Source organism: Bidens hawaiensis, unplaced genomic scaffold (assembly GCF_021521415.1).
Source record: "Bidens hawaiensis isolate Kalapana, Puna unplaced genomic scaffold, B.hawaiensis_p1.1 tig00029866_1, whole genome shotgun sequence".
Classification (NCBI taxonomy): Eukaryota; Viridiplantae; Streptophyta; class Magnoliopsida; order Asterales; family Asteraceae; genus Bidens; species Bidens hawaiensis.
In genome coordinates, this window is record NW_027494950.1 from 124,963 (window position 1) to 197,051 (window position 72,089).

At 34.8% G+C, this 72,089-nt stretch overlaps 1 protein-coding gene and 5 pseudogenes across 6 annotated transcripts; 1 reads left to right on the plus strand and 5 right to left on the minus strand.

The window, feature by feature from the left end:
* Positions 1-12,082: 12,082 nt before the first annotated feature.
* LOC143579531 (choline transporter protein 1-like) lies at positions 12,083-20,457 on the minus strand (annotated as a pseudogene). Its single transcript, XR_013143481.1, has 10 exons — positions 20,229-20,457; positions 18,645-19,006; positions 17,919-18,064; positions 17,640-17,823; positions 16,976-17,049; positions 16,085-16,198; positions 15,496-15,852; positions 14,162-14,421; positions 13,420-13,647; positions 12,083-12,445 (listed from the first exon to the last, which is right to left on the minus strand). The product of XR_013143481.1 is annotated as a choline transporter protein 1-like (transcript).
* Positions 20,458-22,144: 1,687 nt separating this feature from the next.
* LOC143579525 (pentatricopeptide repeat-containing protein At4g21705, mitochondrial-like) lies at positions 22,145-24,550 on the minus strand (annotated as a pseudogene). The gene is made up of 2 exons (XR_013143480.1): positions 24,296-24,550; positions 22,145-23,415 (listed from the first exon to the last, which is right to left on the minus strand). The product of XR_013143480.1 is annotated as a pentatricopeptide repeat-containing protein At4g21705, mitochondrial-like (transcript).
* Positions 24,551-25,576: 1,026 nt separating this feature from the next.
* LOC143579532 (pentatricopeptide repeat-containing protein At2g20710, mitochondrial-like) lies at positions 25,577-28,037 on the plus strand. Its single transcript, XM_077062811.1, has 2 exons — positions 25,577-25,873; positions 26,877-28,037. The coding sequence occupies exons 1-2, from the start codon at positions 25,577-25,579 to the stop codon at positions 28,035-28,037; spliced, it is 1,458 nt and encodes a 485-aa protein (XP_076918926.1).
* Positions 28,038-29,184: 1,147 nt separating this feature from the next.
* On the minus strand, positions 29,185-40,229 carry LOC143579533 (lysine-specific demethylase JMJ29-like; annotated as a pseudogene). The gene is made up of 13 exons (XR_013143482.1): positions 40,173-40,229; positions 39,351-39,472; positions 39,172-39,256; positions 38,942-39,083; positions 38,786-38,849; positions 37,964-38,699; positions 37,535-37,863; positions 36,985-37,461; positions 36,204-36,280; positions 36,048-36,132; positions 35,838-35,957; positions 29,328-29,395; positions 29,185-29,236 (listed from the first exon to the last, which is right to left on the minus strand). The product of XR_013143482.1 is annotated as a lysine-specific demethylase JMJ29-like (transcript).
* LOC143579518 (lysine-specific demethylase JMJ29-like) lies at positions 29,391-33,148 on the minus strand (annotated as a pseudogene). The gene is made up of 13 exons (XR_013143476.1): positions 33,071-33,148; positions 32,938-33,015; positions 32,744-32,854; positions 32,567-32,650; positions 32,324-32,465; positions 32,185-32,248; positions 31,352-32,083; positions 30,918-31,247; positions 30,643-30,844; positions 29,996-30,318; positions 29,828-29,900; positions 29,678-29,763; positions 29,391-29,605 (listed from the first exon to the last, which is right to left on the minus strand). The product of XR_013143476.1 is annotated as a lysine-specific demethylase JMJ29-like (transcript).
* Positions 40,230-41,368: 1,139 nt separating the features above from the next.
* Positions 41,369-44,470, minus strand: LOC143579517 (protein TRANSPORT INHIBITOR RESPONSE 1-like; annotated as a pseudogene). Its single transcript, XR_013143475.1, has 3 exons — positions 44,010-44,470; positions 42,847-43,339; positions 41,369-42,119 (listed from the first exon to the last, which is right to left on the minus strand). The product of XR_013143475.1 is annotated as a protein TRANSPORT INHIBITOR RESPONSE 1-like (transcript).
* Between the last annotated feature and the right edge of the window lie 27,619 nt (positions 44,471-72,089).

Here is a 72,089-nt window from a genome sequence, read left to right on the forward strand (position 1 = left end):
TCGGTTATGTGTTTGTAAGAGTATTCCCAGCCCGTCCTCAATCTTTATCTCTATAATTACGCTAAATAACATTATATTTCTCTCTCCTAATTCAATTAAATAATATTTTTTATACCTTTATTATTACAGTTGTCTCTCTCCTCTACTCACAATCAATTCAACAAATATTAAAAAAATAAACAGAGCAAACAAAGTTTTCCAAAATTTACAAAAAATCACGACCCTTTCTCTATCCATCCTATAATTTACACTCACAACTACTCAAAACCTCACCCTATAAATTTGCAAACTCCCCTCATATACTTTCAAGGGATGGATTGAGAATGCTCAAAAGAATCATACGACATTAAAAATTTAAAAATAATAAGAAAAAAAATAGTCAATGTATGCAAATTAATTATTTTGTTTAGGTTTGATTTTAGTATTAACATATAATAAAATTTGTTTTAAAGATGTAAATCTGTTTAATTTTTATTTCACAGATAATTAAAATGGTTAGAAAGTTATTTTTTAATTCATAATTTAGCTAATAGGATAACTTAGTCATTATAATTTTTTTAATTAATTTAAGTTGTTCAATACGTTAAGGAGTGAGAAACTTTTAAATGATTTTAAATACTATTTTGATAAATATTTTTCAACCAACATTAATTTGGTAAATACTTTTTCGCCTAACACTTATTTGATAAAGAACTCTAAAAATTATTAAAACTAATCTCATACCTAAACACCTATTCAAATATTTTAACTTTTTTCATTGGATTTGAATTTTATTTTGTTCTTCGTTCTATTCCTCCTTAGTTTTTTAATATTATCAGCTTCAACTTGTCGATAAACCTGTTAATATAAAAATCAATTTCTAAACTTTTCACATATGCTTTAGCCTCAAACAGGCTGTTTTGCACTTTTGCCTGGACTTTGACACTGTCAAAGTCAAATGTGAAATGCCATTCAAAGTCAAGATGGCTTCAAAGGTCTAGCCATTAGACTATTTTTATTCCATGGTAAAGTTGGAGAATCTCTTTGGGATTTTACATTCAATCATTCATCAACCTTATACCATTTTTAATCTAATGCATGATTTAATGAGATAATGAAACGACCATCACCATCTGTAACTCCTTTTCTTTTTCGTGACCGAATTTTCTACGAATAAAACAACAACGTTTTTGTTGGTATTGAAAGGAACGTAAATCAAAATAAATATTCTCGAGAGATTTAAAATCTAAAAGTCTACATCTGATAATTATGATCGGAGTGCCTAAGTACGAAGTGGGGCGAGCTATGTTATAAACATTAGAGAGTACCACTAAATTATAGTCCTATATTAAGTTTAATGATTAATTTGGTCCACCCCTCACCATCAATCAATCAATCAATCAATCATGCCCAGTAAAGTCCCACCGACAGCAAAGCTATAAGTAGGGTCTGGGGAGGGTGGGATGTAGGCACACCGTACCTCTATCCAAAGGAATAAAGAGGTGGCTTCCAGAGAGACCCTCGGCTCTAAGTACATGTGTATGAAGCAAAATAAAGGAAATCAAAGTTTAACAGTTATATAAAAACTACTACTAATTATAATAATATTAATAATAAGTTCACAGTTTAACAGCTATATAAAAGCTAATAATAATTATAATAATAATAATATATGTAAGGGAAATACCATTATGGTATGTGACCTAAATAAGTAAAGTCTAAGCCCTAAGGTATTTAATTCTCTCTAAAAATCCTTAACTTTAATTCTACTTCTCCACGAAATCCTATCCTCAACCATGTCCTCGGAGAGGTTTAGGTCTATCAAATCATGCCTAATCCTCTCATCCCAAGTCAATTTCGGTCGTCCTCTACCCCTCCTCCCCTCTATAGTAATGTTTTCTACGGATCTAACAGGATTCGTCATCTGTCTTCTCTTTACAATGTAAAATTAATGGCAGACAATTGTGGTTTTATATAGCGATTATAAAATAATCAGCATCTAGGTTAGCAACATTTCCCAAGGTCTCCTTCCAAGAGCTCCCTGGTGACGACAGAGGAAGCAACCTGTCTTATGTGGCTGGGCGGCTTAGGGGGGTGGGGGTGGCTTAAAAACCATAACTTGCAACCACTAATCACGGTGTGTCACCTAACACCATCACTTTCCATCACTAGTGATGGAATTTTGATGGGAGTGGTGGTGTGATGGAATTTTTTTTTATTTTTTTATTTTTTTACAATAAATACTAAAACAAGGTTAAATTAAATAAAAAATAAAACAAGATTAAATAAATATTACAAAAATAAATAAATTAAAAAATCGACAAAAAAAAAACCTACGGCGCTTCCCAACCCCACTTCTCACATAGCTCGCGTTTGCGTTGAAGTAGGATCGATCTAAAGGGTTCGTTAAGATGTCCATGCGGTTGTACGATGAATGTTAAATCGGCGTTTTTTTGGTTTTCATTCAAATGGTTGATATACGCCTCGTCACGTTTTAATTTTGAAGCAAGAGCTAGTTGCTTTCGCTCCTTCGTCTCGACCATTTCCGCCAACTTAGCTGACTTGTATTCGTTGAAGTCCTCGGCCACCGTTTCCTTTCCTAATCTTGACGATTCCCCACTTTTCTTGCGATGCGGCCGTGTGGGTGTGGGTGTGTCTTCGCTGGGATCGTCTCCGGGTTGATCGTTCAAGTTCATATTCGGCGTGTTGCTTGACAAGCCGTCGGTAGACGTTGTGTAGTTCCCGGAATCAGAAGTTTTTGACCTTTTTGAAGAAGATCCTTTTTCCTTGGAGCCGTCGGTCCGTCCATGTAGACCACGGGAACCGGTTCCCACTTTGGGTGGTGTCTCGCAATCTCCCACGCATCCAAGTGGGGAAAAGATTTATATCGGAAAATCTTGATATAATTGCTCAAGGCGTTCTTTATGATAGTCGCCTCGCTCGCTCCGCTTTGTGGATCTCGGCTCTACAAAACATTTCGAAAATATATATATATCAAAATTGTAAAAATAAAGTAATAAATTATAAAAAAAATTTAACTAATAAATTTAAAAAAATAATCACCAATTGGATGTAGCAAGCATTAAATTTTGACATTTTTCTATTCAAATCTCCCCACTTGGAAGTCATTTTATCCATGTTTCGATCGGTTGCACCCGGAAGTTTTTCGAAATGTGCAATAACACGTCTCCATAACAAGTCTCATTTTTGTTGGTTTCCGTGTTTTTTTGTTTCGGATGCATGTAAATAAGCCTTGGTCAAGGCGACCTCCTCCGTGGACGACCAAGGTCTACGGACGATGGCATCCTCCTCCGCGGATTCATCTTCACCCACATCGTCGTCTTCATCACGAAAAGCACGTGCAAATTGATGTATAACATTGTTATCCTCTAAAGGATCGACGAACGTTTGTGACGGTTGAGATTGAAACGTTTCAAAAGGATTATTTTGAAAAATTTAGCTAGAAAAAGGTGGAATAAACGGTTGGTTTTGATAAGGTGTCGATGAAAACGGTGAATTAAATGTTTGAGATTGAAATGGTTTGTTTTGGAACGGTTGTGGTTGAAAAGGTTGTGGTTGAAAAGGTTATTGTTGGAATGGTTGGGTTGTGTCGGGTTCATCTTGTAATCGGAATCTCGTCTGCTCGCCAAGATTTTGTCGAACCTTTGGTCGGGATTGGGTTTTCTTTGAACCCGAGCTACGTTTCTTTGAACCCTCCATTTGTGTGATGTTAGAATGTTGTTTGTAGTAGAGGATTTAAGTTAGATTTGAGTTGGATTTGAAGATGGATTTGATTATAGTATATAGGTTAATTAAGTTTTTTTTTTTATCTCCTCAACGGTCACATTAACGTTAGAATTGGATTTGAATGCGTGATGGCCATCACCGGCGGCAGTGTTCCAATGACCATCACGCGTGATGGCCACCTATAACGGACCACCCCCACCCCTCTTATTTCTTTCACAAAATGACCTGGACGATCATCCTTACCCTCGGTAGCTTACCAGTTACGTCCATCCCTAGTCGGGTACATTTTCCTTTTTCTTTCTCCTTGTAGTCGTCACCCAAATTCGCGCAATTGGTCAACGGAAACACAACACATTTAATAAATAGGTTGACTTGTCAGCCCGTTTGAGTGTTTATACTTTTTTCCCTCTTTACTTTTGTGACTATTTATTTACCGAAGTAAAAAATTAAATATTTTCTGTTAGGCACATAATAATCAATCATTTTCAACAACTTTATTCGTAACTTTCAACTACCAGTATCTCCCTTCCATATTCACAAATACTTTTCATCAGGTTCATAAATCTCGAACTAAATATATAAAGACATGTTTGTTAATTAAAGAGAAAATTACTGTTTGCGTCCCTGTGGTTTTAGGGCGGAGACATAATGAGTCCTCTAAATAATTTTTGAACTGGTTGAGTCCCCGTGGTTTTAAAAACAAACAATTTGAGTCCCTGTGGTTTGAAAAACGAACAATTTGAGTCCCCGTGGTTTCAATAAAATGAAAGTTTATCCTGAAAGTTAAGTAAAGGTAGGGACTCAAATGGTTCGTTTCTGAAACCACGGGGATTCAACTAGTTCAAAAATTTTTTCGGGGACTCATTGTGCCTCCGTCTTAAAACCACAGGGACGCAAACAGTAATTTTCTCTTAATTAATAAGACACCACTTACAAAACACGTCCATTTATAAACGAATAAACGAACATGAGATATCAATATAACGTGTTTTGTATATGTGTTTTTTTTGGCATAATTTTGTGAACTGTGTGAATTGAATAATTAGTACTATTAATTATTAAAAGTCTTAGTTATACGTGTCTAATGTAAGAACACAATTTTTGATTGTTTCTATTCATGCATGCTACAAGCCTACAACAATTAAATGTTATATGTTTCCCTTTTCATGTATATGGGAACACTACATGTTTTAATTCCATTTAGATCACTATAAATTACTACGAATAATGAGAGTGCATGGAGTACACAATGACACACATAAACGTTATAAGCTAAAGTTTCTAGATATAATTCTAGCGAACACGTTGAACCTTTTTACACGTTTAAATAATCGATATATAAAACCACATATTATCCAATTTAGATTGATCGTTTGTGGTGGACCAAATTAATCAACAAACTTATTATAGGACTAAAATTTAATGGTATTCTCTAATCTAATATTTATAAAATAGCTCTTCGTACTTAGGTACTCCATCATGATTATCGGATGTAGACTTTTAGATTTTAAATCTCTCGAGAATATTTGTTATTCAAGACATACATAAAAGTCATAAGCTAAAGTTTCTAGATAAAATCTACATGTAACAAGTATCTCACCTGTCTCGTTGCACCTGGACAGGTCAGTGAAATCTAGGTGGTGGTAAAACCCAAGTGTTGTTAGTGCCGGGTGTTGAGGCGGTAAGTTAACACGAATTTGGTCGGTTTTGGTTAAGTGCGTTACGGTATTGAAACTAAAACACAAAAAGTATAAAAATTGTGGCCCAATGGGGTGGCGTCGGTCGGTAAAACTCGAGCGTTGTCAAAGTCAACACAAATTCCGTTGGTCTCTGCCTAGCTTGTTACGTATCAGAACTAAAACAAAAACAAACTTGGCATTTTGTCGATTTTCGTTACGTTCGTTACGGTACTGGAACTAATACAAAATGTAGTGAGCTTATGTAAGTTCAGTTGGTTTTCGTCACGTCCGTTATGGTACCGGAACTAAAACAAAAAAGTAAAAAAAAACAAACAAAATTGTCATTCGCTCGGTTTACATTATGTTCGTTATGGTACTGAAACTAAAAAAAACAAATATTTGTCAACCACTAAGGTGCCGCTAAGTGGCCCAATGAGGATCCTTGCAGCACCAAAGTTGTTATTTACTATATCTAATCAGTGGCGGATGTGGTGTATTGGGAGGGTAGCCTCCGCTACCCCTCACCTTCTCGTCGGTAGTGTAAAAAAAATTTTAGGTCGGTTTTCGTGTTTTGTTACCCCTGAAAAAAACAACGTTACCCCTATGCGTTTTAAGCCCAACCAATTTAAAAATTCAACCCAACTAAAGCCCAAACAAAGGTGTAAAGCTAAACTAATAAAACCCATTAAACTTTAAAATAATATATCTTACAGTCAAAACAAAATTGCCGGCCCTTAATTAATCAAAAACTTCCACTATCGTGACCAGACACCACCAGATATCACTACGGTGTTGCGGGCTACCCTCTGTCAGTCTGCCATTCTCCTCCTCCGGTCACCTGACCAGGTGACCTCCACCGCTCCACCCTACAGTTGTGAAGAGGTGGTTCACCGGTTCGAACCATCTTTCACGGTTCAACCTATAGTTTCCCAATTTAAGTATTCTTCAACTTTTAGCTAAAATTATAATTGTTTATATAAATTATCAATATAGAGCAATCATAAGTTTGTTAAAATTATTCTTGAAAGTTGTTAAGGTAATTACTTTTATTAAAGAAGATAGAAAGAGTGGGCAACAACGAACTAATGCGAAAAGTATTTTTAAGTATCTTAACAGTCTTGATTTTGTGTTTTAATACACTTGTTAGAAACGTCTAAGTTGATAAGCGGGACAAACCGAGCATTGAATAATCTAAGACAAAACAGGTTTGACAAAATGTTGACTAAAGTGACATTTTTGTGAAAAAAACAAAATTAAAATGTTAGATATGACGGAAAGTTATGGTAATCAATGAAACCGAAAGAATATCATTACTAATCGACATCATTTTGAGGTTGAAGTTTTTAATACCATTTGGATATGCAAATTCAAGAACTTGGAAATAGATTTATTGAGGTATCAACTAGTTTGATAAAAAATGTGTCCGGTTTAAATCCTTGTGATTCGTTTTCTAAGTTTGACATATCGAAGATAGCGGCATTTTCTAATATGTATCCCAATAACTTTAGTAATGAAGAAAGAAGGTGTATTTCGGGTGATCTTACGACCTTTTATCACACTTTAAAGAAAGATGATAAATTTACAAAATTGGGTGGAATATGTTGTTGGGGTATTTTTTACCCATGAGAAAGCCCAACGAATATTATCCTACATGGGTTATTACTATTATTATTATTTAGTAATAAATAAAGAAAAAAAAGGGAAATATGTTTTTACTTCAACGTTTGAAGTACTTTTTGAGTTGGTGAGCTTGGGCCCATGTGCCCACTTGCATGATTTTGAGATGGGCTTGTTAGCTTAAACTCCAAGGTTACAAAACAATATAAAAGGGTTTTTGGTTTGTGATATTCGGCAGACAACAAAAATAACGAAAAAGACTTGAGGTATTTGGAGTTCCTCTTCTGCCCTGCTGCTAATAGAAGATTTTTTTTACGCTCCAAGTTTTCTTTTTGGTTTTGGTCAAGACAATAGACGTTCCAGAGACCGGTAGTTTTCTTGTTGGTGATTCCTCTTGCCTGTTACTCTTTTGTTTTATTCTATATACTTGAAGTAATTGTTGTTCCAAGTATATGATGATTTGTGTATACCTCTAGTTTTACCTAGAGAAGACTTTGTATTGCTATTATTGATGAAAGTGGATTTGAAGCGGTTCTAGTAGTCCCGTGGTTTTTACTCTCGCCTTGAGAGGTTTTCCACGCTAAAATTTTTGTGTCACTTTTATTTTCATATTACCCTATTTGTTTGCATCCTCGTTGGTTCATTCGGGTCGGGAAAAAGTTTAGCCAAATGAAGATTAATTCCGCAATTTTTTGTTTACCGTTCGTGGCTAGGTGGTCGTTTTTCCAACATGTGTAACCTTGCTCGTGTAATGGTGGAAACCGAAAAACACGTCACTTTTCCTTTGGTTTATCGTATATTGAAGCCAGCGTTAGCTTTACTGGTTGCAACTGCAACTGTTGAAAGATGTTTTTCGAAAATGAAGCTTATCAAGACGGATTTGCGCATTCGAACGGGTGATGAGTATTTGAACAATGCTTTAATTTGTGTGGTCGAAAGAGAAACGCTTGATAACGTAAAAGAAGAGGATGTTATAGCTCGATTTCAAGCTTTCAAAAATCGAATGGGAGAAACATGCAGCCCATGTGTTTAAATTTATTTATCATTGTGTTTCTATTTTTGTTTTGTTTACATTATATGAAATATGGTTAAAAAAAAATTTAGCGTTACCCCTAACATTTGGTTCTAGATCCGCCACTGATATAATAATAATAATAATAATAATAATAATAATAATAATAATAATAATCAGGAGTGTTAATTTCTAACATGACATGAAATGTTGTGTGTGTCGGGTTGATGTTTTTAACACTAATAGAGTAATAGATATACGAGTCATTTTGGACTTCCCCAATCCAACAAGTTAATCCGACATAGACCCTTGTTTGTGTGATATAACAAATCATCAAGTAATTGAGCTACAAAATCAGAAATCTGTGTTTGTAAGTTGTTTCGTTAAACGCTATATAGATTATTCGGTGAGGTGTTACCAAATTGGTTCTATGGTGTAGTGGTTAGCACTCTGGACTTTGAATCCAGCAACCTGGGTTCGACTACCGCTATGATCTATTTTTATATATAATTCTTGCCAGGTAACATTAAAGTTTTCTTCGAATTTTTGTTATTCCTATTCACCAAGTTTACATGTGTTCAAATGAGAAATAAATTCATTTACATATACTTCTTTTAGATTAAATATTCATTGGTTTTGTACTTATCTTTCAAAAGTTATATCATAGATTTAATCAAAAAAAATATTCAGATGTGATACAAAATCGTTTATTACAGCTTGTACTCATTAAAAATGCATTTTATACTTTTTATGTTTTATTTTTAGTTTAAGGATTTAACTATAAAACAAGTAAATTCCGACATTATTTTCCGTTTTAAGTTTTAGCCCGTTTTACGGTTTTAAAATTGATTGTCAGAAAATTTTTATTGTATTTTTCTATTTAATTATTTTAACCTCTGATAGCTTTGAGAATTCGAGAGATTCTAATTTTATTTTAACATAAGTAACTAAGAAAATACCTTGTTCAATTAAAAATTAAGGTTGGTATGCAACCACAAATTACCATACTATACTAGTAAATAGAACAATAATACTTTGAATTAGAGGTGCACAAATCGGATTTTTCAAATACCCGGGTTCGGGTATGGAACCGGGTCCGGGTATGACCGGGTATTGGAAAATTGGGTATTGGCAATACCCGGATTGGGTTCGGGTCCAGGTATTGTCTCTAAAAACCATAACCTATGCATCGGGTTCGGGTCGGGTATAGAACCGGGTATTCTAAAACCAGGTATTTGAATACCCGATTTCTGTGTATTGAATAAACCCTATTTTCAAGTTTTTTTGGGCTTTTTTCCAGGTATTTCTCGGGTATAGATTGGATTCTTTAAGAGGTTGCACTTTTTAGGGATATTTTTGGGTATATTTTAGGTATTTTTTAGGTATTTTCGGGTAATTTTGAATATAAATCGGGTATTTGAAAAACCCGGTTTTGGGTATTGGAGAAACCCGGTTCCGAGTATGGAACCGGTTCCGATTTTCGAGTATTATCGGGTATAAATCGGGTCCGGTTCCAAGTACGGGTTTTGGTACTGAAATGTACCCTATCCGTACCCTACGGGTAGGGTCGGGTATGGGTTCGGGTATAAAAAACCCGGGTATTCAAAAAATCGGTTCCAAGTATTTTTTTCAGGTCCGGTTCCGAGTTCGGGTCCGGGTCTCTACAGTTTCAATAGCCACAAATAAGCAATCATTCGTAAAAAATTCAAGCAATTATGTGTTTGACTATCCTTAATGCCACGTAGCATCTTTGAATACTTACAAATAGCAACCCTTCGATAAAAACTAAAACCATGTGTTTGACTGCGATAAGATAATTTAAGGATTCTTTCAAAAAGGTTTTTAAGATATGGACCATCATTAAAAACCGCATGATATAATAATAAGTGATTTAATATGTATATGAATCAAAACAGCATATAAAATTACTTTATTATTTGATATGGACGTGTATCAAAGTGGCTCTGCCCTAGTGATATTATACTATATTAGCGTGGCAAATTATGTCTTTGTTTCATTAGGTTGAATGCGTAAGTGTATCGTGTTTAAGGTTGTGCTATTACTTACTCGAGTTCAGTGGGTCATGAATAGTAGTGTTATCATCTCAAGGTTGTTTCATTAGGTTGAATGTGTAATATAATTTTTAAAAGACTTACTTTTGCTATCTAAAAAGAGCTAGTGGTGTCGTTTATTGCATGTTGGCCTTCTATTTTTGTGTAAAAAAAACTTATTGTAAATCTGAACTGTTTACTAACCCAAAACCAATATTGAAAACTTGCGACTAGAACACGTTTGAAACCTAACCTAACCCGTAGGTTGTAATTGGTTTTGGGCCCTATAGCACTAAAACCACTTGCAACCGGTTTGAAACCCAAACAAGAATCTGAACTGATCCTTTCCTCCGAACCAGATTTGACTTTTGTTGACCCAAATCAAAACGTTTACGAGAAAAAAAAACACAAAATGTACACTTCTAGTTAACCCGACTACTTTTTATATTTTATTTTGTATATTATTTAGGTTATTTAAAATTATGTTTGATAGAAACTTTATTTCCTTGATTAATGGTCATATGTTTTGTTTACTTTTTATTACTCATTATAAATACTATTATCAAAATGACAAAACAGCAAAATTAGTCCTTTATGTTTACACGTTTTTTCAATGGTCGTCCTTTCGTAAAATTAATGATAAAAAGCATCCTTTTTATTTAAAAACTATATCATCTTATGTCCTTTTGGCCTAACCCAATTAACTTTTTTCGTTAAATCCAGTTATGTGCAAGGCACATGAGGGTAGTTTTGTACATTTACATATTTATTTAATAATTGAAAAAATAAATATTCTCTATATATATATCTTAAACTCACTCTCTCTCTCTCTCACTTATTTCTCTTTTTCTCTCTCTGACCACCGCCAGGTCCACCGCCACCACACCGTCCAACGACCACCCACACCACCGTCCGGCCACCACACCGTCCGGCGACCATCTTCATCTGTTTTGGTTTAAAGATCTGGTGCAAGAACAAATTTAGTGTTTTAGGTTTACAGATCCAAATCAAGTGGGTAAACTTCCAAGTAAGAGATACATTCAATCTCCGTCTCTATTCTCTCTCTACTTTCTCTGCAACCTCCATAACCATAGTCGGATTGATGAAGTTGGCCGCCGGAAACACACAATTATTATCACGTTTACTCGTTCTAGATCTACGATTGAATAAGGATGTTTACAGATCTGAGATTGAGCAGGCCGGTGGTAGCATCAATGGGCTAATTGTAATGGTTGCCGGAGATGTGGTGGTGGTCACCGGCGATGGTTGTAATGGTTGCCGGCGATGTGGTGTTGGTCATGGCTAGATGGTGGCCGGCCATATATTTAACGGCAAGACAGAGATGGGTGGAGATGGATTAGGGCCAAAGTTAGGGTTTTTGATTTTGTAAATGATGAGTATTGGGGATTTAGGGTTCTTACAGTGGAGGCGACCGACGGTTAGTGGTTGTGGGTGGAGGCGGCGGCAAACGGTGCTTGTTTGGTTGGTGATGGTATATATATATATATATATATATAGAGAGAGAGAGAGAGAGAGAGAGAGAGGGGGGGGGGATTTTATTTATCTTAAATTTAAATGTTTATTTAGTTTTAATTATTAAATAATGTGTAAAGTTACAAAAGTACCCTCATGTGCATTACACATGACTATATTTAACGAAAATATTTAACAGGGTCAGGGCTAAAGGACTTAACGTGAAATGAATTTGAAACATACAGTATGCTTTCTACCATTTGTTTCGCGAAAGAACGTCTATTGAAAAAACGTCCAAACATAAAGGACATCTTTTGCTGTTTTGTCTTATCAAAATAATACTGTTTCTATAATGTTTACTAGTCAATCCAAATCCAACCATATATGTCATGACTAGCCCGTTTCAACCAAACCCGTTTTGACGTGCCGCCAACATCATAATTCTCCAAAAAATTGGACCAACGATCCTCAAAACCGCAACCTGTCACATAGAGATCGACTGTTTTTGTTCGTTTACATAGTAACTACGTGCCAAATAATTGTTCACAACCCATATAAATCAATGGTAAGGAGGAAGCTATCCTAACCTTGTAACTATTAATACATGATATCCTAGAGATCAAAACATTTGCCCGAACCGAATGTTGTACCATACGCCTCGGCTGTTGTACATCTTGAGAATACAACAGAAGATTACTTTGTAATTGCTCATGAGTATCCATCTCAATAGGGTCATCTAGGGGTTGCATGAGAAGTGGTGTTGCATATTGTGTGGTCCCTCTATGTTCCTCAGAATCTTGACAATATGAAAGTATAATGGTGTCTATTGATATCTCAACCACCGCGAAAAAGAGTGTCGCCACCACATAACCGAGACCCCAACATACCTGTTTAAGTTTAACAAGCACGGGTTTTGTTATTAAGACGTAACCTCACAAAAAGGTTTTATATTATAAGATAACCTGGACACAGACACGCTCGATACATAACCAAGTTTAAGTAGAGAACTGCAAGAATCACAATAAGCATTTGTATGTGGTGCTGATAAGATGCAGTAAAAGAGAGAGAGAGAGAGAGAGAGAGAGAGAGAGAGAGACGGTTATGCGGTTATAGAACCACCTTAGACCTTATGTATTACGTTTAAAGCAATATACATGTGTTTATGTGGTTATACATTTCTCTTCTTAAAAACTAGTTCTTTAACAGGTTCTTGATTTTAATATTTACATAATAGACTTAATTGCATATATACCCTATTAAATGTTTAAAATTGTATATATATAAACGAGCCGAGTCAAGAGGAGCCAGTTTGGGCTCGGCCTCAATTCGTTTATAAACTGTGCCGAGCTGGCTTGGCTCGTTTATCCTAATGAGCTAAAATGTTGACCTTGAGATTACCTCGTCGAAATCTTGAGCCGGCACGCAGCTCATTGAGCCAGGCAGCCAGCTCGTTTATTTTTTTGAAAAAAATAATTTTATTTATTTGCACTTATTGATACGTATAAATGAAACAAATATATATATTTTTTAACATACACAATGCGTAATTAGTAAACCACAAAATTTTAATTTATATATACTCAAATTTGGCTTTAATTTAAATGATCCAACAGGCCAGTAAACGAGCGAGCCAAAGAGCCAAGCTTACCTTGGCTTGGACTCGGCTCGTTTACAAACTGATCTGGCTCGGCTCGGCTCGTTGCCTCGTTTACAAACAAGCCAATTATCAAACTTTTAGCAAGCCATGAGCTTCTTGAACAGCCCTAGCTCCAAACTTTATAATATCATAAACAATAAATATTTCATTTTGCCCGTTAAAATTGATGAACAATTATGACATGAAAGTGGTTAGAAAACATACTAGCACGGGGATCAATGGCGAGGAGACCTTGTTGTGTGCAGATTTATACGGGTGAGTATCCAACATAAGGAATGCAAACAAAGCACTTGCAAGGCTAACACATAACTTCCCAAGAAAAAGAATAACATTTCCAATAACATTCACCTTCCCAATTCGCATAATATTGTTCTTAATCAACTCGGTTGCCATTGCAGAAGCTGCAAAAAAACTTTCACCTGTGATGGCAATCTGCAAAAGCAAATGCATAAAAATATTATAAACTTTTGGCACGTAAATTTTAACCACATTACATTATGCTCTACTAGAACGTTACAGTTTCAAACAAGAATGTCGAAAGTACAATGACACGTGATAATTATGATTTAGAAAAGTATGCTTTTTGACTTTCAAAATAGAAAGTCTACACTTGTTGAAATGGAGAGATTGCTGAAGTAAATCGTTTTTGGTAACACAGTTTTGATACTTTTCATATTGTCATTTTATATTAAAGTTTGAGGAATTTACATGAACATTTATTTAAGTGGGCCCCAAGTTTTACCTTAAACTTCACATAAAAGCTAACCCATTTTAATGAAAAGGACGAAAAGTGTGACAACTGACAACATATGAACTTCAGGGACGTTTTTTGTACTTATTGAAGTTAAAGGACAAAACTGTAATATACCCTTTGTATTTTGTGTCCTAGAAAAGAATATGGGACCCACAAAATGAAGAAAGACGGAAAAACGGTATAAACAATTACCATTATGTATGCATTGTGGTTGACCGACTTGATGATCCACTCGATAGCTGTAAGGGCATAATGGGAAGAAACAGACAAAAATTTCCAACTCGATTGTGAGTACTAATATCAACCACCATTAGTTTCCGGCGAAGTGGTTTTAGTATCCGGCTTGATGACTCAACAAACGAGACTATAAGTGAGCCAATAGCCACAGAGCCAATATTATACCTCGCAAGCCTCTTTACCGAAGAGAATATAGGAAGAAATGAAATCTCTTGCTGCAATAATAATTCAGTGTCAATTACTTCAAGTGTACACATTAATTATGACATGTGAAAATTCAGAGTGATAGTTAGGACACAAAAGAATTAGAATCAGTTTATTGAAGTTAGGGGTAGTTACGTAACTTTACATGTTTTTCAAAATCAGTTTTCTTTCAGAAATTTATTACCTCTAATTAGGGGTGTAAACGATCCGAGGCGCTCATGGGCTATTTGAGATCGAGCTTAAACGCGCTCAAGCCCAAGTGAGCTATTATTCATATCATTTTATATAATACAATCCTAGTATATTATACTTAAACGAACATAACGGAACCGAAATAACCAGACACAACCCAAAACCAATGGTTTGGTTTTATCTTTTTTTCAAAAATCTAATTTGCGGTTCGGTTTTGGTTTTGGTTTTGCATGTACCTAAAAACCAAAACGAATAGCGAAAAACCAAACCGAACCCGAAAAAACCTCCTTTTGTTATTAAATTAATGAATTATAATTTTTATCATTAAAAGTTCAGTAATTTACAAAAAACAATAAATCGTGTAGCCCAAAAATTTTTTAGGCTCCAATTAATGATTAACAAAAAATTTAGCCCCAAAGTTTCAAGCCAAACTCATTATTTTGGACTATTTTATTTGGCCAAAAAAATTCAAGCCCAAGTGGAAAAAATTTCAACCCAAAAGTTCTGTTCTTGGTTCAGTTTGGGCCTAAACCGGCCCATGCACAATTGCACACCCCTATGTATATTAGGACAAAATTAATAACTGAGCCAAGCCTGATCAAAGCTCGAGCATGAAAATTTCTAACATGTTGAGCTCGAGCATTGGATATAGAGATTGAGCTCTGTTAAGTTAAACAAGCCAGAGCTCCTTTACAACCCTACCTCTAATTATCTTAACCCTACATGATCACAAAGACGAGTAAGGCCACCAAACGCGACTAACTAAATAGTCAAATGAAAGTTACAAAACTATCCCTAACTGAAAGTCATTGGTAATTTAATTTTTCCTAAAGGCGGGCTCGCCAAATGGGCTTCATACTTTGACTAACCAACATAGATGTAAGATAACTTACAAGAACTTAACCACGGGCCCAATACTGAGAAGCAACCGAGCCCGCAATAACCGTTGAAGAAAAGGCTTTAACAAATTGTGTGACCCAGTACCACCCGAATATGTGAAATAAAACCGCAAGCCCGATATGAGGAGTGTAGTGAATCGTATGCCCACAACACCGTTCACAATTCACATGATTTAATCGAAGATCGTAAGCACAACAATTGGCATTGCATCTATCTCTGACAACTTGACCCGAGCTCAGGAGGTAAAGAGTAGCCGAAATCCAAATCATGTAAAAAACGGCGAGAACGGAAGAGGGCATAATTGGGAAAATAATTAGAGCTCTTACTTCTCCTATAATTTTGGATGCAACCTGCAAATCAAGACAATTTGTTCATTGATCTTGAAACTAAGGGTAGTTTTGTAAAATAAATCAAGAAAATTTGTTCATTAATCTTGAAATTAAGGGTATTTTAAAACAAATCAGGAAATATTTGTTCATTAATCTAGAATTTCAGGCTATTTCTGTAAAATAAATCAAGAAATTTGCTCATGAATCTTGAAATTAAGGCTATTTTGTAAAAGCATTCAACTTTAACGCTTGCCTTTAGTACAGAGGTTGCCATAACGATTCGGCGGGCAATGGCAATCGATGAGAGAATGGTCACAGCCATAATGATTGTCATGAGTACTGCAACAAATTGAAGATGGCCCTGTTCCTGAAACAATATGAAAATATAAAACATCTTCGGGTTGGGTAACAATTCAGACATGCTCGGTAGATGTGTAAATGAACCGAGCTGAGCCCGAGCTCGGTTCATGAGTAGCTTTTTAAAGCTCGAGCTCGGTCCGTGCTCACTTGTTTATAATCTATGAATTCACTTATATACATTTTTTTAATTATTATAACATTATATGTATATTATTTAGTTATGTTGATCATAACCTCATAAATAATATTACTTATTATATAAATACACATTAAATATAATTATATAAATAACAGGGTCTCGGTTAGGTGCATGACCCAACTCGAGCTCGATAAGTAAAGTTCGGGCTCGGGCCCGGGCTTGTATATTAAACAAGCTCATTTTTAGGCTCAAGCTAGGGCTCGAGCCTATTTAAACTCGGTTTAGTTCGAGCTTTTAACGAGCCAATCTTAAGTAGCTGTGGCTTGGCTCGTTTACACCCTGGTGCTCAGGTTGCAACGGGTCATTCTTTAAGTGCAAGACGTAAGGGGTGTGTTGGCAAGCAAGCACTTTTGTCCATTGTTTACTAACTTTTTGTATAAATATTTATTGGGTTAATTCGGATTAGAAAACATTATAATATCTAACACAAATTATGAAGCAGTATGTATCAAATAACAGACTTTAGCTAAATTTTTAATATGACCCATTTGAGATAAAGCAAGACCCATATCAACCCATTATGAGTTGAAACTGTCAGTATGTCACCTTTAGATATAGTGAATTGTAGTTTAACGAGCTACTTACCCGACCAGATAAGTGATAATATGGATCATGCTTGCCAATGATTGGTGAGATGGCATCATTTCCGATCCATCCAGCTGAAGGGTATTAAAGTAATAACAAGATTCAGCTTGATATTCGTATAGCTGTTTAAAAACCAACATTTCAAATATAAGATGAAAGTTTCTTTTTCAACATTCTTTGAGTTCTTGGCCCGAACTAATTTAGTTTCTACAATAAAGATCCTGTTTTTATTGCGGCATTTCCATGTTATCAGAAACTTATAAATGACAAATTTACCCCTTACAGTAATTACCAAAAATAGGATTAAACTTTACTTTTCTACATTTTTAAATTCTAGACCCTAACTAATTTGGTTTGTATAACAAAGAACCTGTTTTAATTGCAGCATTTCTGTATTTAGAAACTTGTAAGCATAACTGCATAAATGGCAAATTTACCCCTTCTAGTAATTCTTAAAAATGGAGAAAACTTTACTTCTATAAATTAATTTATTTATATGTGCAAACACGACAAAGAACACTTTTACCCCAATGCTCATTCATATGATGCACATTCATTTAATGACTATCGTTATGTAAGGGCATTTTGGGTATTTGTCACGATAAAACACAATCAAATGTAGCATTGTTAAGAGGTCAAAAGAATTCTTAAAGAGGAGTCGAACCTTTCAAATAAAAGAACATGGTGACGGTAATAATAAGAATATCAAAAAGGGCGACCGTTATCCACGTCATCGCAGCAACAAGGCGTTGAATCATTGCAAGCCACGTCAGCGATAACACTAAAGGTATTAATCCTCCACATACAATCAAGACAGGCCATGCTTTCCTAATATCCGCAACATAACGCTGCATAAACAAATTTTTAGCATTTTAGTTTTCTTATTAATTGACTTAACATTTAAAGAACTTAGTTTAGGAGCTTGCAAAGATAAATTTCAAACCTTTAAGACGGACGATTGAGAGTTAATGGACTTGTGAACCGTTTTATCTAACATCATGCCATCATCAACTGTTTGTCCACCCATTTGGTGCCATTGTTGAAGAGATGCGTTTGATTTGCGCGTCATGAATTCACAACTCCACAAAACTGCAAATATGTATATTGTAATGACTATATTGGTAAGTCTCTATACCAAAAAAAAAGGATTTTGTGTAGCACTAGGGTTGTAAACAAGCCGAGCGGAGCCGAGCCGAGTCGAGCAAGGGTGGGCTCAGGCTCAGTTCATTTACAAACCAAGCCTGATCGTTTATCTTAACAAGCTGAAAGGTTGAGCTCAAGCCAAGCTCATCAAAAGCACGAGCCAGGCCGTGGCTTGTCAAGCCTGCTCGTTTATTAAAAAAAATGATTATATATTACACGCATTAGTATATATAGAAAGTAAAACAAATCTTTGTAGCATACACATAATCAAGAACTTATAAACTAAAAATTGCATAATTAGTGTATATATTAAACTGGCCTTTACTTTAAAACGAGCCAAACGAGAAATTTTAGTAACTTTTTTTATTTGTTTTATTAAAAATGTCGCTTTAAGTTACATACATATATGTGTGTGTGTGTGTGTAAATTTGAGCCTTAATATAAACAAGCAAGCCACGAGCCAGCTTGGCTCGGCTCGTTTACAAGAGAGCGGTGAACTTTTTGAACAGTCCTATGTAGCACTTACCATTTACACTTGGAAAAAGGACAGGATAACATGGGCCAAGAAGTTGTAAGGATGATTTTCTCATATCAGGCGTTAAAAACGAGAAATAATCATAATCCCGAGCCACCCATTGTTTCATTGAAAGCCAGATTTCGTCCCCTTCGGGATAATTACACACCCACTTGAGAGAATCTTCAGAGGGCACAGGACAATCTTTTAAACAAATGCTTTTGAAATCTTCTAAGTCCGAATGAGTATCTTTGAACCCGCTTTCAAATACTTGATTAGGGTTTACCCAATATCTTACTCCTAGTCCATGAAGATTGGGATTTCCATTCTTGTCACCACACACATTCCCTTTGTAATCTAAACCATGAGCAAGCCTGACGAAACATTGACAATGTCAACATGCATATAATAAAAAAATAAAATAGAAGTGTGTTATACGTCTAGCAAATGGGACCCAGAATCACATCTTCACTTAACTTGCACAAAATAAACATAAAAAGGAGCCACAATATGGTACACTTTAATTAAGCGTGTAAGCAAGCCGAGCCGCTCGTGAGCTACTCGAGATCGGCTCGTTAAAAAATCGAATCTAATCTAGCTTAAACAAGCTCGAGCTTTTATTGAGGCTCATTGCATAAACAAGCTTGAGTCCAAGCTTCACATATCGAGCTTGAGCCTAAATGAGCTTTTTATTTACATAACTTCTATTTTAATATAATCATATCATAACTATTATTATATACAATATTATGATAAAATAAATAGATATTATATACTATATAAAAATTATGATTATAAATATATATGTAAATAACTATTAAAATATACAAAATAAAATAATTAAATAACTAATATAAATGAGTTGAGCTTGAGTTTGAAAAACTACTCATGAGCCGTACTCGAGCTTTAGAAATACAGTTTTAAACGAGCCGAGCTTGAGCCTAAACGAGCTCGGGCTCGGCTTGTTTACGCCCTTACAACTTACTACTATTAGAAGTCATCTAAGTAATTAAAGTTGGAATCTAACGACACTCATTAACTTGATTTGTTGGCTTATTTTAAAAATTAAACAACGTTAAAGCCGAAAAATTGTTGCTTTATGGTTGGTTTTGCTCCAATTGTTGTATAATGTATAAAGCATATGTGCTAGGAGTGTAATTGAAGTAATCTTATTCTTTTAACAAGTTTAATGACTTTAAAATCACATATGGACACAAACTAAAGTAAACTTAAACAAAAGGTATAATGGAGTTTTACTTTTAATCACATATAGGCTACATATTAAAATCAAAATCAAGAGTTCTAATCTTATTAAAACCATAAATTAATACACACTAAACAAATATCAAATTGTAGAGATGGGCTTCAAGAACATCAAGATTATTGCTAAAGATGCCTTAAAGGTTTTACCTTTATAAACCCCTAAATTGAATAATTCATGCAAACAAGTACACAAATCAAAAGGCAAATGGGATTTTTATATAGCATTAGTTTCATCATGTATATTGATAAAAAAAAACTAAATTGTCAGCTCACAAAGTCAAACTTACAAGGGGTAAAATGGGATTTCAAGAAACAAGAACTTGATAAATTTACCTCAAAGGGTTGCCTTTATAGAACCCAAAACTGGAGTTAACAAACAAAGCAATCCAAAATGCAATGAAGAACACAAGAAAAGGTATATCTCTGCATCTTCTATCATGCCTGATGACGTCACCCACTTCAAGAGTATGATTCTGCTCACCATCATTGCTTGAAGAAGAAAAGGGAAATCTTCCAATGACTGTCCCTAATGAAACCCTCATTTTGATTTTAATAAAGATCAAAACTTTGTAACATTTAGGTAGGGTTTGTGCAAGAACTTGAACAACAGTGTGTTTACTGAGTGAAAGAAGAAAGAAAGAATGAAAGAAAGAAAGTGTGAAATCTTGGACAAAGAATCTTGGAATTTTGTGGCTTGGAAAAATGTAAAATGAGACCTACTGAACTACTTTATGGACCGAAATTTAGGGAAGTTAATGTTTTGTGACAATATTAAATTGAACGAGATATAATGGCACAATTTATTTAATATTTGCAGTTCATGTGATTCAATATAAAATTGAGATATGATTGTATTGACCCTCAAAAGACAAAGTTTATATGGACTGTGGAGCTTTTTACTGATAAACCTAAAAGATGGAATAAATATCCTATCAGGCATGTTAGAATGAGATATTTTAGATAATATTTTGGTATAAGATAATATACTACTATTTTAGTCATTTTATTATACTTTTATTTCATTTTTTAAATTCTTGAAAATTTGAAATGTGAGCACAAAATGAAATAATTGTTACACCATAAGTTTACATAACTGAATTTTCTTATAATTGTATATTATTTAAGGTACAAGTTATAACAGATAATCTCCTTGTATAATAAAAGAGAAATGTCGGAACACTTGGCTATTTTACAATCACCCTTGATTCATTTGGTTTAACTAATTCACGAGTATAAATAATAGTTAAATGAAACAAGTTAATTCATATAAGTGTAACTAGTTTTCAAAAAAAAAAAAGGTAGCGTAACCACAAGTTGCTGTATTTTGTTAGATCATATAAAGATAAGGTAAGACACCCTCCCAATCTTTAGTCTCTTTATACCAATTAATTTAACTAAACTTTGAATTTGAGTATTTCAAAAAGAATTTCTTGTAGAGTTTTCCTTGGACTCATTTTCATAAAAAATTATACTTTAAAGAATAAAGTTATTCACTTATACAGGATTTAATGAATAGCTTAAAGGTTTGAAATGCACTCCAACTTTACCAAGGTTTACAAATATTATAGGTGCAGATGTTAAGGTTGGCTTGAAACCTTAAACATGATTTATTTGAAACCTCAACTCTTAAAATTATGGCTAGTTTATCAATAACCAATATAAATAAGTAAATGACTATGCATCAATATACACAATTAAATAAAGAATAAGGCAAGATTAGACAAACAAACTGAAAGAAATGTGACTGTTAAACATTTGAAAAACAACAAACTAAAAGACAATCTTCGCTGCAATATCACAGTGATGGAGATGGTTGGTTGCCAATGGGGAAAGAATAATGAAAATGTCAATATAATATAAAACCACCTAAAACAATATAAAAAAATATGCATTTGACAAATCTGCTTGCATTTTCTCAAGAGGAAAGTACTTTAATTACAACTTACCATTACAATTTAAATCTGCTTTTTCCTATGTATATGATGAACAAATTTAGTGTTGTAGAATAAAATGTACAAAACAAAATATTATTTTGGAACGTACGATCTAGGCTCATTTAGGGTTTTAAGGTTCAGAAGCAGGTACTTGCATCTCACTACCACAATACAACATATAAGTGAATCATTAGCATGCAACACACTTACAAATTTGGCAGCAAAAACTAGGAACATTACATTAAAAATCAACATTGTTTTGCACCTACTAAACTAGAAGAAAAAAAGAGGTGTGTGTTGATAGGGGTTGGGTGGAGGGCAATCTTGTCATTTCACAACCTTGAATCCTTAAGCCTTCTGCTTCAATCCACAAATCTTCTTTGTTTCTTCATCTTCTTCAATAGTTCAATCCCATCATCCTTCATATGTTCCAAAACTTTACCTACTTCTTTCCCGCCATTAATGCAACCTTTCATCAAACTATGATACATCCCTCTATCAAACTTCATAAATGTCCTCAACTCCTTGAGCAACGCATCCACATCGTCCACGCGCCCCTTCTCACCGACACCCTCCAACAACTTTTCAACAACATCCGAGTTAAGTTCCCAATCTCCCTTCAACCTTAAATTGATCAAACTTTCCACACAAGTTATACACGCCCCGACATCGCCTTTTTCATAAACTCCACCGCCACGGCCACCCAACTATCGGGCATTGTACACTTATCGTCCCTCCCCAACCGATCAAGCAAATCCTTCGCTTCATCACACAAACCTTTTTTCACATACCCGTCAATAACAATACTCGGAACCCGAAAATCATAAACGTTTCCCGATGTATTCCACTCGGTTAACACCTTTTCGGCTTCTTCAAACTCACCAAGTCTCACTAATGACGCCACTAACGTGATGTAATCGCGATTAGCCCGTCTCTTACATGCGCTCTTTTGTAGACCCCACACTCTGATGACGTCATCCTTGTTACCTAAACGCGCGTGTAACGAGATTACATGGTTATATGCTAACCCGTCTTTCTCAACCAGTTTTTCAGCTTTCTTTAACGCGTCACTCGCCTTGTCTAAAAGATTGCCCCTTATATAATAGTTAGCAACAACAGCATAGGTGTTCCAATCCATGATGATATTCGAATCGTCCTCCATTTCCTTTAATATTTTTTCGAGAGACGCAATGTCCATTTTACCCTTTTTATCCCCGTACGCGTTTATAAGCGTTCTATAGCTTAAATTGTCGGGAGACACTCCGTTTTTTTTCACCTCGTTTAACAAGTCGTGAACTTGTACGAACATAAAGACTCATGATGTCATTATATGTGACGGGTGATGAAACGAGGCCGTTTTCTTTCATTTTTTGGAAAAGTGAAAGTGCTTTCTCGGTTTCTCGTTGTCTGACATAACAATGGAGAAGGGCCCCGTATGTCTTACCGGTTTTGTCTTGCTCAGGTAGCCCGTTGAAGTATTTTTCAGCTTCGAGGAACCCGTTGACCTTACTGATCAGGTCTAACTGAACCGCATGGTCGGTTGGTGTGAATGCACATAAGCCTTTCTTGTTCATCCACTCTGAAACCTGCAGCATGGTAAAATATTATAAGTAGGGGTGTAAAAGAGCCGAGGCTCGTCTAATAAATGAATCCAAGCTTCATTTATCAAGCTAAAGTAGGTTCACGAACTTACTATTTATATATTTTTTGTTTAATTTATGAAATATTTAATAACCAATATTGTATATGAAATTACAACAGAAAAAACTAAATAATATATTTTATGTTATTATATAAAAATTATCATTATAAATATCAAAAAATTAATAAATAACGAATGAGCCTATCCTGAGCCGAGCTCGAGCTTCAAAAATAGAAATCAAAACGAGCTCGGGCTTGGCTTGTCTCATTTACAATCCGATGCATATGGCAATTACTAAATGAAAAATGTATATAACACTAGTCAAAAGTGTATATACTATGCGAGTATGCATAGGAGGCTAGTACTGTTAAACAGGCCGTGTTGGTGGGTCCGACACCAAACGAACCCGAAAATCTGTATTAGGCACATGAAGCAAAAAAGGAAACATATGTTCACTGGCTGAATGGATGTACATGAAAATGTAAAAAATGATCTAAAACCAAAAAAACAGAACCAAAACAAAAACCAATAGTTTGGTTTTACATGTAATGAAAACCGAAATATTCATTTAAAGTAACTTAGAATAATTTAATATATATGTAGCTCATATATTTTAACCCAATAGCAGACCCAAATTCATTATTTTGGGCAACTTTTTTTCAACCCAAAATTTCAAGCTCATGAAACCAAAGACAAGTGGTTTCTTGGTTCGATTTTAGCCCAAAGTCCCAAACCATCAGTAACTGGCTGACAATTTAAGCGAAATATTTTTACTGTTTACACTAATGCATACAATAACAGAATATGGTAACTACCAAACCTACCTCTAAAGCATGATGAAAGCGTCTGCGTTTGCGAAGATCGTGAATAATCTGCTTAACCTCCGATAACCTCACCTTCTTTCCCGCTTCAATCCAATCGTTTAGCTCGGGTGTCATGGCTAAACCAGGGTCTCCAAGCGGGCTGATTCTCGAGTACAATGTCACCTTCTTCTTGCTGCTTTCATTTCCACCCATCGTAGCTGTGGCCAATGATCGAAGGCTTCTTGTGTTCCTCAATCGACCCGCCATTGAAAGCATCTTGATTTTGGGGATGATTCGATTGGTTGATTGCCTCAGTAGGGTTTTGATTGTTTCGTCTAATCTTTACTTACGTTCAAAGTTTCGGGCTTGCACTAAGCCCACGCTTTAATCGGTCCAACAAGACTTGCTCTCAAGAATTAACATTTTTTTTTTTTTTGGGATTTTGAGCTTGAGCTTCATTTGTTAAAACCTCGATCCAGCTCGTTGCTACTCGAGCTGGCCTGTTTTAACAACTTTTTTTAAATATATTTTAAGCCTATTTGATCTATATAAGAACGAAAAATAGCATTTGTATTTTGTAACATACATGTAAGGACACGGTACAAAATTTATGACCTACATATTCATAATTTGTATCGGATTATTACTTGCGTATATTAGAACTTGGGCTTTACTTTCAAATAAGTCAAGCGAGAGTTTTTAATATTTTTTTCATTAAAAAAATGTTATATGTCTTCCGGTTACAAAGATACATAAATTTGAGCGCTAATTAAAAGAGCCAATGAGTCAGTTAACGAATGAGGCGAGTCAACCTTGGCAGGCTTAAGCCGAGTTCAAACAGAGTTGGAAGTTTACCTCGTTTGTAGATGAGCCAATTTACGAGCAAACTATTTTCCGGGTGAATCACTACATTTTTGAACAACCTTAACTGATAACCGTAGTCACATATATGATTGTATAATTCCGTCAATTACCCAACCCAATACTTATAGACTACGGGTCATGAATCATGTATAGTTTAAGTGTTTAATTACTTAGAAAAAATAGTAGATTTCATGGTTGTAAAAAATCTGACTATAAGCCGATTAATTCCGGTTAATTTCCTCGATTAATCTTGTGTCCACCACCCTACTAACAACGCTAGTTTAGTAGTTTATGTTACCAAAAAACGAAAGGAAAAGATATATATTTGCCAATATGGTTCGGTTCTGATAAACCTAAAATGCTAAACCCACCCTAAACGGCTTTAGTAGTTCCTTTGTTGTCGACCGTAAACCCCATACCAAATTTGTTGGTAAAACAATGAATCATTTTTGTAGATTAAAATTGCGCACACCAGGTGTTTGTGGGAATGCCTTAAAGAGCTCTTTTTCAACCAAATTACCCTCGCAAACAGCAGCAGCTACTGAAAGGAAGAACAAGAACCCATCACATGATTCATCACTTTACAGAAGAATCTCACCAGTGGGTGATCCTGATCTTTCTATTCTACCCGTTCTTGATCTCTGGGTCACCGAAGGGAGGAAAGTTGATAAAGATTCTCTTGATAAAATCATCAAGTCTTTGATCAACTTCAAACGATTCAAGCATGCCCTTGAGGTTCTTAATCCTTTTTTTTAATCAGATTTTCCTTGTGGTTTTCATGTTTGTTATTTTGAGTTGGATTTTATTGCTTCTAATATAAAATTGCAACACAGATTTTAGGATGTTGAGGCCTCTAAAAAGATTTGCTTTTTGCCATTTCGATTCAGAAAACAATTCTTGAAAAGGGTTAAATCTAAATATTTACTTCACAATTGGTGTCGGGTCGAGGTGGCTTGGGCTGGGTGTTGGCTCAAAACGGGTTCGGGTGAAGATGAGTACCATTTTAAAAAAGTTCCACTTTTATTTGGTACAAAAGAAGTTTGATTGAGTGAAAATGAGTTTTGGCCAAAACGGGCCGTTTTAAAAAATGTCATTTTTGTTTGGGTGAAAACAGGTTGAAGTGAAAATGAGTTCGGGTAAAACGGGCTTTATCGAGAATGGGATGGTTTGGGACGTGTATTGGTAATCCCATTGGGATGGCATTATGAGATTGACCATTTGGCCTAAACTGTAAAGCCTGGAATTCCGAACTATACAGACGGGATGCTGCTGATGCAGTGAGTTTTTTGTACAGGTGGCAAAAGCAGGTTGGGTAACAGGTTAACTCATGCTTTCTGTCTGGCAAAACGGGCGGATTGGGTCATGGGTTAGACTGGGTTCAGGTCAGAACGGGCCGATTTAAAACAGGTCCATTTGGTTTGGGCCTAAACTGGTTCCAACCAAATTAGGTTCTGGTCAAAACGGTTTATGACCAAAAAATAGCTTTGGGTCGAAACAGGCCGTTCTAAAAAAATCCAAGAATGGTTGGGTCGACCCATAAAGTTTATGTTTTCATCCTTTTAAATGTCATAAATGTATTAAATTTTGAGCTTCTAAACATTTGTTCAACCCGCTAGGCCACTACCTGTTTAGCTCCTTTCTTATATCTTATCCGTTTGACCCGTTGTCAAAACTTATAAAAGATTTGACCCGTTTTTCTTTGCTACAATCCTAAAATGTGTTATAATGTGTCTCACAGATATCAGAATGGATGACTGATAAACGATACATGCCCCCTACAAAGGGTGATATTAGGGAACGGCTGCATTTAATTTACAAAGTTCATGGCTTGCAGAAAGCTGAAGAATTCTACAATAACATTTCACAAGTACTCAAAGGATTTATTGTTGATGTATGCCTTCTTAACATCTATTCTCTTGAAAAGTTAGTAGATAAAGCAGAGGCCATGTTCCAGAAGTTATGCGAGAAGGGGCGTGTAAGGACTCCTTTGCCCTTCAATATCTTGTTGAATCTTTATTACAATGTAGGAAATTGGGAGAAGATGGATGCTTTAATTAAAGAAATGGAAAAGGCCGGTCTTTATCCTGATAAATACTCACTCACCCCTCGGTTAAATGCTTATGCGGAGACTGGTAACATCGAAGGGTTAAACAAGATCATGGAGATCATGGAAGCCGATCCCCGTGTCGGTGTGGATTGTGAGACGTATCTTATCGCTGCAAACGCGTTTTTGAAAGCCGGGTTGGGTGAGAAAAGTTTGGGATTGTTAAAAATGGTTGAAAAAATGGCGATGACCAAAAAGGGTTGGTACAAAATACTCAGTAACGTGCTTAGAACATATGCAAAGTTAGGTAAGAAAGATGAAGTGGAAAGAATTTGGAACATTTTAAAGAAAGATAAGGTGTATAATGTTGGTTATAGGAACATGATTAACGCGTTGTTGAAATTTGATGACGTGGAAGGGGCCGTGAAGATTTTCAAAGAATGGGAAATGACGGGTTTGTCTTATGATTTTCGGGTAGTTGATGATTTGATTGATGTTTATGTTAAAAATGGTCAATTAGTGAAGGCTGAAGCGGTTTTGAATTCGGGTATTGAGAAAGAGGGTACTCCTAGTTTTCATACATGGTATGGTTTAATGATCGGGTATGTCGAGGATGGGCAAGTCTTAAAAGGTGTCGTGGCGCTGAAGAATGCAGTGTTGAGTTGTCGGCTTTTGCCTTCTGAGGAGCCCGTTAAGGATAAGTTGGCGATTGTTTTGGAGTGTTTGGAAAGAAAGTATAATGCTGTAGGAAATGAAGAAATTGAGGGGTTTATGAAGTCATTGGTGGTGGAAGGTGTGTTTTCTCCAAATGTATGCGCTAGACTCGTTGATTTCGGTGCGAACAGGTGTTGGTAACCGAAAAAACTGTTTGTTTGTTTGTTTGAACAAATGTTTCTGATTTGAATGCTTTCATTATGAGTAGAATGTGGATAGTTAATTTCATTATTGTTAAGTGTTTCTGATAATAGAGTTAATATGCACAAATAATTCAATTATTGCTATTTCATAAATGATTAATTTAAGATATTTCAAGATATGTGATGAAGAAAAAGATTTTCTTTGTTTCTCAATGTCAAGTACATTTTGCTTTAGGCTCCTAGCTTGTGGAAAGATTGATTCCCCTCTAAAAGAGATATTATATGGTTTTGAATTTAATATTATAGTGAGCAATTCTTTTTAGTTTGATATTTGTAGTTGATTATTAAATGCGAATGCTTATTTTGCATACATGGCATTGAAACAATTTTCTTATACTTTATCAATTTCTCCTTTAGTTCATATTATTACTTTGTTTACACTGGTTTTGACACTTTAAACTTTTACAGCCTCAAGCTTATTTTTCTTGTACTTCTCTACTTGCCTTATTGCGCAATCCTGTTTCTCATGGGTATCCTTCGCATACACCTTAAATTATAAAGAATGAATGTGTATAAATACACGCAACTGTTAGACTCAGTATTCAAAAGTTAAACCAAACGCATCAAATGCTATTTCAAGGGAATAAAACACCGGAAATCCATCGCCGGACATTAGTGGTGTTGTCAGATACACCAATAATCATTTTCATAAACTTGAATGACTAAAACTGTTTCTAAGAGACCGAGTTCATATATTAGAATGTGTTTTGTAGTATTGAACTTGAGATTGATTGTAATCTAAGAACCTATAATAAAGGGGGTGCTTTCTTCTCTGATGTGCGCTATATTATTGTGTCATATTCCTGAAGGAGTGACCTAGGATTAAGCCACATGGCGATACCACACCAAAAGAAAGGTGGGTACTCTCTTAATGGTCGAAATATGAGATACGGGTCCTTACTTTTTAATAGGTACTCAGTTGGAATCAGATGAACTCCATCATGGGGTAAACATAATTAAAGCATATCTAGAGGTTAAGATATTTAAATTAACCAAGTGAGTGTGAAATATACAAATGTGCACAAGATGCACACTAATGAGTAATGACAATATTAAGTTTTTGGGGTCCAAACAGATATCAACTGTCAAGTCTTCCTACGCTTCTTCAACAGTTTCTTCTTCGTCAGTTTAGCTTCACTGAAATCAAATATAAGCAAAACCATATGTTATCTTGATACAGATGCATTAAACGCGTATTCATTTTTAAACAAAAGTAATTCAAACTTACTCGGATACATTCGGATGCTTCAAGTCATTTACAGCCGCATCCACTGCATAAAGTGCCATTTTCTTCACCTGCCATAAACCAATTATTTTGTAACAAATCAATCAAACTCAATATTAATAATAGCATCAAAAGATGAAATATGTTTTGTTTTGCTTACCTCCAATTTATCTTCTTTTGCCCTATTGACTTTCAGGTAGAACACGAAAGTCTTCTGTTAACTGAATACATTCACCAACATTTTCAGGAGAAACAAAGTTCAATGCCACTTTTATACACAACTGCAAGTCAGCACAAAACATGTTTATGCACAGAAAAGAATGCAATCTATAAACTAAAAGAAAGTTATTAACCTTCAAATTTCTAACCTGATGCGCACAGCCAGCAGGTATAAAGACAGCATCTCCAAGCTTTTGAACAAACGTCCACGGTTCAATTCCTGATAAAAACTGAAAAAATAAGAAATATTAAATCATAAAAAGCTTTTGCAAATTTACACTGACCAAACTCTTCTTTTAGCTTCCTTTTATGCTCCATGGTTAAGTAAAATGTTTGGTCATGAATTGGATGAATAACCTGAATCACGAAATACAATCGAAGGTTTTTATTTTATGTCCTGTTTGCATTATCGACAAAAAAGGGAACTAACAAATTAAATTACTAAATAGTACTTGCTGAAGTGGACGGCAGTAGATATGTCTGAACTCTCTGCAATGTTTTTTGAGATATTCCTCCAATTTAGAAGTATCTTCCCTCCTAAATATGTCCCACAACGCACCTCCGTCTTCCAGATCACATCCATCCACGCAAGTACCAAAAACATTATCATGATTCTCAGCTTCTTCACTAGCTTCTGTTTGCTCATTATTGTTAACTTGTTCACTATGTGGGCTATTGCCTTTTTCTAGTTTCATGAACTTCAACTTTCTTTTTGAATTAACCTTGTGGTGCGCACATATGATGTATATATGTGTGAACCCTCGGGTGGGCAAAAGTGAAATTGCACTAATTTTGACGTTATTTTACTAATCTCGTGAAAATAACGTTAAAAGTGACGGACGGTTAATCAGGCATCATGTAGTGGCGTTGATAGCCGAAAGACAAGGGTACATGCACCGATCAGCCGGTGTCCCGATGATTGAGTGCTATGTGTCTTATGTCCAAGGCTTGATGCAAAACTACTATCGAGCCGGGGGTCTCACCGAAAGCAGCCTCTCTATCCTTATAGGGTAGAGGTAAGGCTGTCTACATCTTACCCTCCTCAGACCCTACCATAGCTTTGCTATTGGTGGGATATACTGAGTACGATGATGATGATGATGATGATGATTTTGTTTCCGACCACTTTTCATGGAACATTTCCCCTTTCCATCACATCCTTCTTTAGTAGTTGGTTGGCCATCAACATTAATTCCAAAAAGCTCCTTAAGATCTTGAGCCTTGTGCTTCTCTTTCAATTCATTTATCTTTTCAGTGTGTTTAAAATCAGCGACAGTTGCAGTATTAGTCAACACGTTGACCTACAGGTCAACAGAAAAGGTCGATAAAGCATATAACTTTATAGTGTAAAATAATTCAATAGCAAGCACATACCACATCAGACATCTCGCAGTGAAGTTTTGTCACAGAGTCTCCACGACCTAATTCTTGAGCAAAGCCGTAGGCTATGCACGTTTTCGGACCCATGTCTGGCTTCAAAGAACTTTCTGGAAGCTTCACAGAAAGATTAAGGTAGCCGTCACGAGGATGCGTGTATTCTTTAAAGGGTAAAGAAGTAATAAACTCAACACCATGACGTGGCAAACGTTCTTCGAATAAACTTGATGGATGCCAATCTTTCAATATAAGGATTTCAGGCCAACCTTTGTCATCATATTTACCCTCCGTATACCATTTAAAAAACTGACGAACATTTACATCAAACTGTGTTTCACGAGAAAAAAAAAAAAGATTGTCCATGTTATATGTTTCAAATGTTTTTCAAATAATGTAAATAACAAAGAAGACATAGTTAAGTGCTAACAAACCTCACACCAAATCATACAGTTAAGAGCCGAAACTTCCAAGAGCTGGCCATGGCTAGCATTTGTAATCTGGCGAAACGCACGCCACATAACCATGGGTTCCAGCTCAGACCGAGAGTGGTTTCTAGAACATTACTGACTATGACAGGTTGACCTTTTGACCAATGCCACTGAAAATGTTTTAGATCTCCCGGTTTAATATCTACAGAACGTGGACAATACAAGTGGTTGTCATTAGAATGTTCACGAGAAGCAGCTTTGCGCAGCTGACTTTCATTGACCAAATCGGAACAAGTGCACCATTCTTTAGGCATCTTTCGCATATCATCCTCCAACTTATGATCCTTCAAAAGATTCTCTGTGTCCTCCAACAAAGTTAGAATCTTGTCAAGTGGCTTTATGTGCATTAACTGTAAGATTCCACACCCACAACCGCCCATACTTTCTGGAGGACAAGGAATTCTACCATCTGTTAAAATCTTCCAGTCAAGACTTGTGTTCTCTTTCGGTGATATACTCTTGCGAAAATTATTAAACTTTTTGTGGTATTTATATTCTTTTAACCCATGTAAGTAACCAGCACCTGGATCTTCAAACTGAATGCTATCGATAACAACTTCTTTGTTTCCTTGAAGATTCCCATCACGCAATTCCTGACAGCATTGAAGGCAAAGATCATTATCACATTTAGGACAGCTTCTATGCAAGTCAAAAATTGATGTTTTACAGCAGTCACTGCATACATCATGTAAAAAAAAGTTAAAGCATGTCATTACAAACCAAATCAAAACAAAACAAAACCCTAAAAATCTTGTCCAATAATTGAAATAACATACCAGAACATGCGCTCATTGCAGCTGCAGTTTGCCCTCTTCAAGTGCACATCTGATAAAGCACACCCTGCATATAACAATACATTCAAGATATGAATTGCTTGCTACAATTATGTGATGAAATAAAGTTAAAAGCATAAACCTTGAATTTCAGACTCTGTCCTCTTCTTGTTTTCCTGTTCCTCATCGAGACGCTTCAAGAACGGAAGAAGAACGTGCAGGATATAAATAGAGTACTGAACTTTCTGATCAGCACTAGGTTTGAAATCAATCTTGTTTTTCACCTAAATAATCAGCAACAGATTCAAGATTGCAATTCTTATCTAACAACAGTAACATGTAACATAACAAAAGACATGTTTAAAGAACAAACTTTAGGGTGCACATCTCGCAAACACGATTTGCAGTTACAGTTGTCAAGGCAAACAGGGCAACACTCAGCAACATCTGTTCTGTCATGTTAGGATACCTACATTACATTAAAGCAATAATAATAATGTTTTAACCTAAACAAGGTAAGGTATTGAGATACATAAAAGAATGTAAGAAAGAATTAGATTACCATGTGGACATACAAGGCACGCAGTGACCACTTCTGGCAGCGAACAACCCGACCCTTGTCATTCCTTTGACACTGATGGCACATAACCGATTCAACATACTTCAAAACTCCCTGCAATTTCACAACAACAACAACAACAATAATAATAATAATAATAACAATAATAATAATAATAATAATAATAAAAATATTACATTATGATCTTGAATCATATGTCTAGCAGCACATTTGGGTCTCTTTTTAGTTTCAGCCTCTGTCTTCTGCAAAACTCCCTGCAAGTAGAACAACATTTGATGATGATGATGATGATGATAATAATAATAATACATTTTGATCTTGAACCATATGTCTAGCAGCACATTTGGGCCTCTTGTTGCTGCTGATAGGGTTCTTAACTTGAACCATTTTTATATTTGGATTCCCGTTACAGTGTTGTTGTTCTTCTTCTTCAGCTTTAAAATCAAATTAAAATGAAAACCCTATTCCGTTGATTTCATACTCAACTGACTGACCATGGTGTTTCAAACTATCGTCACCTCTTCTTATTTGACTACTTTATGACTCCTTGTGCGCCATGCGCTGGTCTTTGAAAGCAAACCACGTACCAATTATAATTGTGTTTTTGGTTTGCTTTAAAACTTAAAAACCGTTTAAACGGGTCATTAATTTGATTTCAGAGTTGGTTTTTTTATTTTCGGTCGGTTTCAAAATTTTTCAAACCATAGCGAACGGTTTGGTTCATGGTTATACCAGAAATCGACCATATGAAACCATAAATGTTGAATGTATTTTAATATTTTTGTATTATTTGATATTAGATATGTTTTGTAATATATATTAGATATAGTTAAAATATAATTGAACAAAATCTTTTTAATACAAGCAAACTTGACTATTACAATTTACAGCCTTAATTAAACTTAATTTCAGTATGATTTTTTGTAATCTTTGTTTTTGTTATTGTTTTGTTTGGGTCTTTCGTTAATGTTTACTAATTATGTAGCTAAAATTATCATTATTTCTGTTATGATCCTCTCAAAGTATCATATTTTGTTGATGCTAAGCTAGAATTGATTGTACAGTTAAATTAATAATCATTTTAAACAAAATTTATTATCAAAACTTAAAGTGTGAAACCAAACCGGAATCAGACTGTTAGTAACATTCAATTTCAATTTTCAATTGTTCATTTTTGGATTTGGACGACAAAAAATCGGTACTAACGGTTGTGCTCACAAGTTTCACTTAAAATCCATCAAAACGGCATTGAACACACCTACGTAAAATATTAATTTTTTTAATTAAAAAAATTATAACAATATCATAATCAAATTAAAGGGAATAAAATGCTCGTTTTTATGGTGCAAGTCTTTTACAAAATATATTAACATATGAAAAGGTTATGGTCGTTTAAAAATTATGGGTGAAAAGTTGGTTTAAATTTGAAATAAAAACATAATATAGTTAAAGATGAAAGGGCAAGTTTGTAAGTTAGGTGAATTATATTTAAAAGACAACTTTAGCTCTTTTTATACGTTAACTTTATGTATTAATATTTGTAAAACTTTTAAAATCATGTGTCTTAATTTACCATTTTCTAATGTATAATATAGCATAGATATAGATAGATATACTTAAGTCTTTGGGTACCTCACCCTAACCGATTATAAAACTAGAAACTACACTAGGAAAATGAAACTAAATGATGCTTGGTTTTAAGTTTCCAAAATAGTGTAAACTAATCCAGCTCGAACCGTAAACTATGTAATCAAGTTGATAATTTTTTAGTACCGAAGCAGAAATTAGCTGCCCATGTAAAATATTCCTGGACCCGAACTGTTTATGTTCATGTCAGGATATTCCCTATCTATTTAAACCGACCACACCTTCCAAACTTAAATAAATAATTCATAACTTGGAACCTAACGTGTAAACTATTCCATTTTTTGGAATGTACATTTATATATTACAGACATAATTTTGAAAAATAAGAGGAAAAAATAGTTTAAACCGTTAGAACACTAAAAATGGCCAAACTACTAGTTCAAAAGGTTTATTTGGTGTCATTAGGAGCTTCCTCAGGTGGTCAGGGGTTGTCGTTAAAGCTTCCCTAGAAAGGTCATAGGTTTGATTTTCATAGGTGCATGCCACTTATTATGTAAGGAGCAGTTGATGTAGAGCTTCCCTTAAAAAGAAGGTTTATTTTGTATTTCTTAAAACAGTAGCCAACAATGAGAGGAAAAAACTAAATACAAGACAAAAAGAAACATTATTTGTTTCATACATGATATAGATACAACACACAAAAGCTACACATGTTCAAACTTTTGCCTTTCAAAAAAGCTAAAAAACAGATATTTCAGCTTCCAAATTACCAACCTCAAGTTTTAAACATAGACTCATAAACAACTTGACTCGACCCCTAATTAATTCTCAAATATTCAATCACCTTAAATAATGATTAAACGCATTGTCTAGTTTTTTTTTCCCTAAAAAATAACAAGATGAAAACATAAACATAGATAACGACCGAACCTAAACGACAAATGGAACTAGCTAACCACAATCGATTCCTCAACCCAGGCCTAGAGGGTCACAACAAAAGGCGGGTGCATCCTTTCGAGGTCCAGCCACAGTTCGATACACAAACCTTACTAGCCACCCGATCATCATCACCTTCATCTTCGATCACCTCAACGTTTAAATGGCTCCTCTCTTTAGGCAACTTCTTACACCCGTCCACATTAAGTTTTAGGGGTCCAAACAGATATCAGGTGTTAAGTTTTCTTAGTCTTCCTACGCTTCTTTAACGGTGCAGTCTTGGCGTGTATAGCCTCTTTACTGAAATCAGATAGCAACAAAACCATATGTTATAATAATGCAAATACATAGAAATTATAATAATTTATCTACACAATTAAATACTTCAAACTTACTTGGCTTCATTCAGGTACTTCAAGTCCCTTACAGCTTCCTCCACTGCACAAAGTGCCATTTTCTTCACTTGTCATAAACAAAATTATATTGTAACAAATCAATCAAACTCATAATTAATAATAGCACCAAAAGAAAATATTGTTTTGTTTTTGTTTACCTCCAATATATCTTCTTTTGCCCCATGACTTCCGGGTAGTACACGAAAATCTTCTGTTGACCGGATGCATTCGCCAACATTTTCAGGAGAAACAAAGTTCAATGCCACTTTTATACACGACTGCAAGTCAGCACAAAACATGTTTATGCACAGAAAAAGTTAAAGTCAATATAATGATAGTATTCTGAAAACTAATAGAAAGCTATTAACCTTCAAATTTCTAACTTGATGCGCACAGCCAGCAGGTATAAAGACAGCATCTCCAAGCTTTTGAACAACAGTCCATGGTTCATTCCTGATAAAAACCGAAAAAATAATGATAAAAACCAGAAATGTTAAATCAGTGAAGCTTTTGCAAATGTACACTTACCGAACTCTTCTGTTAGCTTCCTTTTATGCTCCGTGGTTAAGTAAAACGTTTGGTCATGAATTGGATGAATAACCTGAACCAAAAAATACAATGAACAGAATGATTTAACATTAAAAGAATAGTATTCAGCACACCAACTTTATATATTATTCATTTGACCCTTTTAACTGCATTTTAAGTATTTTACAAACCAGGGGCTTTAATAAACTACAAGGTAGATTACGCTTCTGGTCCATGATGGTTGGCCTGTTTAACCCTTTCCGTCCAAAAAAGAATCTTTCGACACATTATGCCCTGAAGTTTAAATTCTATAATTCTTTTAGTCCTTGGTGCTAACCCCATCCCTTTTTCTGTTCAATACTTAAATTTGATCATGTCCCGTCCCCCTCAAATGAGGACATTTTAGTCTTTTTCCTCACCCTTGAATATAGACAAAATTCCTAATAAAGTAAATAAACAAGAAAGTAAAAAAAAGATCTTATTATTAATGTTATTATTATAACTAATAATTTTTAATTATTATTGTTGTTATATTACTATTCTTATTAATATACTATCAGTAGTAATAACAAAATTAAAATTTCAATTATACACTTATAACTACAACCGCTGTTAAGCAAAATCGAGCAAGCTTTCATTTGCTCATGCCCGGGCCACATACAAACTGAACTGAGCCACTCGCTCGTTTTTTTATATGAAGACTTTCTATTATGTTAAATTAAGTCTCTACATAAAAATAACTGAGCGAGTGGCTTGGTTCCTAAATAGAATAATTACTTGCTGAAGGGGACGACAGTAGATATGTCTGAACTCTCTGAAATGTTTTTTGAGATATTCCTCCAATTTAGAAGTATCTTCCCTCCTAAATATGTCCCACAACGCACCTCCTTCTTCCAGATCAAATCCATCCACACAAGTACCATTAATGTGATCACAGTTCTCGGTTTCTTCACTAGCTTCTGTTTGCTCATTATTGTTAACTTTTTCAATATGTGGCCTATCACCTTTTTCTAGTTTCATGTACTTCAATTTCCTTTTTGAATTAAAATTTTGTTTCTCACCTCTTTTCATGGAAAATTTCCCCGTTCCATCACATCCTTCTTCGTTTAATGGGAGTTCATTTGATTGGTTGTCAACATCAAATCCAAAAAGCTCCTTTTGATCTTGAGCCTTGTGCTTCTCTTTCAATGCATTTATCTTTACAGTGTGCTTATAATCAGGGATCACAGTTGCAGTATGAGTCAACACATTCACCTTCAGGTCAACAGAAAAGGTTGATAAAGCTTACAGCTTTATAAAGAAAAACGATTTAATAACAAGCACATACCACATCAGACATCTCACAGTGAAGTTTTGTCAGAGTCTCCACGGCCCAATTCTTGAGAAAAACCGTAGGCAATACACGTTTTGGGACCCATGTCTGGCTTCAAAGAATGATCTGGAAGCTTAACAGCAAGATTTAAGGTAGCCATCATGAGGATGCGTGTATTCTTTAAAGGGTAAAGAAGTAATAAACTCAACACAATGGCGTGGCAAACGTTCTTCAAACAAACTTGTTGGAGGCCAGTCTTTCAATACAAGTATTTTAGGCCAACCCTTGTCATCATATTGACCCTTCGCATACCACTTAAAAAACGTATGAACATCTACATCAATCTGTGTTTCATGAAAAAAAAAAGAACATTCGTGTTATATGTTTCAAATGTTCTTCAAATAATGTAAATAACAAAGAAGACATAGTTAAGCGTTAACAAACCTCACGCCAATCTAAACAGTTAAGAGCAGGAACTTCCATGAGCTGGTCATGGTTAATACTTGTAATCTGACGAATCGCACGCCACATAACCATGGGTTCCCAGCTCAACCCGAGGGTGGTTTCTAGGACATTACCAACTATGACAGGCTGACGTTTTGACCAATGCCACTGAAAATGTTTTAGATCTCCCGCTTTAATATTTACTGCACGTGGACAATACAAGTAATTGTCATTAGAATCTTCACGAGAAGCAGCTTCGCGTAGCTGACTTTCATTGACCAAATCTGAATAAGTGCACCATTCTTTAGGCATCTTCCGCATATCATCCTCCAACTTATGACTCTTTAAAATGCTCCGTGTGTCCTCCAACAAAGTTGGAATCTTGTCAAGTGGCTTTATGTGCATTAACTGTAAGATTCCACGCCCACAACCGAGCATACTTTCTGGAGGACAAAGAATTCTACCATCTGTTAAAATCTTCCAGTCGGGACTTGTATTCTCTTTTGGTGATATGCTCTTCTTCTGAGCATTACATAACTTCTTATGCAATTGATCATCTTCTAACCCATGCAAATAACCAGCACCTGGATCTTTAAACTGAATGTTATTGATAACTATTTCTTTGTTTCCTTTAAGATTTCCATCACGCAATTCCCAACAACATTGAAGGCAAAGATCATAACAACATTTAGGACAGCTTCTATGCAAGTCAAAAATCGATGTTTTACAGCAGTCACTGCATACACCATGTAATAAAAAGTTAAAATATGTCATTACAAAACAAAACCCTAAAAAACTTGTCCAATGACTGAAATAATATACCAGAACATGCGCTCATCCTGGCTACAGTTTGCCTTCTTCAACTGTACATCTGATAAAGCACGCCCTGCACATAATAATACATTTAGAAAAATAATATATACAAGATATGAATTGCTTGCTACAATTATGTGATGAAATAAAGTTAAAAGCATAAACCTTGAATTTCAGACTCTATCCTCTTCTCGTTTTCCTGTTCCTCATTGAGACGCTTCAAGAACGGAAGAAGAACATGCAGGATATAAATAGAGTATTGAACTCTTTGATCTTCACTAGGATTGAAATCAATCTTTTTTTTTACCTAAATGTCAGCAACAGATTCAACATTGCATTTCTTGTATACGAACACTAATATGTCACATGACAAATAATAGGGTGCAAACACAAACTTTACGCAAACACTTTTTACAGTTGCAGTTGCCAAGGCAAACAGGGCAGCAAGCAGCAAACATCTCTTCTGTCATGCTAGGATACCTACAAAACAATTAACGTAAGGTTGACTGATCTTATAACTGGTAAATCAAATTATGTACTAGAATATATAGCACACATGAAAGAATTTGATTACCATGTTGTCATACAAGTCACACAGTAACGCCTTATGGTGCATTTCTGGCACCGAACAACTCGGCCTTTGTCGTTCCTTTGACACTGATGGCACGTATTCAATTCAACATACTGCAAAACTCCCTGCAAATTGACCATAATAATAGAATTTTGAATAAAATAAAGAAGTGACTAAAAGGAATATGGGTTGCAAACGAACCGAACTGAAGCAAACGAATCCTTGTTCATGTTCGTCCGTTCAGCATTAAACTTGTTCATGAACGATAATCAAACGGAAAATCTTGTTCGTGTTCGTTCGTTCAGGAATTGAACTTGTTCATGAACTTAAACGAGCATGTACTATTTAAGAAAAATGAAAAAAAAAAGAAACATTTTTAATCCAAAATATTAGACATAATCACCTTAATAAAATATAAAGCCAAGCACCTGAGATAGATATAATAATCATAAACATAATAATCCCCCAAGTGACTGTTAAATTTATTGTTAGTTAAAGCAAGAAACAAACCATTAACGAAACGAACGAATATAAACAATAAAATTATAAAATTTGGTTAAATTTTAGGTTGATTATTACAAACAAAATGTTATAAAAATATATAGTATAAAAAAAAACGTTAAGTAACGAAGATAACGAACACATTACCGGAGCTTCACGAAAACAAACGAACGAACGCAACCTCAGTTCATGTTTATTCATTTAAGTAAATGAACAAATACTTTTTGTTCGTGTTGGTGTTCATTCATTTATTAAACAAACAAACATAAGCGAACTGGTTTGCAGCCTTAGGAATATTACATTTTGATCCTACAGTATATATACCTTCTTCTTATGTCTGGCAGCACACTTGGGCCTCTTCTTCTTCTTAATATCAACCATGGATTCGGTTCCTGTTCCTTCTCCTTCTATTCTGTTGGACCTGTGTTTGTTTTTCTTCACCTTTCAAACCTTATTCCGTCTTAACATTAATTTCAGTTTTAAGTTTAATCTACCTTTTAATTTTACATTACGGATTTTATTTATTTATGGAAAATTTACTTTTTATTTTATTTTTTACTAAAACAGACATTATTATTTTTTACTACATTGAAATTCGTAAAAAGTAACTGAGACCCACTTTCAACCAATTAGAAGATAACATGTGTCGGTGACCGATTACACTTAGTCGGCTTGTCAGTTTCTTAGTTATCTTATCTGGCTTTTAGCTGACTCCGAGACCCGTGTTTGTTCTCTTAGCCGGCTCGATTATCTTTCCTCTTAGCTGACTTCAACTCGACTTACAGGCTAAAACTTCATTTAGCTATATTTTTTTCTTTCATCTAGCCACCCATAGTTATAGGTTGGATAATGATGAAGAGGATGTAAATGCTTTGAAGGATCTATACTTTTTATCCTTCGTGATAAGCACCACAAACAACAACAAACCGTATACTCTAATAAAATTTTATACAACTATATTACTGTTAAACTACTTTTATTGATAACCTATCATGGTTAGGGTTGTCGCTTGTCAACTTAATATTGGTTTAATTAAAATAAATAAAATAAAACTACCAAGGTTTCAAAAATCTTCAAATTTGTCCAACTCTCATGCCACTTGTTCAAATTTGGTTAGTATACTGGTTCAAGTTTCTTTTTTTTTTTTTCTGTTAAGTCTTTTTTCTTAACTACTTCTTTCTCTAATAGTTGGATTACTAAATAATGTGTAATATTTAAACCAAAATGAACAACTAAATACAAAATATTTTTTTAGTTTTTCTTGAATATCCATGATATAAATTGGTTTAAAAAGGGTAATTCACAGATACTTCAGTTTTCATAATTGTCAACCTCAAGTTTCAAATTTAAGTCTCAAAAACACACTTGACTCGACCCCTAATTAATTCTCAAATACTTAAATCACCTTAAATAGTAAAATGATTACACATTGTCTAGTCCTTTGCCTAGAAAAACAAGATACAAACATAGATATCCAAGGAACCAAGCTAGCTAACGACATTCGGTTCGTCAACCCAAGCCTAGAGGGTCACAACAAAAGGCGGAGCATCCTTTCGTGGTCCAGCCACAGTTCGGTACACATAAACCTTGCTAGCCGCCACATCATCATCACCTTCATCTTTGATCACCTCTACGTTTAACCGACTCATCTCTTCAGCCAACTTCTTACACCCGTCCATAGTTACATTACAATCTGACATCCATAACGACCGCATTGACTCGTACTGGGTCAAACCCGACATCAATGCAGAATCTCCAAATGGGCAGTCCCGTATTTCTACCCTCTTCAGCTTCGGGCAGCCTCTCATCACATACTCCATGCCCAAATCACTACTGCCCCGCAAAAGCAACAGATAATGTCTCAAGGTTTTTTGCGTATTTCCCTATGTACTCGAAAGCTAAATCCGTTAATAGGCCAGAAACCGAGAGCCGTTGTAGTTTGATGCACGTCTTCACAATGGCACCAAAGGCCTCGTCCATGGGCTCATTGGTTAGGTAATCGGGTTCCCTCGGGTTCATGATGCAAAGACGAAAGTGGGTGAAATCTGGGCAGTTTTGGGCAACTGTGATCACAGCGGCGTTGGTCATTCTTTGGCAGAAGTAGAGTATGTAATGGAGCTTCGGGCAGCCACTGGATACTGCCACCAGACCCGACTCGGTCACACCAAGTTGTTGGTCAAACGGGTCAACTGGAAAGACTCGGAGCTCTTCTAGTAGCAGGCAGTGGGATCCAACCGCTTCTAAACCCTTGTCCCCTACTGTATCTACAACCTGAGAAAAGAACATTATTTTTTCTGAATATTTTAATCATAAAATCTTTTAAATCATTTTACTTACTGGATTTTTGTTCAGATACTATAATTTCAATACGCATATCTGACAAACTAATTATTTATATAAAGGTACTTCTTGTGAAAAAAGTGTTTAGGCCAGCCCGGATTGACCAACCATCTGATCTACCTGTTTTTGCCTATCCAATCTACATGTTTTGGCCCGTTATTCAATCTGCCTGTTTTGACCCCTTACCTGATCTGCCCACTTTTTACACATTGCTATCCTGTTAATTTACCCCTTTTGACCCGTTATTCAATTTACCTGACACTGACCCTTTATCCAATCTGCCTGGTTTTGACGCATACCCAATCTTCCTGTTTTGACCTGTTTCCCGATATGCCAGTTTTGACATGTTACCAGTCTGCCCATTTTTTACCCGTTACCCAATCTGCCCATTTTGACCCATTACACAATCTACCTGCTTTTTTCCCCATTCCCAATCTGCCCATTTTAACCCATTAAACAACCTACCCATTTTAACCCGTCACACAACCTACCCGTTTTAAAACCGTCACACAACCTACCGTTTTGATCCATTACACAATCCTGCCCGTTTTGGCCCGTTACACAATCTACTCACTTTGATCTGCTATCCAATTTACCCATATTGGCAATTTTAAAAAATACCAAAAAGTCCCAAAAAGGTCGCAGTGAAGCAACTTACCCAAAGGCGAACAAGCCGTTTGGATCGAGCAAGAATCTGTTCAAGTTCATCAGGCCCGATATTTGCATAACTCAGATTCAAAAACATCAAATACCACACACGGGATACACAGCCGGTAGATGAAGCAAAGTAGCATCCCAAAAACCCGAAAGTGTAACTAAATTTCCACATTTACTGAAAGCATCTTCAAGCCCGTAAACTGCACTAGACACGAGTTCTTCCATAAACGACCCCGTACCAAGCTCGGTCAACTGTGGGGCCAGGACAAGAAGCCTTTTCAATTGTTCCAAAATTTACTTTCCGATTAACTTTCAAAACACGTAACGACTTGCATCTGGATACAAGACTCTCCAAAGCATCAAAACTGACTTCACTAGTCAAAGTTGAGAAAATTAAGAACTTCTAACGAGGTTAGTTTTCCGGAAAGTAACTTAACCAGTCTCCACCAAGATCATCAATCCCATTCTCTTGTATGTCTAATTCTGTCAAGTTTCTGCAAACTCAATGTTTGATGATCTGATATGTTAAAGCAAGATATGATAGAAGATATGATATGATAATTGATCAATATTCTACAACAATAGCATATACAGAGCCGTTCAATTTGAAACCAACACAATTACCGGAACTTTTATAGCGGTGCAAACGAGCCGAGCCCAAGCTCATATAAGCTTGAGCTCGGCCCGGCTCATTTCAAGCTCCTTTTCTAAAGCACTAATTCTGCTCGTGAGTCACTTTCACAAGCTCGAGCTCGGTTGGTTTATTGTTATTAAATAATTTATATGCATTTTAAATATTGTTACATGTTTTTTTTAATTGTAATTTTAATATATAACATAACATATATAATTTATTTCCTTTATCATAATTTTATTTATAATCAACATTATCATATAAAATATATTTCATACATTAAATAAAAATTATATTAATAATCTCGTTTAGACTCGTGAGTCCGCTCATGCTCGATAAGTGAAGCTTTGAAACTGGACTCGTTTATTAAACACGCTTATTTTAAAGCTCTATATCTGTTAAGCTCAACTCAGTTGGAGCTTTTAACAAGCCAATCTCAAGTAACTCAGGAGGAGCCGGATGTGGACATGTATAAGTAAAGTAATATAGAAGCTTAAAAAACACATGCAACATATGTAAAACTTACTTACTTGCAATAAGTAGCAATAGCTTCGAGGCCTAGAGTACTAAACCCCTCACAACTCAACAAAGACAAGGCTTTAAACTCATCAAAATTAAGCGCCAAATACTCCAAACTCTCGTCCGTAACCGCCATCCTCTTCAGCCTCAGCTCCTCCAGCTTCGGATACGCCGTCGCGAATACATTCAGCCACGCCTGCACATCGGCGCCCCAGTCGTACGGCACCAGGTTGAAATCCGAAAACCTAGGCTTGCCTTTCAGCGTCACGCTCCGGATCGCCGGAAACCTAGCGGCTACGGTTTCCGGCGAGACGGAGTAGCAGTTACGGATGGACACGTGGCGCCGGCTCAGACGCTCGGCGTTGTACCAGTCCTTGCAGACGAGTGACACCGAGTTCCGGTCCTTGTCGGAGTTGAGGAATGAGAAGGTTCGTTTTAGAAACTCCTCCGGCAACGACGGCGTTGGATCCATGCCCAGTTTTAGTTGACAAAGTTTTATTATTGGAAGGAGGAGGTGAGATTTGATGGGGGTATATATATAATAATAATAATAATAATAATAATAATAATAATAATAATTTATTCGAGTAGGAAAGCCATTACTGGAGCTGGGTGGTGTCTTTTTATCTTTCCACCATTACTTTTTCAAATTAAAATCCAGACCTTGTCTCTCTACCGGCAAACATTAATGGGCCTTTTGGAGGTGTGTATATTTCGTTCACTTTTAAATTATTAATTGGTTTCATACGGTTTGTCTTGTTACGTTGTGGTGTTTGTGGAAGGTTAGAAACGATATGGTGCATACTGGCTCGATTGTGACAGTTGGTGGTGTTGTGAAGGAGGTTAAAGCACTTAGTTATCTTTGGGTTAAAAATAGGTCGAGTGGATCTTCGCTCTCATGGTCAGATTGGGAAAAGTTTGGTTGCTTTTAAGTGGGTTTGCTGTGTTTTCTCTTATGTTGTTGCGTTTTGGTCCGGTTCAAGTAGCTTGCTTGGCCAACTCTGTTGTACTTTCTAATTTTTCTAATTGATTTCGTTTGTCTTTCAAAAAAAAAAACTATGGAGGGGTGGCAAATGGGTTGGGTCGGGTCAAAACAGGTTAGGGTTCAATGAGTCAATTTAAAAAAAAAAGTTGTTTTGGTTAGGATCGGAACGGGTCTGGGTCAGAACATGTCATAATGGTCTGGGCCAGAACATGCCAAAATAGGTTTCGAGTTGATTTTTGTAGCGCGGACGACGAATGAGACATTTTGGGTTTTTACTTTTACTTTTTTTTTTTTTTTTTTTGAGTTATGTTTTCATTATTTCTTTGAAAATTTTTCTAGAGGTTTTTTTGAAGTCAACCCTTATCTCTTGATTCATTTGATCTCGTTCCAACTTTTCTTTTTTTTAGTTTGACCTATTTTAAGCTATTAAACATTTCTTATCAACTCAAAGCAACCCAAAAGTTATTTTAACAAGCTATTATGATCCGAAATAAGTTATATAGGTCAAAATTTTGTCTGGCGTATATTATATATATATATTAATAGTGAAATCTAGTTGTCTCACAAAATTATTATTTCTTTTACTATTCATTGTTTTAATATTAAATTACGGTCTCTTTTACCATTTACTATTTTAATATTTTATTAATTATAATCACTAAATCATTATCCATAATTTCACAATTAAAATGATGGATTTTGCTTTCTTTATTTTATTTTTTTGTTTAAACTAAATAAAATACTTAACAAACTATATTTTTAAACACTAAACTTGAGCGAGTGTCGGCTTTTTTTCGGTTAAATTGTTTTCTTAAACTTTGTTTTCATATTTTTTATAGTCTGTCTTTATAATGACCGAATTTTTTTTCATGATTTAAAAATATCCCATCGTCGCATGGTTTTATACCCGCGTTTCAGCGTTTGACACCTTGCCTTTAAAATACTTTTTTTTTTGCTTACTAATTTATGTTTATGAATTTGTGTTGGTACCGCTGATAGTAACCAAATTTATGTTGGTTCACAGCTGTAACGAGCCGGGTTTTTGGTTCTACATATGATATAATTTGTTGTATTTTGGCATAGACGGCTTTGTTTCTTTTGTTTAGTTTCGATGTCGTAGCTTGATACAGAATGACTTTGCTTCGGCATCGAGTTTATAGTTTAACTTTTTTACGTATATGTTTTTGTTCGATTTAACGGTCCCGTCGCGAAGCACGGGTCCTAAATCCTAGTTTTTAATTAAGAAAGGATGTAGTATATTGTGGTGTTGTGTTTGCATTTAATGTGCATGTTACGAAACATAAGACAAATGAATCGCGTAACGTGGTAATGTCGGTTTGGTTATGAAAGTAGGCATATGGCATATGGGCCTATCCGGTTTTGACACCTAGCTGAAAACAACACTTGGCATGTGAGGTACCATGACCCGACTCTCCAAACACCGGTTTTATATTTGTAAATTAACCGAAATATATAATGTATAAAAACCACTCCAATAAAAAAGAATCTGTCTTGACGCATGTGATTAGGGACCACTCTGCACCCTTAATCAAGTTATATAAAAACCATATTCCCCTATAACAAATAATAACAATGGTGGTGGTGGTGAAGAAAAATAAAAATAAAAATCAAAATAAAACAAATTCATCCGTAAAAGTGAGTTAGTTTTAAATAAAAAGTTTGATTTTCCTAAGAAGGCTAATAATGAGGGTATTTTAGTCTAACACTTTAATATCAAAACCTACTTACTTTAATATCAAAACTCACTTAATTACATTAATTTCAAAAACCCACTTACATCTTCACTCATCTCCTACAACCACCACCACTCCACCGCCTACCGCCACCACAACTGTCACCCACCGCCACCACCTCGTCGGAAAAGTCCGAAAAAACACAATGTAAAAAACACTATAAAGAAAACACAATGATAAAAAACACAATAAAAAAACATAATTGTATGACACAATGTAAAAAACACAATGATAAATACAATTGTATAACACAATTTTGGTAAAACACAATACGTAAAAAACCCACTAATTTTTTTTTAAAATTTTATATAACAATGTGGTACTCATATAAAAGATAAAAAGGCACTCGTTATTATGGTAAATTTGTTTTTCAATAAAAACGTCGTAAAAAAAATTTATGGACGTTTTAAAATGATGGAGAAATTTGGCATGTGACTTACATGTGGAGAGAGAAAGTCAACAAATGTGTTATTCCTTTTATATCATTTACCTTGTGTTCATACTTGATTTCCTCATAAACTAATCTCAACCCTCCATATTCAAAATCAATGGACAATATTACTTCTTATCCTTCCTACAAAAACTATACTTCTTATTATAACCTAACCCCCGTAAAAATAATGATCATTTACAAAAATCTAAATAACATTGTTATAGAATCTAAACCAACCCAACTTGGTTGAAGCATCATATGACTAATGAATCTAAATGCTCCAAAATCATTAAAGTTTTAATCCAGAATCTTGGTGCACCATTGTTATTATTTTGTTACATTGGTTTCTAATGATCCTAACTATTGTCTTTTGGTCACTGCTAGTCCCAACTAATAAATTGGTTGCTGATGTTCCCAACTTTTAAAGTATTTGTTCCTAACGGTCCGCGACTAACAGAATCCTAACACCATTAGTTTCAGGTCGTCCGGAAAACGTTTTTGGCCGGAAAATTCAAATTTGTTGTCGAAAAACACCACCTGAACACTGCACCCACCGCCAATTGACTCACCGCTACCACTTGAGCACCATCAACCGATTCCGACGATGGTTCTAGGGTTTTCGGCAACATCAATAATTGGGGATTTTACTAGAAAAAGGTTCCTAAAGGTCCGATACGAAGTTACCAAGATGTTTGGGACGAAAATATTGAGTTTTCGGGAGAAAAAAATTGATTTTTCCGGCCAAAACTGTTTTTTCTGGCGACCTAAAACTAACGACGTTAGGATTTTGTTAGTCGCGGACCGTTGGGAACAAATAATTTAAAAGTTGGGACCATCGGTAGCCAATTCATTAGTTGAGACCAGTAGTGATCAAAAGACAATAGTTAGGATCATTAAAAACCAATACACCTATTTTTTTAGATTCCATATTTCAGCGGCCAAATAAAAAGCACAGGTGCATCAACAAGAAGCCAAGCAAATCAGTTTAGAGCATTCTCAACATATTCTCTAAAAATATGTGAGGGAAATCTGTAAATTATATGACATGGTTATAAGTGGTTGTGAGTAGAGGAGAGAAAAATTTTATATATGGAAAAGTTAAATTTGGGGTTTAACTGTTCATACACTATAACTTTTTAATATTTTCTGAAAGTGGTTGTGAGTGAAGAAGAAAGAAAATACAATGATAAAGGTATAAAAGGTAGTATTTAATTGAACAGAAAAAAGATAACACCTTAATTTTTAGTGTAGTTCTATGATATTTATAGATATATGGTAGGAAATTGGCTATAAATGCCATTACCAACACCAAAAAACTAAACCCGCTCCTGGGTCTTTATTCCACCTTTCCCGAGTAATAGAATTCCATTTTGAATGGTTTTTACCCAACTGAATGTAGTCACAATAATCTCATCCACCATTTTAAACTTTTTCCCCTAATTAATTTCTTGGATTCTATTTATTTGAATCACACTTTCCTTTCAATTTCAATAGTACAAGTGTACTACCCATAATCGATATAATCTAATCCACATCATTTTGTCTTCCATAAATAAAGTGACATTTTTTATAAGAAAGTTTTAGCTGGACACTTGATTTTCTTTTGAAGTATGCTATTACTTGAAATTGGATGTTTATTATGGCGACTTAGAAAACTACTATTTTGTATTGTTTTTAACAAGATGATGAAGAACCAAATAACATGTTTTATATTTATACGATTCTTGCTTATAATGTTATGATGCGTGTGTGTGTGTTTTTAACTCGATTATAAATTGATGAAAGATTTCAAGCAAATATTGGAATATTTTCAAATAAAGCACTTATTTTTAACCCAGAATTCAGGTTATTCAAATCAGATCCTAATCCAACCCAAACTTTGAATTCGGTTTTAAACATACTGGATTCAAATAAGCATATTCAAATCAGTTTTCCGAATCTTATTATCATTATTAATTGAATTATTAAAAAAAAGTTTAGATTACATCGAAACAGAAGGCAAGCGGGCAACAAGCTGCGCCGCTTGTTGAATTATTAAAGAAATATTTGAATCTTATTCAAATTCAAAATTAGGTTTCAATATTCGAATAAACTGACACCAACCCCAAGAGCATCCTAGTATGTCATTCCCTACTAAATAGTAGTTTATATATTAAAGTTATGGTTATACTTTGTTGATTTACATATTAAAATAAATATAACAGTAATAAAATAAAGAGAGTCGGCCCATTTAAGAGTCATGGGCCTCTCAACCCATCCCAGTCCAGATTCCAGAATACAGAAACATAAACATGAAGACATGAAGTTGTAACTTTTGGCGGGTTGCTCTTCCTACTCCTAGTGCCTCGTTTGAAAAGCATAAATATGACATGTCAATTGACTAGGATATACAGAAACTGTCACACCTCGACTAGCACAATGCGGAAGTGTAAAACGGGAATGTAACAGACACCTCTAGTATCAACACATTGTTTATAAAGAAACATTACAAACTAATTTACAATACATTACATTTCTTTGTTCTATCATTGTTTTACAGTCTAGGTGATACAAACAAAACTAGTTCGTTAACTATACATTCTTACTAATAATGTCCTTGCTTCTATTCACATAGCATCAACCACACACTTCAGGTAAGTGACAGATCACCAAATCACTCCGATTTAGGTACACCTGAAAAGCAGTTTAAAACGGGTCAACTACTAGAGTTTGTGAGTTTCACGAGTTTCAAGAAATCAGTAATGAGTATTCACAAGTCAACACTTGTAATCATGAAATAAGTATGTATGTATGTAAATGATGTATGTGATGTAATTATGCTAAGCTACAGTGAATCCTGGACTGTTCGTGCTGCGTGCCTCCATTTCCCACGCTCAATCAATCACTGTGGCCCCTTTCCGCCCACAACATGCCCCGGTAGCTATGTCTAACACTACATAGCCTGTTTGTATAAATATGGTCATGTGCAAACGGCGCTATGTGACACGGCAACCAGGCAGATTCCGTTTGGGTTTGTCAAACCAATAGTACTATTCACAAGCCACCGGCTCGAAGTTAATCACTGTGATCGTGGGGACTTTCGTGTGTTAGCACTTAGATAATTCACATCAATACATGTTTCAGGTATGTATATGTAATCAAACATGCTTTTCACCCCAAAAGTTCGTAAAACAGTTTAAAAGTGGGGTCATGAAACTCACGGTTTAGTAGATAATCAGTACTGTATCAGCTCGTGGTTTGTTCAGTCCGCTATCAGTAGTTCCTATTGTCACACCCCGACTAGCACAATGCGGAAGCGTAAAACGGGAATGTAACAGACACCTCTGATATCAATACATTGTTTATAAAGAAACATTACAAACTAATTTACAATATATTACATTTCTTTGTTCTATCATTGTTTAACAGTCTAAGCGATACAAACAAAACTAGTTCGTTAACTATACATTCTTACTAATAACGCCCTTGCTTCTATTCACATAGCATCAACCACACACTTCAGGCAAGTAACAGATCACCCAATAATTCCGATTTAGGTACACCTGAAAAGCAGTTTAAAACGGGTCAACTACTAGAGTTGGTGAGTTTCACGAGTTTCAAGAAAACAGTAATGAGTGTTCACAAGTCAACACTTGTAATTATGAAATAAGTATGTATGTATGTAAATGATGTGTGTGATGTAATTATGCTAAGCTACAGTGAAGCCTGGACTGTTCGTGCTGCGTGCCTCCATTTCCCACGCTCAATCAACCACTGTGGCTCCCCTTCCGCCCACAACATGCCCGGTAGCTATGTCTAACACTACATAGCCTGTATGTTTAAATATGGTCATGTGCAAACGGCGCTATGTGACACGGCAACCAGGCCGATTCCGTTTGGGTTTGTCAAACCAATAGTACTATTCACAAGCCACCGGCTCGAAGTTAATCACTGTGATTGTGGGGACTTTCGTGTGTTAGCACTTAGATAATTCACATCATCACATGTTTCAGATAAGTATATAGATATAAGCAAACAAGCTTTTCACCCCAAAAGTTCGTAAAACAATTTAAAAGTGGAGTCATGAAACTCACGGTTTTGTAGATATTCCGTACTGTATCAACTCGTGGTTTGTTCAGTCCACTATCAGTAGTTCCTATAATTAATATTATAATAATATTAATATTTTAATATTATCATAATCTCAATACTAAACTGGGCTGTATAACTAATCTGGGTGTAGCTGGAACGCCCAGAAAGTGGCAATAGGCTTAGGTTGTGATGTTGTTCAATGTCTAATACTTAAAACTGAACTTGGCTCAGATTCCCGTTTTCCCAGCTGGACCAAGTTGTTCGTTTACGCGTTTAGAAAACAGTTATGGGAAAATAAGCTTGGGTAAATGTATTGGTTAATAAAATGATTAAATTATAAAGAAAGATCACATACTGGGATCCCGGATTAGCCACGGGGCCCGTTTCCGCTTATTCAGTTTGATTTGAGAAGAAACGCGCACAATCCACCCGGATTGTCCAGGTTTCTCATAGAAAAGTTCATTTTCACTTAACTAGTCCAAAAATATGATTTTTGATCACTCTTGGTGTTTTGATATTCCCGCAGATTCACTAGTCGCGAACTTGCCGGTTTTTTATAAAAACTGAATTTGTTTAATATTCAGATTAGCATAATTAATTAATCGTTAATCATTAAATTATAAAAATTTAACCACTTATCAATTAAAATATGTAGATTTTTATAAAAATATTTTTAGAATTTATTTACTGATTTATTAATTTATAAAAATTCATTTTATCAGCTATATTTCGTCTGAAAATCGTCCGTTTACCCCAAATAATTTCCAAAAATTCACCAAAAATTCCTAAATACTCAAATCATGTCCCAAAACAACCTGTATCAATTCCAGAATGTAAAAAGCTCATGCGATATTCTTTTCGGCCCAGATTCGGCTGTAAAAATTCACACGAACGCAAATAAACAAAACACCTTTAATCTTCTCCAAATGATCCCAAAATTCATATATGACCAAAATACATCAAATCTGAGTTCCCAGAAAAATTTCATAATTTTTGAAGTATTTTAGCTATTTTTCCCAAATAAACGTCCCAATTCGGTAATAAATTCGCCAAATATTCTCGGATGGTCGAAAAATTACCAAATTTAAACAGGGACTCATTGACATGGTCCCTGATGTCCCTGAAAAATTTCAAGTCCTAAAAATATGCACATCACAACCTTAACCTAAATAGCCCGTAAGCGAGTGTTTCGGCATTACCTCAGCGGGTTTGGCTTGTTTCCGACCTTTTAATCAAGTTTTCAGGTTCTTGTGCTTCTAAGCAAGCTAGGTACAAGTCCTATATCACAAACCAAGCAATATTTCATCAACATAACAGCCCTTAAGTTAGGGTTTCGGCTAGTGCACAAAAACGAACTTTTGAACCGTAAAAACGCCGTTTCAAACCTTTAATCCGTGTTTATGGCCAAAAAAATTATCAAAACAGGTTCCTTACCATGTGTATGATCAAAACATGTTTATGGACCATTTTTAGGATTTTACACGGTTAGGAATGATTTTTAGTAACCAAGACATGTTTTTATGGTATTAAACAAGTTCAAACAAGCAAAAAAGCTACTTATTTAAGCTCTTACCTTAGGGTCTTGGAAGTTTTCTGGCTGAAACAGAAGGGGTGTCCAGAGTTTTACAAGAAATGATGTTAAAATGGCTTGAACATAGTTTAAATGTGAAAGAATAAACAAGGGGGGGGGGGGCTGCTGATTGCGATCGGACCATCATGGGCCCACCTTGGGCCCATTTTGGCCCAAGTTTCTGATTTCTCAAGCCCAAATACGAAAAGCCCGGTCCAAATTTAGTTCGGGTTTGGTTTTTGGCGCGAAAAACTTATCGGGTGCGTTAAACAACGCGAAAACGAGTGTTTTTCGGCTAGTTTTGTGTAAATTTATAAAAACATACTATATGTTTGTAAAAATCAAAAATATTTTCACGGATCGCTTAAAACATTTCAAATAAGTGTTTGGTAAGTCTTTTTCGGCTTAACGGATGATACAATGCTTGGTTTGTAACTATCTTTCGCGTTTAATTCTATGGCGGGTGGTTAAACGAGCATGTTTTCGTTTAACTTGTTTGCTATCAAACTAAGACCATATTTCTAATATTTTAGCTTGTATAGATCGTATATCACTTATAGATGGCCCCCCGAGATATCTAGGCCATAACCCGACCCGTTCGGTTAATCGTTCGCTTGTTACGCAAAAGACGTTTATTTGCTTAATCAGTAAATACGTACTGAGGTGTATCTTGTTTTGGCTCAAATGTCACACCTATAATCAATATTATAATAATATTAATATTTTAATATTATTATAATCTCAACACTAAACTGGGCTGTATAACTAATCTGGGTGTAGCTGGAACGCCTAGAAAGTGGCAATAGGCTTAGGTTGTGATGTTGTTCAATGTCTAATACTTAAAACTGAACCTGGCTCAGATTCCCGTTTTTCCAGCTGGGCCAAGTTGTTCGTTTACGCGTTCAGAAATAAGTTATGGGAAATAAGCTTGGGTAAATGTATTGGTTAATAAAATGATTAAATTATAAAGAAGGATCACATACTGGGGTCCCGGATTAGCCACGGGGCCCGTTTCCGTTTATTCAGTTTGATTTGAGAAAAAACGCGCACAATCCACCCGGATTGTCCAGGTTTCTCATAGAAAAGTTCATTTTTCACTTAATTAGTCCAAACATATGATTTTTGATCACTCTTGGTGTTTTGATTTTCCCCGCAAGTTAAGTAGTCGCGAACTTGTCGGTTGTTATAAAAACTGAATTTGTTTAATATTCAGATTAACATAATTAATTAACCGTTAATCATTAAATTATGAAAATTTAATCACTTATCAATTAAAATATGTAGATTTTTATAAAAATATTTCTGGAATTTATTTACTGATTTATTAATTTATAAAAATTCATTTTATCAGCTATATTTCGTTTGAAAATCGTCCGTTTACCCCAAACAATTTCCAAAAATCCACCAAAAATTTCTGAATACTCAAATCATGCCCCAAAACAACCTGTATCAATTCCAGAATGTAAAAAGCTCGTGCGATATTCTTTTCGGCCCAAATTCGGCTGTAAAAATTCACACGAACGCAAATAAACAAAACACCTTTAAACTTCCCCAAATGATCCCAAAATTCATATGTGATCAAAATACATCAAATATGAGTTCCCAGAAAAATTTCATAATTTTTTAAGTATTTTAGCTATTTTTCCCAAATAAACGTCCCAATTCGGTAATAAATTCGCCAAATATTCTCGGATGGTCGAAAACGTACCAAATTTTAACAGGGACTTATTGACCTGGTGCCTGATGTCCCTGAAAAATTTCAAGTCCTAAAAATATGAACATCACAACCTTAACCTAAATAACCCGTAAACGAGTGTTTCGGCATTACCTTGGCGGGTTTGGCTCGTTTCCTACTTTTTAATCAATTTTTCAGGTTCTTGTGCTTCTAAGCAAGCTAGGTACAAGTCCTATATCACAAACCAAGCAATATTTCATCAACATAACAGCCCTTAACTTAGGGTTTCGACTAGTGCACAAAAACGAACTTTTGAACCGTAAAAACGCCGTTTCAACCCTTTAATCCGTGTTTATGGCCAAAAAAACTATCAAAACAGGTTCCTTACCGTGTTTATGATCAAAACATGTTTTTGGACCATTTTTAGGATTTTTAAACGGTTAGGAATGATTTTTAGTAATCAAGACATGTTTTTATGGTGTTAAACAAGTTTAAACAAGTTCAAAAGCTATTTATTTAAGCTCTTACCTTAGGTTTTCTTGCTGTTTTTGGCTGGAGAAGAAGTTGTGTCCAGAATTTTCAAGGAAATGATGTTAAAATATCTTGGATCTAGCTTAAATATGAAAGAACTAAGGGGGGGGGGGGGCGGCTGAATTGCGATCGGGATTATATGGGCCCGCCTTGGGCCCATTTTGGCCCAAGTTTCTGATTCCTCAAGCCCAAATACGAAAAGCCCGGTCCAAATTTAGTTCGGGTTCAGTTTTTGGCGCGAAAAACTTATCGGGTGCGTTAAACAGCGCGAAAACGAGTGTTTTTCTTCTAGTTTTGTGTAAAATTATAAAAACATACTATATGTTTGTAAAAATCAAAAATATTTTCACGGATCGCTTAAAACATTTCAAATAAGTGTCTGGTAAGTCTTTTTCAGCTTAACGGATGATACAATGCTTGGTTTGTAACTATCTTTCGCGTTTAAATCTATAGCGGGCGGTTAAACGAGCATGTTTTCGTTTAACTTGTTTGCTATCAAACTAAGACCATATTTCTAATATCTTAGATTGTATAGACCGTATATCACTTATAAATGCCCCCCCGAGATATCTGGTTCATAACCCGACCCGTTCGGTTAATCGTTCGTTTGTTACGCAAAAGGCGTTTATTTGCTTAATCAGTAATTACGTACTGAGGTGTACCTTGTTTTGGCTCAAATGTCACAGAAACATGAAAATGTACATGTACCAAATTATTGGTGTTTGTCAGTTCGATTTTCAAGTCATTAAGTTTGGAACTTTTTTTCCGTTCATAACCGAAAACAAACCTATCCAAACTAACGCTCAAGCCGAATCGAATAGCAAAATTCTATTTTCGGTTTCACGCGGAGACCGAATAAACCGAACAAACTTTTTTGTATTACATTTTTGTTTATAAAATTTATCATATGTTTTCTCTATAGTTATTTGTTATTGAATTGGGTTATGCTAAATAACCATTGTTTGTTATTGGAATGAGCTAACCTATAATTGGATTGAGTTGAATGACAAACTTAAATATCCATTATTTGTTATTGGAATGAGCTAAACTATAATTGGATTGAGTTGAGTGACAAACTTAAATAACCATTATTTGTTTACTTTCAACTCAATTTAGTTTTTATGACACCGAAAATCGATAATGAACACCCTATACCAAACCTAATTGATTTTTATCATTTTCTAAAAATCTCCTGCATCTCATTTTCCATCTCTTAACTCTATTTTTTTATTATCTCTATCGTTTTCTTTTATTTACGATCTTACCTGCTAACTATTTTGTCTTATTAACTTTTTCTTCTAAAACAATCATACCAATAGCCAACAATTCAAAAACAAACTCAAATTTGGTTTTAAAAGCTTAAATGCAATTGTTTCAAACTCTTCCACAGCCCATGTCAAAGTCTATGATTATTTACCCTAGCAATCGACAACCAAAAGCTTCATAAGTGCCAAACAAATATAATTAAACTGAGTGAACTGTGATTTCCGTCCATGTGGTTTGTTCAAATCTGCGGTTTTAATACAATAATTTTAAATTTGCGATTTTCGTCCCTGTGGTTTCATTTTACTTGCAATTAAACCCGAATTCACTAATCTCGCTAAGTCTGTTCCTTAAACCCATCAGCGTGTCCTTCATGTGAGAGGCAATTTTGTCCCCCCCCCCCCAAATACACCCAGCCCCTCATGTGAGGGGCTTGCGAATTAGGACTGGGGTTTATTTGGGGAGAAAAATGACAAAACTGCCCCTCACGTGAAAGACATGCTGATGGGTTTAACGACCAGACTTAACGGGATTGGTGAATTCAGGTTTATTTACAAGTGAAATGAAACACAAGGACAAAAATCGCAAATTTAAAACTATTGGACTAAAACCGCAAATTTGGACAAACCACAGGAATGAAAACCGCAGTTTACTCAATTAAACTGCTTGAAGATTTGAAAAACCAATAAGAGTTGAATAAGCCAAACATAAAGGAGCACTGGAACAGGATTGATCAAACTCCAAAAAGCTAAATTGAAATTCAAATTGAAATTTCAAGCTAAGTTAAAGTAAGATCAACACAACTTTGATGTAGTTCATGATCAACCTAATCAAATTTTGTCAATAGCTATGAAGTGTTAAACTGAACGCCTGAACTGCTTACCAGATAAAAAAAATTATCCTAGGTTGTTTAGATTTCCACTAAGATTCAAAAACTTGATTAAAAAACCGCACCCCAAATCATTAAGAAAATGATTTTAATCAAGACAATTTGCATTCAATGTTTACCTCCATGAACTTGTACAAATATCTAGTCTTCATATTCAACAAATTCTAAACAATAACAATTGCAACGTTCAAATCAATGCGTCACTCGACATCAAGCACAAAGCTTTTGATGAATGCCTCGTCTTTGTACTTTGTGTAAAAAGGAAGTTCAAGTGCCTTCTCAGCAAGCTTAGCGTCTTCGTGTATTTTTGCAATAAGACTTTCAAGAGATGAGAAGTTAGCCTGTTAACAGTCATCCAATCATAACTTAGTGAAATGGACAACATATTAGACAAGCAAAAAACAACCACAACAAGTTAACCCGAGCTTGGCTACTTAATTGTTTTTAAAGCTCGGGCTCGGCTCATTTTATACATATTAATAAATATTTAATGTATCAGATAAAATTTACATAAATAATAGGCACGTTTATCAAATACACTTATTTTTAGGTTCGCATTTAAACTCAATCTATTCGAGTTTTTAGTGAGCCTATTTCGAGTAGCTCACGGGCAACTTGGCTCATTTGCACCCATGCAGCATTACCCAACCTATCCGACAGTGGAATTTGTTCTTAAAGGAATGAGAGAGCAAAAGTGATTAACAAAATGCAGAGGAAGCATACCTCGGGCCGAATATAACCAACAATAACAAGATGTATTTCCTCGCCATAGAAATCTTGATCAAACTTGTGAAGCAACCACGGTTCCTGAAATTATAAAATGAAGAAATCTGGATTAGAAACCAATATGATTTTAAGATTGAAGTAAACTAGCATTAAAAAGTTGAAAATTTGTATACTCACTTTTGGTAGAGATGAGATTTAACTCTTTAAGTAAACTACCTCGTCGGCTGCAGTGTAGAGATGAGATTGCTTTTGAAGAGATGGTACCGCGACCACTTCCATTTCTGCAGCTTTGGCAGCAGAAATTCCTGGTCTGACATGTAAGTTGTAACAAACCATTGCTATTATTATAAGAATCATGTTATGTAGCCAATAATACCAACGTTAATAATTTCATAGAAAACTCACAGTGAATCTTCAATGGCTAGACATTTGGAAGGATCAATGTTAAGCCTCTTGGCTGCTTCGAGGTATCTGAAAACTCAAAGTGAATCTAATCATCTATCTAGTTTAAAACATTAAAAGATTAAAAAAACATGAACCTGCTTACATATCAGGAGATGGCTTTCCAGCTTTAACTTGATCACTAGCAACAATGACTGCAAGCGAATCTCTCAACGCTGCAGACGAAAACAATTAAGATCGATAACTAATTAAAACTCGTTAACTATGATCGATAACCCTATTTATACTAAACAAATAAAAACAGATAAACATAAAATAATAAAAGATAAACTAATAATGTTTCTGCATCATAAAGCATCACTGCCGACGTAGTAGTGACGTGACGTTTTAACTAGCTCAACCACAACAACCAGCCTTATAATTAAGCCTAGACAAGACATGATAGTTTACGTCATCAATAGTTTCTATCATTAAATCTTAGGCGTGTACTTTATTATATTGACTTTTGAACAACAAATTTTTTTTCACATATTTTATCCCAATGTCTTAAATGACAACGTCAATCATTTGTTGCAGTTCATACACATTTGCCACTAGACTAAGGCACCAAGCTAATGATTGTAATCTTGCATAGAAATAATGAATAAACAGTTGGAAGAGAGTTTAAAACATAATTACTGAACAACCTTTTAACTTTACTTCATGCTCACATTTGTTTAAAGAAAACGACTAAGCTTAAAAGGAAACATATCCCATAGGTTGGACATGCCGAATGTTTTTTAACGTGTACGTAATAATATACTTACTTAAATCTAACACGTTTATTTTTCTTGTATTTTCCCAATGTTTTCCTTTGCATGCTGCTTGTATCTGCTTGTATCTAGTAAGTTGTGTTTTCTTAGTTTTTAAGGATACTTGGCCTTTCAAAAAAATAAAAAATATATATCTAACATGTATAGTTGTTTTATACACAATTTATATATTTTAAGACAATAAGTTTTTCAACTTGCAAGTTAATGCAACCGGACCAAAAGAAGTTCTGTTTGACCAATTATCCAACCCTACCGGCCATGGAGTTTATGTTCTTTAGGAAATTGAAATAGCAAAGCCATTTCACTAAATGCAAAGGGAGCATATATCGGACCAAATATAGCCAACAATAACAAGATGAAGCTGATATATTAAAATGGCTTATGAGTTGTTGAGTCTTAATAAAATAACTATAAGTTTGACTCGATTATTTTATAGAAAGCAAATTAAAAAATACGCAACTATATTTGTTCTGTTAAACGTAAACTAGTGCATATGTTTATATGCCCGTAATGAAACGAGCCTGTTATGAATCGTTCAAGAAAGATCGGTTGGGTAAATTCCTCTTGCAAACAATAAAACTATAATATATGTTGGTTAGTGATTAGTTGGGGGAGCATGTCTATATAATGTATGGCTAGTTGAAAGGCAGGTAGAAGCTAAAATGTCATGACTTATGTAGCTATGTTATACCTACAAGCTTTGTATATAATATATATCATCACCACTACCATAGCCATGCTAGCTAGGCAAGAATTTCAAATTCATCATTTAAACACTATTTCTATGACAGATGGTGCCTGAAGTTTTGTAAAGTTTATTTAGTTAAGAACAAAAATAAATGAGATGGGAGAGAGGTTAAAATATTACACAGAGGATGATCCCTGATAGCAAATCTTATTGCTTGATAAAGGGAGCGCGTAATCCTCTACAATAACAGTTGTAGCTTTTATAATCTATAGGCGTTTTCCCAACAATCCTTTCAACATCTATTCCGTCTTATTTCTTCCGATGATTTTCCCAAGTAAACATTCATGACTTCACTCATAAGGCCGTCTGTCGTAGAAATGGTGTTCTGATGATGAATTTGAAGTTAACAACAAACCATAAGCTTTCAAGAATATATAGAAGGATAAATGCATTTAGAAGGGTTCCGTCCCAAGTGTAAGTTCGCAAAAGAGAAACCAATTTTCTTGCATAATTCTAATTACTATTACTATTAGTGTAATATACGAAAATTTGAATAATAATAATAAATAATGATAATGATAATAACAATAACGTAATAACCGACGGATATTTGGGATCAATTATTAGTGGTATTAATATCTCGTTGAAATGAAAAATAGTCGAACATTTTAGATAAATGTAAAAATAGGTTTAGGGGTTGGTTAAATTAAATTCTAAACAGAAAGGTTTGTTTTGTAAATATTAAATTAAATATGAAGCAAAGTAGGAGGACCAGTTTCGCCAAATGCCAAAACTTAATTTGAAACTCACTTTATCATCTTCTTCTTCCCGAATTTTCCGGCAAAGCTTTATTAAGATCGGTTAGCGGATTTATATGTATATGTATATATATATATATATATAGCTCTAAACCTCATAAATCTCACAAAACCCTACTGCCATCATATTCGGTTCTGCCGTTACTTGAAAACCACCGCCGCCGCCGCAACTGTTTTAAACCACCACCACTGGCCTCTCTCTCTCTACGTGACCCTACCTTGTTCCTGATTCAAGCGGTCGCCGGTGACTCCACTGCCGACGGACCGTCACGGACCTGTAGTAGTTCATCGCTGCTATCCTTGCAAATTTCATTGCTTCCGTGTCGCGAGACAAGTTCACTACGTCACCACCGTTCGGGTTTTCACTTTCGATCGGTTCTGTTTAGAAGACCGATAGAGTCACCGTCTAACGCAACGTGAATCACCTCCGTTGTCTCCGTTCCCACTTCGTTCCGTCCGACTATTGAGGTAATAGTTCCGAGCCTCCGCTTCTGGTTTGTATAGGTTTTAATGTGTTACAGTATGGCATATTCCGGCGACTAACACGTATAATATAATAACTAAGAGATTTTAGTTTACAAAGAAAATGGCCACCCAAATAATTTATAGTTCTGTTCGTCTTACGTGTTTTGATGCACATTCATTTAAGTATTATAATCTTATTCCATATATTATTACTCATGCTTTTGTATGAAGAAATAAGTTATGTTTGAGCGTTTTTAAATGACAACGGAAAGAGTTGTGTTAAAGTTGTCGGGATCATCGATTAATAAGTGAGCTGGACAATGTAACGTAGCACAACGTAAATCTTATTGAAATAAATGCAATGTAGGTGTTAGTACAATGTAGCACGACTCAACTTTGGTAGCTTACTTTGTTCGGCTAACTAAGGTACGGTTTCTGTTTTTGTTTCCTCTTAGTATTATTTATATTCCGTTACTTCGTAGTACAGTTTCTATTTTCGTTTACTAGTAGTATTAATTATATTCCATTTTATATTTGGTGTCCATCACTTTGTAGTGCGGACTTTTCGTTAGCTTCTATTACCGTTTGAGTTCAGTTTATTTGTTATGTTTTATATTTATTTCTGTAACATGCAATAGATTATATATTTTGTACTCATTATTGCATGTCCTGTTAGTAGCATTTTTGTTGCATATTTTATGAAATTAGCTTTTGTACTCTGTCACCCGAGCATGTCTGAAATTTCGTATGGACGTCAACGGCATGCACTTATCGTGACAGTGCGTAATAAAAGTTCACGACGTATCTAGCTTGTGCTTGTATAGCACTTTGGCCCCTAGAGGCGTATAGATCGATCTTAGCTCTGAGTTTGCGTTTGTTGTGTGGAGATGGAATAATGGGTATACGCCACGCTCACCGTCTCATATGTGCATGGACTGGCTAGCTGTGTACCACTCTGTTCTGTTTAGGCTCGTTGGTGCTTCTGTTTCACGTGACTTTGAGTTCTTGATATGTGTAGTCATGTGGTTTGATGTGTGTATATATTCTGATATGTTTCTGTATGCGTTTGATTTTGTTACGACCAAGTGTCGGATTATGCGTCAGTTTATGTTTAGTATTTTTGTCAGTATAAAGTTGGTTTCGAGTTTGAATCAAATTTCTTAAACTTGTTTTTTCTTCGTCTGTCCTTACCTATATTGATAGCAAAATCACCGATAACGGATAGAAATTTGAAATGATTAAATAAAAACGGATAGATCAACGGCTCGCTTTTCGGATACAGATACACCACTCCGGATAAGAAACCATGTCTAAGAACACCACTCGAGATGCCAAAATTGAGCTAGCATAGACAAATCAACTTTACTCAAAATCCATTGAGAAAATTAACCAAAAGTTTTTTTTTTTTTAACATAAATCATCTGCCCCTGTTTCATTTCATCCGAAACATTTACATAGAAACTAAAATAACTACCACTAAAATATAGGAAACTACCTTTGATCACTACTACATGACTTAAAAGAAAATATGGAATTAAATAGAGTTTGTCAACACGAAGGTTGGTGAACAATTTTCATAGTTTTGGACAATAAGTATATAGTATGAAATCCACAACTAGTATATGAAAACAATAAATAATAGCAACAATTTAGATAATAAAACCGTCAATAAGAATACATTGACGACAATAATGAAATCGTCAATAAGAATACATTGACGACACCTTTCTATATGGGGATACCATATATACTCGGAATTAACGTATGATCATACTTTGATGAGGCTACCCGCCTTAGCATTCAAGAGGCTACCCGCCTTAGCATTCAAGAATTTGCACATAATCATGTAAAGCATATAACACCAAATCGAGCATTTATTTAAGTAAACATATACAATACGTGTTGTGGTTTATGACTCAAGTATAAATCATTTGAATTTGAATAAGTATGCAATGTCACCCCCAAAATGAAAGATGGAAAACGGGGGATGAAAAAGTACTCACATTAACAAGTAACTTGAAAGATAGTGTCGTGAATAATCGGAGAGATCGGTTTAACGAGCAAGACCTATATTAAACGGGTCTTGTGTTAGTAGGAGTCTTGGAAGGGTTTAAAATAAAATACATGACAAATAAAGTAAATAAATAAAGTTTAGGATTTAAATGTAAATATTTGAGAAATTAAAGAAACGAGTTTTGTAAAATAAGTTTACTCAAAACCGGGTCTCGGTATTCTATTCATTAGTTTTTTTCTTTTTTTACTCAACCTATATTAAGTAATAATGTGGGTTAAGATGCGATATTGCAAAACCTTTGGTTATAAGAATACCAAAACGAGGTTTAAACGAGTGTTCGGGTTTGTCGGTTCGAGACTTGATAATTGACCAAGCTCACAGTTAACTTCCCAAAATAATAAATGTTATGAGATAACTCAATAAAATCAAAATAGACTTAACCAAGTATGTAGTTTCTATTGTGAAGAACCTTAACGTTCGTTAAGCGAGTATACGACCTTATCGTTTCGAACTTGTTATAAGATCAAGTTGGTTACCAACATGCCAAGTATGTTTAGAAATTAACTAAAATTGATTTAAAATATAATCTTGAAGAAAAATATGAGTTTTGGTGGCTAAATACACACTTGTGTGTCTTAAGCGAGTGAACTCGGTTTAGTTCGGTTTTTGGTTCGGTCCTTGACTCGGAATAAGACCGAGGATGGTTACCACATACCCAATTACCATGGAACTTGTAAAATAACTTATAAATAATAATACTCAAGTTTTTCATTCAAAAAGTTAACAATAAAGCTTTTAAACAAAAGTTCGGTTTTTGGTTCGGTCCTTGACTCGGAATAAGACCGAGGATGGTTACCACATACCCAATTGCCATGGAACTTGGAAAATAACTTATAAATAATAATACTCAAGTTTTACATTCAAAAAGTTAACAATAATGCTTTTAAACAAAAGTTCAGTTTTTGGTTCGGTTCTCAACTCGGGATGAAACCGAGGATAGTCACCACATACCCAATACCATGGAACTTGACAAATATGAAAAATAAACTAAAATATGTAGAATTTAAGCAAGTATAACAAGTTATATGGTTAGATTTGTTAAATATATAAACAAGGACTACAAAGTCCTCCATGTAACCTTGCCTTACTAGTCCGACATTTCAACCGGCCGAGACCGGAGAAATGAAAGACCGAAGGTAAATAAGGAGTGTATATTATATATGTGTTGTAACATCAAGCTTTAAGTATTGAGAAGTTAGTTAAAATGAAGATTAGCTTATGAAGAACAACCTTAGAATTCAAGAATTTGAGAGAGAAATGAAGAAATGAGCAAGCACAAATGAAGAAGATGGGTGTGTATATATAGGGTAAGTTGAATGGGTCTTTCATAAAGAGTGTTTCATGAAAATGGGTTGGTTATAGACCCAAGAAAGCACAAACTACAAATGGGTCCTTCAAGTCTCCATTTTGGTAGTTTTAGTCCCTGGAGTTCGTTTTGGGCGTTTTCGGGGAATTTTAAGAACCGAAAAGGGTGTTTTTTTTATCCAACAACTATAAAACAAATATTTAACATACAATTCATCATTTTGATAATATCGAAAGGTTCGGGATACAAAACGGGTCAGGTTTACATTAAGAATACAAGTATAAAATAACCCGAAATTGACAAATGTCACAAAACATCTATTTGACCATTTACAAATAAAGCAATCTGGTGACTTGAGAGGATGCGAGTGTAACACCTATGCATTTTCATGCATGCAATCGCTAGTCTTTTGTGCCCGTATTTAATAAAGTTCGTATATTAGTTCACCATCTATATTATTATGAAACCGTATACTATTTATTTATAGTTATTAACACTATTATTATATGCACAATTACATGATTTTATGTTCATTTCATTATATATATACTTCATTGTTAATGTGACATGTTTAACCGGGAATACATAGATTAATATTTTATAGCATGTAACATTAAAATTTTATCATTATTGATTTAACCTAAATCAAAATGGAATCTTCTAGAATATTCTATTCTTGATTTCCAAAATTTGCCTTATCTAAATTTTAAGTTCAAAACCTAGTGTTGTGGAATTTATGAGTTGTCTCCCAAGGCTCTGGGACCCTCAATGCGGGCTTCTTTTGCTTCGCTCATGTATGGGGTCGCAAAGCTGTTGTTTGGCCTTAGAACGTGCTAACCTATGTATGTGAGGGAAGCTATTTCTATTTTTTGATAATGGCCTTCGAGGGGCGATTGAGGACATCGTGATTTGTTGGGGGTCGTTTTTCAGGGATTTTCAATGGAGGTTGGCATCACTTCCGACCCGTTTTAGGGGGTTGGGTTTATGTTCAGCCAAGGATGTATTTACATATGCTTTTGTGGCTTCGAGAGCACAATCATGGGGTCTGCAGGACCACATTCTTCGAGGATGTGGTATTGATGGATTGGACACTGATTATGGGTGTGTGATGGATCGTTTACGTACTTCACTTCCCGATTTTGATCTTAGCGGGTTCTCTAATAAGGACACCGCCCCCCTTAAAGTCCAACATGCTTTGGCGAGTGCCTTATTTAGTGGAATCGTCCAGAGTTTAGAAGCAAAGTTTGATCTATCTCCTCGCCAAAAATCGTGTTTGAATGCCTTCGGGCTCCTCGGGAGGTAGGATTTTCTAATGACCATCCCCATTGAAGGATTAGGCCAACACATGTCAGGGTTGGAGTACCGGGCTATCCTTAAGTATCGGCTTATGATCCCTATGTTTCCGACTAATGAGCCTTGCCCAGTTTGCCGCAAGGTCTGTTTGGATCCCTTTGGAGACCATGCGGTGCATTACAAAGAATTACCTGATTTTAAATACAGACATGATTTGGTTAGGGATGTTCTGTGCGATGTTCTTAAACGGGCAGGGATTTCTGCTAAAAAGGAGGCCCCTATTAACTTTCTCACAGATCCGCTCGAAGGAAGGTCCACGTTACGACCAACGGATATTCTTGTGTTTGGGTGGGCAAGGGGGGGGGGGAGACACGCTTGTGTGGACCTTACTGGAGTGTCTCCTCTGGTCGGGCTCAGGGGCCGTGGGTTTGTTGTGTGTCAGACTGCGTTGAAGGCCGAATTGGACAAAGTTGTCAAACACGAGAAAGCCTGTTTGGAGAATCAACATGTGTTTCTCCCTTTTGCTTTTGATACATTTGGGTTTTTGGCCCCGAAGGCTGTGAATTTTCTGAGCAAGGTTCAGCATATTGTACATGGTACTTGTTCGTCTTCTGCGGCTCAACGCTTCGTTTTTAGTAGGATTGTTTTTGCTATTCAAAAGGTGGTTGCGGCGCAGCTTGTTGCCCGTTTGCCTGCCACTTTATTGTAATCGTTTTGATTTTAATGAGAAATAGCAGACCATATTTAGTTAAAAAAAAACTAGTCAAATTCTATCTCTAATTCATCTTAATCTCTCTCTAAACACTTCTATAAATAGAACTCCCTATCAACCTCAAAATTCATTCCAAACCTGCATATTCCAAAGCCTAAGGTTGCAAAGTCGTGATCCTCATCCTCTCAAATATTCACAACTTGTTTCCTTCCTAGTATCGTTTAATGTTTTGTTATTTCATTATGTAGAAAAACCTGTTATTTCACTGCTTATATCTTGGTCATAATGTATCCAAATCATGAATTTCAAAAACCTAAATTAGTTCTTTATGTATCTAGTATTTCTGTAATTTTTGATGTAAAATTTTATAAAGTTTAAAAATATTTTTACTATTTTTATTTAATAAAGGGTCTTGCTGAAAATCCTGAAAGAAAACTTTGGTAGTTAAAATAATGTATATAAATTTTAAATGTTATAAAGACAGTCGTGATTTTCTTTCTTTTAGTAGTTAAAATAATGTATATAACGTGTACAAAATAAAAGTAAGAAGATAAACGAATTGACTAAATTTATTTAATAAATATATAAATACTAATAAAAAGTCTGAAAACGGATTAGAGATAAAACATATAATTACAGACTTTTTCCCAAATTAAAAACATTAAATCCAAACCACAAGCTCCAGGAAAGCTTATAATCTACGAACTACATGTTGTACATTTGTTTGAAGTTAGTAATACTGTGTCTGGAAAGGAAGCCAGCCAATATATTATAAGCATGTCGGAAACTCACACGCAACCTCTGTTATCCAGCTACCAAACAAAGTACACGCTTTCTCCATACCCACCCCCCACCCTTTATAAATTATAACATCCTATTATATTATCCCACTAACTTCTTCAATCTCTTCTTCCCCCAACAACCATTTGTAAGTCTCTCTCTCTCTGTCTCTCTCTAAGTTTTTATCATCTTGTATCTATATATATGTTTTATACATATTCATGCATGTGTGCATAGACATTCTTGATCATCAGTCATATGTTTCAATAACATTCTACAAGACACATGTGACAGTTCATATGCATGTTTGATTATGCTATATGATTCTAGTTCTTGTTATTTAACATGGGTTTTCTTGATATATAAGTTGTTACTTGTGAGCATTTCTTATCCTTTTTTTATTTTTCTATTTAATATGTTTGGGGTTTCATCTATAAAAGATGTTATCCGGACACACTTAAAAGCATATTACATGAAACTGATCGATCTTTGTAGCCGGCCTGCTTATGTAAATACTAAATAGGTCAAACCTGGTTGATAAGTCATAAGATTAAAAGGTCAACATTTTATAAACAAGCTGTAATCAAGTTGAAAATGCATTGAAGTTATCACTTATATATTTTTTATTTTACCTTTTTTGTTCTAATTTTAAAAGATTGACATCTTACCTTTAGTAACTAGCTTGTTAAAAGGTTAAGCATTGTAAATCTGTATTAAATAAGTTAGCTAGGTTAGCAAGTTAAAAGGTTTATATTTTAGTTTTCGTGTCTAGTCTATGTAATGTTTCGTGTAATGAATTTACACTCTAGTGACGCACCTTTTGCCGTCATGATGATATAATGACGCACACATATATCACATGTGATACTGCATACATATGCAATTATGTTTGTTTTGTGCCCTTCCTCTCCTGTCATCATTCTTTTTAATATATTTCTATTTATCACGTTATAATATAAATATAAAAAGATTATTTGAATGTACCAAAAAATTGTATATATAAGTGTTTACAATCGATATGAACCGAGCTAACACACTAGTTATATGCAGGGCCGTCTCCAAGAGTTCGATGGTCTTTATAGGCCTTGCACGAGATATAAAAATAGGCCTCAAAATATATTAAAAGAAGTTAAAAACTCATATAATATATAAAATATATTCAAAGACATTAAAAACTTATGGGTCTCAAACCTAGATGGGCCTTGCACGATTGCCTAGCCCGCACATTCTCTAAGCCGGCCCCGGTTATATGAGTTTGTTCATGTCCTTTCTAAAACATGTTATGCGAACATACAGTTTGTATAACATTTTCCACATCACATGGTCCGTGTGATATGTGAAAATTAATGCTAATATAGCTAGTATTAAATAATATAATATTTTACGAGTTAACAAGATATGTGAAAATGTTTTACATGATAGGTGGAAATGCTACACATATCGTATAAATGTATAACTTTAGTTAAATCTGCATCTGCATATATGACAATAACACGTTGGCAAAGGTTCTTTATCTCACAATTTGCATGATATATGGGTAGTTTACCTATCTTCCTTTTTCAAAGGTTTTAGAAAAGTATAACATCATTAAACTGAAAAAACTAACGTTCTAATTAAGGTTTGTATAGACCAAGAACATGAGTTGTCTAATCTTGATTGTTTACTAAACATGACAGAGGAAGAAGGGAGGGCTGTGATCTGTGCACGTGTCCCTATAATCTTCTCCATTGATCGATCAAGAGGGAAGATGTGAGGAGGAGGAGAAAAATGGAGTTATCAAAGGTTTTTCATTTTTGTGTATGGTTACTGTTACTAATTTATTGGTAATGGTTTTCTTAGCATTTTCTTTATCTTGTGGAAATGACCCTTTTGTCCCTTTAATTATTAGGTGAACCTCATGAAAGAGACACTTGATTACCCTTTACCAATGATTGATTGACTTCTTTTATATAATAATAATATAATAGTAATATATATATATATAGGCTAAGTATAAAATAAAAACTCACTTAAGTTGTAAAAGCTTTAGAAATCCATTCTAAACCACATGTTTTTAATTAATGTTTAAATCTTGTGATCCATAATTAAAATGAATAAAAAATGTAAATATAAATATAACTTTTTCTCTCTCCTGAAAACATATATAAAAATTAGTAAAGAAATGTTAAAAAATAGCAAAACATTTTTTTTTGATGTTTCGATATTTTATATTAAATGTTAAAACATATATTATATGTAACAAAAAAAAACAATGTTACATAGGGTTTTCACGGGTTTTCACAACTCAAATGGGTTTTCATTTTAACCTTACCCCCTATATATATATATATAGTTTTGGAAGTTTTTATTATTTATGCATATGCATATTTGAATCGGTTGTTCCTTTACTTAAAAGATATAAAAACAAATGCTTATACTTGATTAATATATTACAGTATGCAGTCTCTGTAAATCTCGAGTCGATTCATGTTAAGTTAAAAATTTCCAGTTTTTTAAGTCCAATAAGCTTAAATCGTAAATATTTTGGGTTGGTTTTAACATTTTGATGTGTGGATTTTAATTTACAGATTAGAAACCGTTAACGATTTAATTCATTGTTTCACCTAATATTTTTATTATAGATACGCTTAGTTAGTTTTAACCAATATATGTGTTACAAGATGGCTTTCATGTATGGCATCTTTAGATATTATAAAAGTCAAGAAAATAAAATATAAAGTAGCGTTTGGTATGCAGGATTTATAATGGAAATGGAATGATTCATTGCTTGAGAATGAAAAAAATTGTTGTTTGGTTACTTAATGGAATGTAATTATCCATTACATATGGAATCTCATTCCATCAAAACCATTCATTCCCACCCCTTCTTTTTTTTATTCAATTCCTCCTTTACCCTATTTTCTCAACAACACCACCACAACTACCATCGGCACCACCACCACCATTGTCGCTGCCCCCGCCACCACCTTACCACCACCGTCGCTGCCAACAACGTCGTCGTAACCTCCGCAACCATTGTCAAGCCGCTGACTGACCATCAGCGCCACCACCACTGTCGTTACCTGATCACCACCACCATAGCATTGCCATCTCTACCAATGCTACCACCGCCACCCCTGCCGCCTGACCGCCACCACCACCACCATTTTTATCGTCGGAGATACCACCGTCGCCATTGTAGGATTTTTTATTTTTTATTTTATTTTTTTTTTGAGATAGGAGTGTTTTTATTATTTTTATTTCACAATTTTTTAATTCCAAACAACATAAAGTAAAAAATTCATATTATTCTCATAGGTTAACCAAACAAGACAAAGGAATGTAATGATTCATTTCATTCCCTTTTCCATTCCATTCCTTCTCCCATTCCATTCCCTATTTATTCCATTACCTTCAACCAAACATACCCTAACTATCTGATTATACATACAAAAGGAGCTATTCAATACAGATTCTTTTATCTTTCCTTGCAAAAAGTTGTAATACCTTTTTTGTTTGGTCTTTCATGATAACTAGGGGTGTTCAGATTTCGATTCGTATTCGAAACATTCAAAATTCGATTCGAATTCGATTATTAAGATTCGAATTCGGTTTTAAAAATTCGAATTCGATTCGTACTTGAGTATATTAATCGAATACGAATTGATGATTTATTATTCGATTCGATTTGAAATTCGAATTCAAATTATATATACGTATATGTATATATATAATTACTATTATTTTTATTTGTGTCAATTCAATAAATAATAAATGTCATTACAAATTAATTAAACCGAATAGGCCATGTTATTGTTTCTTCATTCATACTAATATGATTGTTATTTACTTCTCCTTTTGAATATTTTGAATTTTAGACTATTTGTACTTTAGTGTTGAATTTATTATCATGTGGTATTGTAGCTACTTTAAATTTATATGTTTGTTTTGCAATAATACTTTTGGATTTTGAATTTTTGACATAGGTAAATTTGAATTAGATCATATTTATTCGAATTAAAATCAAACTTATTCGAATTCGATTCGAAATTGAGTTTCAAATACGAATTCGAATTGAATTTCGAATTGGGCATATAATATGAATACAAATGCGAATCGAATAGTTCAAATTTTAATCGAATACGAATACTGACAAAAAAAGCAATTATTCGGATTATTCGATTCGATTTAACTTGAAAATTCGTTATTCGATTCGATAAACACCCTAATGATAGATAACAAGCTTGTAAATAAATAATTGATTTCTAGTTATCTAAAACTTGTAAAGTAATCGATTTGGGTTATTTGACAATGAGCTCGAGCCTAAACTTCATACATAAAACTCGATTAAGGTATTGAGCTTAACGAACTTAGAGCGCCTCAAACCATGGACTTCCCTATCTCTCTTCTCACGGCGTCTTCAACTGCTCACATACGCCAGCCCCTCTCTTAGTCCAACATTTCTCTGTTTTGACAACCATATTGCTTCGGAAGCAAGCAATGCTTGTGCCTCTCTAGCCTCCACCACTATACATGCTAGCGAACACAGACATCCTCTTGATTGTAGAAACTCTTATTAGTTATTTATTTAAATTAAGTATTATATGTGTGTGTATGTGCAAATAAATATGATTGTATGTATACTTGCGGTAATAGAAACTAAAAAAAATTACTATGATTATTGCGTTATATGTAAGGTAATTAAATTTATATATAATCAAGTCAAACAAACATAAGTTTGTCAGTTCACTCACAAACCAAGAGAGCCAACTCGGTTATTGGCACAGTTAAAATTTAAAAACGTATATTTGTGAATTAAAAGTTAAAACTAACTAAACCAAGTCGTAGGCATACCTTGGTGGATA

Coding starts and splice junctions, on each gene's coding strand:
- LOC143579532 (XM_077062811.1), top strand. CDS start 25,577: ATGAATCATTTTTGTAGATTAAAATTGCGCACACCAGGTGTTTGTGGG. Junction 25,874..26,876: donor GATTCAAGCATGCCCTTGAG/GTTCTTAATCCT, acceptor TGTGTCTCACAG/ATATCAGAATGGATGACTGA.